The sequence below is a fragment of the Xenopus laevis genome, chromosome 4L (assembly GCF_017654675.1).
Source record: "Xenopus laevis strain J_2021 chromosome 4L, Xenopus_laevis_v10.1, whole genome shotgun sequence".
NCBI classification, from domain to species: domain Eukaryota; kingdom Metazoa; phylum Chordata; class Amphibia; order Anura; family Pipidae; genus Xenopus; species Xenopus laevis.
Window position 1 is genome coordinate 13,825,134 of NC_054377.1, and position 60,188 is coordinate 13,885,321.

The 60,188-nt window shown below is 39.3% G+C and overlaps 1 protein-coding gene and 1 long non-coding RNA gene across 10 annotated transcripts; one reads left to right on the top strand and one right to left on the bottom strand.

Annotated features, from left to right (window-relative positions):
* The first annotated feature begins 13,011 nt into the window (after positions 1-13,011).
* pax6.L (paired box 6 L homeolog) lies at positions 13,012-42,979 on the top strand. 8 transcript variants are annotated; one of them, XM_018256407.2, is made up of 14 exons: positions 13,012-13,162; positions 19,728-19,882; positions 22,462-22,545; positions 22,743-22,795; positions 28,345-28,475; positions 28,951-28,992; positions 29,084-29,299; positions 29,549-29,714; positions 38,237-38,395; positions 38,766-38,848; positions 39,679-39,829; positions 39,946-40,061; positions 41,149-41,299; positions 41,997-42,979. In XM_018256407.2, exons 3-14 carry the CDS (start codon positions 22,496-22,498, stop codon positions 42,080-42,082), a joined length of 1,404 nt encoding a protein of 467 aa, XP_018111896.1. In that variant the 5' UTR covers positions 13,012-13,162; positions 19,728-19,882; positions 22,462-22,495; the 3' UTR covers positions 42,083-42,979.
* Positions 13,771-19,251, bottom strand: LOC121402933. Of its 2 annotated transcripts, XR_005966872.1 has the most exons (3): positions 19,003-19,251; positions 18,431-18,642; positions 13,771-14,050 (listed from the first exon to the last, which is right to left on the bottom strand). It is a non-coding gene; the product is annotated as an uncharacterized LOC121402933 (long non-coding RNA). The 2 variants fall into 2 exon arrangements; XR_005966871.1 differs by having other exon boundaries at positions 18,431-19,251.
* Positions 42,980-60,188: the final 17,209 nt, after the last annotated feature.

A 60,188-nucleotide genomic window follows, 5' to 3' on the forward strand; every position in this document is an offset into this window, starting at 1 on the left:
AGTCGAAGGCTGGAATAATAATTCAAAACGTGTAAATAAATAATGAAGACCAAGAGTTGCTTGTTAGTGGTTGCTCTATAACACACTTAGAGATTCAGGGAGAATTTATCCTTTAATTTATTATAGTCACGTATGGGGCTAATGCAGTTAGGTGTAATGGATATTTACCTTGCCTCTACCTGTTGCAGTGCTTAGATGAAGTTTAGGGGCCCCTATTCTGGCTCATCACGTGACTGGCTTTATATATATAGTGTTTTTAAATTATTATTTGTATTATTGTTGTAGCTGTTGTGACAGGATAGTGTTTAAATTTGTTTTGTCCTGTGTTTTATTTTTGTTTTCTTCCCTTCCTGAGTTCTCTAAAATTAAAAAAACTTAATATATATATATATATATATATATATATATATATATATATATATATATATATATATATATATATATATATATATATATATATATATAGACAAATACAAGAGTCCTCTGCACTCAACCCATTATCAATATATTTAAGACAGCGACATTTTGTGCATGCTGCTACTAAAAAATGCCTTACCCTTTAAACAACACAGGGATTGTTTGTCCATATATTGCAATATATTTAAGCTGGCCAACTACGTCAAAGTCATCGCATATCTGGCCAGTCCTACGCTCAATTTTCTTCTGATTCATTAAGAATTCTATTGCTTCATTATACATTTTACAAAGGGACTAAGTTTTACCTGCTTTATATATAGTGTTTTTAATTATTATTTGTATTATTGTTGTAGCTGGATAGTGTTTAAATTTGTTTTGTCCTGTGCTTTATTTTTGTTTTCCTCCCTGAGTTCCAGCACTTTATACTGTCTCTAAAATTAAAAAACGTATATATATATATATATATATATATATATATATATATATATATAAATATAAATAAAATATCATTTTCTATATATTTATTGTCTCCATCATATGAAAAAGTTCACTTGTGGTTAACAATCTCTTTAACCCCTCCACCCCCGCCCCTTTCCTTTCTATCTCTGATATTATTATATATTGGGAAGTATTCGGGGGTCCCATTCATCACCTTTTCCTAACGATTCATTTCCCCTTTTCTTGTCACCTGCGCAGGACAATTAGGCACCAGCTCTGCCCCAGCCTTCTGTAACCGACCATTAAACCAGCCTTTTATTTAACTCTAATTTAGCAGAATTGTTTTGTGTAACATTACTGCATTAAAAAAACAGGTTTTGTAGCGAATAAAGGGAAAAAAAGGTCTAATTTTAGGTGGAATTGTGGCAAGTTTAGCACAAAATGCCTCTTGTATTGTAGATAGAATGTGCTGAGCAGAACATCTATTCCCCCAGCAGCACCTGCAGCTTTTACAGAACAGGCAGAGAAAATAAATTAGCATTGATATGGATTTAGTTGAAATGTAATCTCTCAGATGTGTCCAACATACAGGCAGATAATTACACTTTCACTCAATCGCAGGGGTCACCGTCTCCATGGACCCAATGAGTTGATTTCCTAACAATGGTGTAACATTAAATAAAATAGTGTTGGAGATTATAATGTTAATATATTCAGCCACAAGGGAGACTGGGCCCACAGAAAGAAAAAAAAAAAACCTCATTCACTCCAAGTTGATTTCTTTTCCTGCCAGCGGAGGATTTAATCCCTTCCAGCAGTTAATTACTAAAGGGGGGGTAAAAGAAAAGTTCTGTATGAAATGACACAAGTAGGGCTAATCGATAGCAACAGGAATGAGCAGTAGATTGTGTCTTTGTATCACAAACACCTAGATGCCCTCACCTGCTAAATATTGGTGCAACATTATCCCTAAAAAAAATTGAAAGAAAGTCTGTTTGAAAGGGAGAGACTGGGGAATTAGTGACAGAGAAGATTGTGTGAGAGAGTCTAAAATCCAGAAATAATATTATTTAAATATATATTTAATATCTTTGTAAAATATATATATTTTTTTATCTGATAGAATAGAAGTAAAAATACCCCCTAAAAACTATTTTTAGAGGGGGGAGCTGTCCCCTTAACCCCATGATAAATACAATGAAATCATGTTTTCAGGGAAATTTGGCAACAATTTTATCTGATAAAGATGTTGGTGTTTAGTAGAGAGCCCATGAGTGCCATTGCCATGTGGAACTAAAGCCATTATATTCTACATAGATTATCTGATAATGATATGTGCCCTGTAGCTCGACTTTTTTTATATGGTTCCCACCATGGCTACACAATAGGTGATCTGTATTAACTACAGTAAAGCACCAAAGTTTTATCTGTGGAAGGTAACAGCACACTACAAATATTGATGTTTATTAAACTCTTATTTTTATCTTGATCTTACTTGTCCTTTAATAATAATAATAATAATAATAATTGTTATTATTATTATACACTATATTTATTTCTCTTTATTCCAGGACGTTGGATCCTCTGGTACCCTCCCTCCACAAGAGGAATGTTCATAGCAGAATAAAGGGGAAATGTTTAGTGGCATTGGTATTTCCCACCCCAGTTAGCTCTCAGTATAATCCCCGCTAATATGAATCTGTATCTTAGAATTGTCGGGCCCATTTCTCTATTTCAAAACAGATCTTGCCTGTGTTATCCATCCACATGTGGCAGCAGGGGAGCAGAAATAGTTCTGGTTGAGGTTAAATATGACTAGACAAGGCCCTGGGTAAAGGTAAGTACATAGCAACAGTAATTGAGGTAAGTACATGGGGTAAGTAGAGTATCTGGATCTGGTATTGAGCAATAATGACTGGTTCACAGAACCGGCTAATCATATACTGACTGCACTGTCAAAAATGTACTGTAGACTAACACTCACTCACTAGACAGAGCGACTTGCGGGGGGAGTGAGAGAGCTGCAGTGGAAGACTGACATTTGCACTGGAAGACTGTCACTTGCACTAGAAGACTGACATTTGCACTGGAAGACTGACAATGGAACACTGACACTTGCACTGGAAGACTGTCACTTGCACTAGAAGACTGACATTTGCACTGGAAGACTGACAATGGAACACTGACACTTGCACTGGAAGACTGACACTTGCACTGGAAGACTGACAATGGAACACTGACACTTGCACTGGAAGACTGACACTTGCACTGGAAGACTGACACTTGCACTGGAAGACTGACAATGGAACACTGACACTTGCACTGGAAGACTGACACTTGCACAGGAAGACTGACACTTGCACTGGAAGACTGACAATGGAACACTGACACTTGCACTGGAAGACTGACACTTGCACTGGAAGACTGACAATGGAACACTGACACTTGCACTGGAAGACTGTCACTTGCACTGGAAGACTGACACTTGCACTGGAAGACTGGCAATGGAAGACTGACACTTGCACTGGAAGACTGACACTTGCACTGGAAGACTGACAATGGAAGACTGACACTTGCACTGGAAGACTGACACTTGCACTGGAAGACTGACACTTGCACTGGAAGACTGACACTGGAAGACTGACACTGGAAGACTGACACTTGCACTGAAAGACTGACACTGGAAGACTGACACTGGAAGACTGACACTTGCACTGGAAGACTGACACTGGAAGACTGACACTTGCACTGGAAGACTGACACTTGCACTGGAAGACTGACACTGGAAGACTGACACTTGCACTGGAAGACTGACACTTGCACTGGAAGACTGACACTGGAAGACTGACACTTGCACTGGAAGACTGACACTTGCACTGGAAGACTGACACTTGCACTGGAAGGTCGGCAGCAGCAGGGAAGGGGGCCCATGTTCCCAGTGTTTACACAGCCCATACACTCATGACCCCTCTCTTCTCCAGTTGCTGCAGGACCCAACTAGGTATAAGGGACCCCCAATCCCAAATCCATATTTGGACTCCCCCATTGCCAATAGAACAGCAATATCTATGTTAATATGAAGCTTATGTCTAGAGAAATGAAATCTCTAAGTGTTAATATGTCCTGTCACTATGAGTTCAGACTGCAGAGCCTCTCTGGTCCCATCCATTGCCTGGTGCTGTTGGGGGGGGATGCTGTCACCCAGCCAGCTCCAATCACACGTTCCCTTCCTCCCTTGATGGCACCGAAATGACAAATGTGCTGTTTTATCCATACAATTTATTTCATTATTGTAGCCAGCACGACTCATCCCAATCAATCACATGGGAGTCCACTTGGCAGGTGTCAATCTCCCCTCTCTGGGTTTGGAGCTCGCAGTGTATATTTAATCCAATTACAAGGGTCAGTGCAAATCCCCTTGTTCCAACTCAAGTCTTCTTCCAGATTTAAAGGGAAACGGGACAAGGAAACTGGAACTGGATCTTACAGACAGGACCAAGGTTGGAGAAGAGAGGGTCTCCATGCAGGAGTTATGTCAGGGAGTTGCAGTTGTACAACATCATTAGGGGCTGCAGGTTGGGACAGAGCTAATGTATATACCGAAATAAATAAATAAATGTATGTCTATTAAAGTGATGGGGGGCCCAGGGCCCTCTAATAATTCGATTTCCCAGTTAGAAGAGCCAATGAAATACCTTGTACATTAGATAGGGGGAGAACTTTCCGCCCATTGCGCTTTCAAATACAATTGGAGATCGAACTGAGTCTTGTCAGGTTGAGCAAAAGTGAATTTTTAACATCAATGACGTGTCTGTCTGTTTAGTGAGAATTGCACCCAATCACCCCCAGGGAATCCAGCTAATGTCTCAGTCTGGAGCCAGGGCGGGGGGGGGGTTAATAAATCCAACATCAGGCGCAAAAGAAACACTTGGAATTCACATTTGTCTGATGGAAGTTGCAGAAATTAAGAGAGAAATTGGGGGGGGGGTAGATAAAAACGAAGCTAAAAGAAGAAGAAGTCTGTATCTCTGTCTGTCTGTGTGTCCCTCTGTCTGTATCTCTGTCTGTCTGTGTGTCCCTCTGTCTGTATCTCTGTCTGTCTGTGTGTCCCTCTGTCTGTATCTCTGTCTGTCTGTGTGTCCCTCTGTCTGTATCTCTGTCTGTCTGTGTGTCCCTCTGTCTGTATCTCTGTCTGTCTGTGTGTCCCTCTGTCTGTATCTCTGTCTGTCTGTGTGTCCCTCTGTCTGTATCTCTGTCTGTCTGTGTGTCCCTCTGTCTGTATCTATGTCTGTCTGTGTGTCCCTCTGTGTATCTCTGTCTGTGTGTCCTCTGTCTGTATCTCTGTCTCTGTGTCCCTCTGTCTGTATCTCTGTCTGTATGTCCCTCTGTCTGTATCTCTGTCTGTGTGTCCCTCTGTCTGTTTCTCTGTCTGTCTGTCCCTCTGTCTGTATCTCTGTCTGTCCCTCTGTGTATCTCTGTCTGTGTGTTCCTCTGTCTGTGTGTCCCTCTGTGTATCTCTGTCTGTCTGTATCTCTGTCTGTCTGTGTGTCCCTCTGTCTGTATCTCTGTCTGTCTGTGTGTCCCTCTGTCTGTATCTCTGTCTGTCTGTATCTCTGTCTGTCTGTGTGTCCCTCTGTCTGTATCTCTGTCTGTCTGTGTGTCCCTCTGTCTGTATCTCTGTCTGTCTGTGTGTCCCTCTGTCTGTATCTATGTCTGTCTGTGTGTCCCTCTGTGTATCTCTGTCTGTGTGTCCTCTGTCTGTATCTCTGTCTGTGTGTCCCTCTGTCTGTATCTCTGTCTGTATGTCCCTCTGTCTGTATCTCTGTCTGTGTGTCCCTCTGTCTGTTTCTCTGTCTGTCTGTTTCTCTGTCTGTCTGTCCCTCTGTCTGTATCTCTGTCTGTCCCTCTGTCTGTATCTCTGTCTGTCCCTCTGTGTATCTCTGTCTGTGTGTTCCTCTGTCTGTGTGTCCCTCTGTGTATCTCTGTCTGTCTGTGTGTCCCTTTGTCTGTGTGTCCCTCTGTCTGTATCTCTGTCTGTCTGTGTGTCCCTCTGTCTGTATCTCTGTCTGTCTGTGTGTCTCTCTGTCTGTATCTCTGTCTGTGTGTCCCTCTGTGTATCTCTGTCTGTCTGTGTGTCTCTCTGTCTGTATCTCTGTCTGTGTGTCCCTCTGTGTATCTCTGTCTGTCTGTGTGTCCTCTGTCTGTATCTCTGTCTGTGTGTCCCTCTGTCTGTATCTCTGTCTGTGCTGTGTGCCCCCTGTCCTGTTACATACCCCCCAATAAGACAGGAGGGTGAATGTATTTACTGTATATCTGTCAGTCTGTCTTTTGGTGGATGAATATAGAGATAGATAAACTATTTATCATATAGATGATGAGGTGTGATGAGGTTATATAAATACATGAATGTGAGAGATAGTTATAGAGGTTAAAATGTGGCCACTGAATTAAGAGACAATGAGCTGTGTACATATAGGACTGTATAATAAAGCAGATAGACTTTGTATAGAATAATAATAAGATATATATATATATCTATAGAGAGAGATAGAGAGATGACAGATAGATGCTTTGTACACCGACACCGCCGCGCTATTTCCTTCTCCTCCGCTCAGCGCCGCAACGATTTTGTCGCCCAGACATCCAAGTCGCTCAGCGGCGCCAGGACATTTATTTCCATTTTATTTTATTACTTATAAACAACAAGAAGAAGATAAAAGGATTTCAGGTGTTTAAGATGAAAAACATTTTGGGAAACGCGTCTACCGTTATTTAACCTGTTCGATTAAATCGCAATCAACAACTGATGGTTTTGGGGGTTTCATTGTAAAAATCCTGGGGTATCGTTTCAAACGCCAATTGTTTTTCATTTATTCTTGTTTTCAATAAATGAAACTGGTTTTCCGCTGCTGCGCGTTTATTTCGGCGCACTGAGGGCACGTGATTATATTTTAGCTCTGCCCGTCACAGGCTGTTAATATTAGCACTTGTCCCTGTCCCTAGTTACTGAGAGTGGCCCCAGCTCCCAGCCTGTGTGTATAGGGGGAGCCCCAGCCTGGCAGACTCTTCTCTTCACGCTTGATCGCTCCTTGGAGAGCAGCGCAGTTTGGATAGTGCGACTGTAGCACCTGGCCCGGCTGTTGGATCCATCTCTCTTTATTGACAGGCAGATAAGCGAGCTGGGGCCGAGCTGTTTCCAGCGCTTTCTTTCAAGAACCCTGCTGGGTTTCCCAGTCTCCTAATGGCAACAAGTCCAGATTATCAGTAAAAACACCTCTGTGACAGCTCATTCCCAGGCTGCCCTTTACTCCAGTGAAACATTAGCCATGGGCTTCCTGAGAAACCTGCCCAAACTCTGTTGCACCCCTACCCTGTAATGTGAGCAAACAAAGGCAAGTGCTGCTACTGAGCTGGGCCAACAACAGCCCCATGCAAGTAGCCCCATTAAGTACAGGGCTGTGTATACATTATATATATATATATATATATATATATATATATATATATATATATATATATATATATATATATATATATATATGTATGTATGTATGTATATATATATATATGTATATGTATATGTATATATAATATATATATATATATATATATATATATATATATATATATTATATATATATATATATATATATATATATATATATATATATATGTATATATATAGATGTAGATATATCTATATCTACATGGATATAGATAGATAGATACATAGATAGATAGAAAGATAGATAGACAGATAGATACATAGATAGATACATAGATAGATATAATGTATACACAGCCCTGTACTTAATGGGGCTACTTGCATGGGGCTGTTTTTGGCCCAGCTCAGAAGCAGCACTTGCCTTTGTTTGCTCACATATATATATATGGTGGTTCAAATATTATGTATAACTTTCACATAGAGCCGCACACCATTTTCTTCTTTGGGAATCAAATAATATTTATTTGCATAAGTTTGTGTTCCAACGTTTCGGCCCTCCTTAGGGCCTTTCTCTTTAGGGCCTTGAGAAGGCCAAAACGTTGGAACACAAATTTATGCAAATAAATATTATTTGATTCACAAAGAAGAAAATGGTGTGCGGCTCTATGTGAAAGTTATATATATAGACAAATACAAGAGTCCTCTGCACTCAACCCATTATCAATATATTTAAGACAGCGACATTTTGTGCATACTGCTACTAAAAAATGCCTTACCCTTTAAACAAAACAGGGATTGTTTGTCCATATATTGCAATATATTTAAGCTGGCCAACTACGTATATTTATATATTTATAATAAAATCCACATTTTCCACATGTACTAAATAAAATTATGATATTTTAATTTTTGAAAAGTTTCCCAGTGTGCACCTCATTTTTGGAATTTTATATGCTGCTCTGGATGGTAGCACCCAGGCCAATTTTCACCGACTAGTGGTGTGGTGAACCATTTGGACTATGTTTATATATATTTATATATAGACTCTCAGGCCTGGACTGAGAATCAAAATAGGCCCTGGCATTTTAGGTACACAGAGGCCCAATCAGTTCCTCACCAGCCCAATAAATAGTAATTGTCTGTGGCAATTTACAGCAGCTCCGCTGGCATTTGCCAGAACCCACAGATTGCCAGTCCAGGCCTGATATGATATGTATTTATGTAGTGGGAGCTGTGACACTGCAGAGAAGGGCACCACCAATATATCCAGACAGAGAGAGCAAAGTATAGGGAGTAGTGATGGGCGCATAAATTCTACCAAGCGCAAATTCATAGCGAATTTCCGAGAAAATTCAGCTGCGAAAAAATTGGCTGCACGGCAAAATTATTCGGACGCCCATTGACTTTAATGCATTTGGACAAAATAGGCACGCGTGTAAAAATTGTCCCAGGCACCAAAATTGCCGCGCGTAGAAATAAATTTTCGCAAATTTCGAGGGAAATTCACAACTTTTCTGGTGAAGTGAAATGAGACAAACCACTCGCCCATCACTAATAGGGAGATAAATGGATAGAGATGGGTGATAGAGAAATAGATGAAGGAAGGATAAGGGATAGGGGTGTATAAATGGATAAAAGAGAGAGAACAAGGGAGAGGTTGCATGAACTGCAGATGAGAATACCTACAATCAAGGGTGTAACTATTGAGGAAGCCGACCCTGCGGGGCCCAGGAAGTACAGGGGACTCATGAAACCCTAATTGATATACAATATCAATAAATATTGGTAAAACAAGTCAACTTCTAGATATTTTGAGGGGCCTGAAAAATAATTTGCCCTGGGGACCCAGTAATATCTAGCTACACCACTGTCTACAATCATATGGATTCACAGCCAGACATATTAAAGGTCAACTATGTGATAGCCAGGCCCTTTTCTTATACAGTGAAACTTCGAGACCCAGATTTTAAGTTTTTTTTACATTTTTTTATTTGCTGTGTAGCCATGGGGGCAGCCATTCAAGCACAGGATACACAGTAGATAACCGATAAGTACTACTATAGTTTATATAAACAAGCTGCTGTGTAGCCATGGGGGCAGCCATTCAAGCACAGGATACACAGTAGATAACAGATAAGTACTACTACAGTTTATATAAACAAGCTGTTGTGTAGCCATGGGGGCAGCCATTCAAGCACAGGATACACAGTAGATAACAGATAAGTACTACTATAGTTTATATAAACAAACTGCTGTGTAGCCATGGAGGTAGCCATTTAAAGGAGAAAACGCTCAGGTTACACAGCACAGATAAGCTCTGTAGAACATAATGGTGTTATCTGTTATCCACTATTTAACCTGTGCCATAAAGGGGTGGTTCACCTTTACGTTAACTTTTAGTATGTTATAGGGCAGCCAATTCTAATCAATGTTCCGATTGGTCATCATTATTTATTTGTTATCGTTTTTAAAATATTTGCCTTCTTCTTCTGACTCTTTCCAGCTTTCGCTGGCTCCATCTAAATACAAATGCTCTGTAAGGCTACAAATGTATTGTTATTGCTACTTTGTATTACTTATCTTTGTATTCAGGCCTCTCCTATTAATATTCCAGTCTCTTATTCAAATCAGTGTGTGGTTGCTAGCGTAACTTTAACCCTAGCAACCAGATGGCTGAAATTGCAAACTGGAGAGCTGCTGAATAAAAAGCTAAATAACTCAAAAACCACAAATAATAAAAAATGAAAACCAGTTGCAAATTGTCTCAGAATATCACTCTCTACATCATACTAAAAGTTAACTCAAAGGAGAACAACCCCTTTAAATATTTATATTTTGCCATGGTTCTGCCTGTAAATGGTCAATTGCAATGAGTCCGCCCCTTATACAGTCCTGCACCAATCACTTATTGCTTTAGGTTGTGTATGTGACTGACGGAGAGTCTTGCACATGTCCCCATAGTGTAACATTAACACTGCAATGTTTAACCCTTCTTATTAACTCAGCAAATATTGTATTTCAAATTAAAACTGACTCCCGTGCTTATATCCTTTCATTACTTGAAGAAAAAGTTACTTTTACACATTTCCCTGATTTTACATTTTCCTGGATTTTACATAATTATTTCCTGGTCCCCAGAAAAACGTCAAATGGGGGTTCTACTGTGCCAGCCATATAGACCTTGCATTAAAGGCCAGGCATATAGACAGGTAGCCATATCTTGTTCTAAAGGCCAAGTACTAAAGGCCAAGTAGCTTTATCTTGTACTGGAGTGGAAACATATCACTTTATTGTAACAAGACAACAAGCTCTTGTAATGAAGGTGAGCCATGTTGGCAGGAGAGACTGACACCTTGCTGGAGAGGTTATGCACCCATTGGGTGTCCCAGTAATGCAGGTCACAGAGGTGGCAGTAGCTCTACAGGGTGCATATCACATGGGCTATGATGGCAGTAGCACAGTGGCTTTTTTACCTTAAAGGGCACGTCAACCCCAAAATAAAAATTTGGCTAATAAAAGAAAACATAATTCTAAGCAACTTTCCAATATACATTTACTAGAAATATTTGTAAAAAAAAAAAAAAAGCATTCTATTAAAAGCAGCAATGTTGCAAAAGTCTTGGTTCCCCAGCAAAGACAGGTCTGTTCATCAGTTGCCTTGTCTTACATTATATCAATAGTCTGAGCCATGAGGGCAGAGAATAGAAAGGGACAGACAAACACTGCTTTCAATACCAATACATATACAAATACATTATAAACCATAGAAAATGTGTAATGATTGTATATTGTAAAGTTGCTTAGAATAAAAAATGTTTGTTTTAGGAAATTTTTTTTTATTTTGGGGTTGACTTGAGGTTATCTTTAAGATTCGGCATCTGGTCAAAGCCTCCCAAGTTATAATAAATGTACAGGAACAGGGAAACAATTTGGTAGGAATAAGAATATCCAGAGCAGCCAGTAGGTGCTCACTGCATATATTATTTTTGATTATATTAAAGTAGGAGTAATTGGGCAATTTCACTACATTGTCAACCCTAACTAGCCTAACCCAAAACCTGAACTCAAACCCCCATCCATTGCTCTAAGCCCACAGGCTGGGAACCACCGCACCAAGGATCAGCAGACATTCCCTTTAGTTTATAATACAGGTGTTTAATTGCACTTACATTGTGTTCTCTGAGGAGGGTGGGGCCCCTGGGTGCTCAGAACTGGACACAGTGTATATCAGGTTTATTTGTAGGTGCAGCAATGGGAGAGATGTGTCTCTATAATGCAGGTAACGAAGCACAAGGAGGAATGTCATTTTATACTACAGTCATTTAGGGATTCCCAGAGACTGAGCCACAGCAAGGCCAGTGTGTCTCTATACCGTGTTTATGGATGTATGCTATAGATAGATAGATAAATAGATTGATAGATAGATAGATAGATAGATAGATAGATAGATAGATAGATAGATAGATAGATAGATAGATAGATAGATAGATAGATAGATAGATGATAGAGAGAGAGAGAGAGAGAGAGAGAGATGATAGATAGATAGATAGATAGATAGATAGATAGATAGATAGATAGATAGATAGATAGATAGATAGATAATAGATATATAATAAATAGATAGATAGATAGATAGATAGATAGATAATAGATAGATAATAGATAGATAGATAGATAGATAATAGATAGATAGATAATAGATAGATAGATAGATAGATAGATAGATAGATAGATAGATAGATAGATAGATAGATAATAGATAGAAAGATAGATAGATAGATAGATAGATAGATGATTAGATAAATAGATAGATAGTTAGATAATAGATATATAGATAGATAGATAATAGATAGGTCTAGGTATGTAGACTATAGACTATTGCTTAAACATAGATATAGACATAGAAAGATAACTAGATAGCAAGTAGGTAAAAGAAGGTAGAAGATAGAAAGAAAGAAAGAAAGAAAGAAAGAAAGAAAGAAAGAAAGAAAGAAAGAAAGAAAGAAAATAGATAGATACATAGATAGATGATAGATAGATAGATAGATAGATAGATAGATAGATAGATAGATAGATAGATAGAAAGATAGATAGATGATAGATAGATAGATAGATAGATAGATAGATAGATAGATAATGGATGGATAGATATAGAAAGATAACTGATAGATTTGGAGAGAGACAGCCTGTAAAGCAGGGGTGCCCAAAAGATAGATCTGGATCTACCAGTAGACCTTTAGCTGGGGATCAGTAGATCTCAACAATGTCAACAAACAGCTTGTCTGTATCATCCTCCTGTTTGAAACTTTTCATTCAGATATTTATTATGTTAAAGTTACATAAGAAAAAATGGTTTGTTAAATATAGAAATATAAATTCTTTCATAAATCAATATAATGTTTAAGTCATATTTTCCATGGAACAGAATGCTAACAATGCTTTTATGGATGTAGATCATAATGGGACAACATCACTAAAAGTAGACCTCACAGTATTCTTATATTGGCCCTCCTGCTGTAGCGCAATGAGGCAGTTTCTTAGGCCAATGAACTTGGATGTAGGATAGTGAGGCCTCTGCTCGGGCTTCTTGTTCTTATTAACTGCCACCGCTGCTCCATCTGACGTCACGCAGGCTCCTCAGCCAATCAGGGCGGGGCTGGGATTGATATTAAGGGAAAGTTTCAGCTGAATCAGACAACCTCCTTTTTTTTTAATCTCCTCTGTCACTGACATTTTCAACTGTGTGGCAGATCCTTCTGTAAAGAAAGTGGAGATCCAACCTGCCAGATCTCAAGCCCATCAAGAAAAGAAAGTGCTGGGAGCCCTAGGATCATGTGAATTTATTCTCCCAGGCTGCAACAGGTAATATTTTCTGCTAATACTCTGTAAACCCTGTTAATCCTAGTGTATATTGTGTCTGCCGGATCTGAGTGGCGGCTGTATCCCCTGTTTGTGTAAACTTTCAGTACATATAGTGCTGCTGGTGTTTCTAGTGCCTGCTCTTTATCACAGGGATGCGTATTTGCCTATGAATATTTTGTGCGTATTTACGCGTATTTACAAGCGGCTATTTTACGCAAAACATTGCGCCTGCAGATATCCCTTTTGTAACTACAGCAAAATCTCCCCAAACGTCTGATTCGATCCTGAGCCTCCTCCTGAAACGAAAGAATGTGACCCGCATAGTTTTAAATCCTCAGACTTGTGATTTGAGACTTTTTTCGGAAGACCCGATAATTAACGATTCGCACTGAGCCAAAGAATCAGGAGTTGAATTACAGTCCCCTCGTCCCACCTTCTCCTGACCAGGAAGGGACTGATGTTTTTTTTTTTTAAACTCACTTAAAGAAATTGCATTTTGCAAAGGAAAGAAAATCTATCCCAGTCTTTTTAGACTCACTTTTTATAGCCAACCAAAAAAAAATGGAAATATGATCATCTCACTTAACTAATAAATTAATTCACTTTAATTTCCATTAAAGAATATATATATTTATTTTTTCGTTTTTATTTCTTCTTGATTTAGCGCCAACAGCGCAAAATCGAATCTGAACCTGTCCCAGAATTAATGCAACTTCTTGATTCATAAAAATTCAGACAACCATCCCAGACCCTCCTCCTTCATTAGGGATATTTATTGGAGATTGTGTTTATCCAGCTGAGAGAAAGCGATGACATAATTACCTTGCTGAGCGATACAATCGCTTGTTATTAGATATCATACGATCTAATCCGATCCTATCAGCCTTGCTGTGGGAGAAAGAGAGAAATGACAAATATAGCATTGGTAAAAACGAATTGAATGAATTAGGGGGATCACCCCCTTGGACAAAATGTCTTATAAAATCAGAAAAATTAAAAATTGGGAATTTGTAGTATTTAATAATGTTATTAGGTCTACAAATATATTTGAAGGGCAGGTGCAGTTGCTGTGTAGTATAAACACTTACATGTCTATTTATATAGAATTTATCGGAGAGAGTTCAATGTTTGATGCTGCCTGGGGATCCCCAGTCGCTAATAAAAATCGCATTGAGCTGCTTAGCGACTTGATTAACAGGGAGATGTAACAGCTTGTATCAATCAATAGCAAAACCTTCAGAGACCGCTGTTCTTTTTATTTGCGCCTCTGAACAAGACTTTACTGCTCCCCCTCTCTCCTTTTTTCCTTTTTGTACCCCCTTTTTTTATAAATGAAGAAGAAATAAAATAAACATTGAACTGAAAAAAAAAAAAAAGATTTTCCCCCAAAACTGCTCTGAAAAGTTTCAACAGACACAGGCAATTTATTTTATTAATTAAATGGCGCATGATTATAAAATTCCCCTGTTTTCGTTTTTATAAAGAGATTTATCTGTCCTCCTGGGACTCGGTCTGTCCACTCTGTGTTTTAACGCAGAAATATATTCCTATATAAATAGACGCGGGGATTCCTAGAGGCGAAATGTCGCTGCCCAGAGAGTCAAGACTTGTTCTTTCTCGGTGGAATTAAAGCGATTTGGACAGGAAGACTTTAAAGCATTTTTCTGCCTATTAAAATTGTGACTCCTGAACTGCCAATGAATTTAAAAAAAGATATTCCGACAGGTCTGAAATGATTCTCCCTTATTTAACACATATTCTTGTTCAATTTAGTACCGGTATGTATTAAATACTGTTAATTCGCATAATAATTATAACAACAACAACAATAATAAATTGATAATAACAATAATAAATTGATGATAATAAGAATTATTATTCATAATAATAATAACAATAAAAACAATAATAAATTGAGAATAATAACAACAACAATAATAATACTACATTGATGATGATAATCATAATATATTGATTCTAATAATTATTAATAATAATAACACCAACTATAATTATAATAATAACAATAATAATAAATTGATGATGATGATAATAATAATAATATATTGATTCTACTAATTTTTAATAATAATAATAACTATAATAATAATAATAATAATATGAGCAGCCAGTTGAACATAAAACAAATCCCTTATATCTTTGAATCCTTTTTTTTTTTTTAAACTGGAAATGATCACAACGTATATGTGAGCATTTCCAGTTGCCATAAATGATAGCCGCACTGTCGCTAAACATTAGGAATTAAGAGAATCACTTTCTGTTGCTGTTATTCAACTTCCAAGATTTGAATTCGCCATGTGACATTGATGCCAGTGGACTCCAGAGTGAACACAACCAAGTTGAGTGAACTTTTTTTTTTAGAAACCCTTCCAAACCTTGATTCCATGTATGGATTTGGCATCAGGATGAAGAGCCTACAGGACTCACCTCTGACACAGCACAGCCCCCCTTCTCTGTCACCTCCATTAAAATGACGTCAGCTGTATGCATCATCTCCCTCCCCCTTATGATTTTTTTTCTGTCTAAAACTTTTTTTTTGGGGAGGGTGTAACAAAGACCACTCTGCCCTAGGGAAAAATAGCAACATGATTAGAGCTTCTTGGAGCAAAGGCATTATTTGGGACTAATCCCAACAGTTGCTAATTGAGATTGGCTTGAAAAAAAAAAAAAACTCCTGATATTTGCCTGGAAGAACTGAATCGAGATTTTCTTCTCTGTTTTTTTTTTTTTTGGAAGTGATCAGCGCTGAGCACATTCATTATTTTAATTTGGGGGAAAAAAGGCACAACAAAGAGCAGGTCGCTGAGACAGAAGAGGGATTTACATTGATTGGACTGGGTTTTAATTACAAAAAAAAAAAAAATCATCCAAAGGCAAGTTCTCAGGAATGTTTGTGATTATTTTTTTTAAACTTTGCCAAGTGGGAGACTGACTGAAGGCCCAGGTTTGTCATTTATTTATGTATCTTATTTGTTTGCAGTTTATAACAAATGTTGGAAGTTTTTTTGTGATATTGAACTCACACAGAGACACACAGTGGTGGGAAAATAGAGAGAATAAATATAGAAAGGGCTGCTTTATAGCTGCCTGGACTTGTACTAATCTGCAGCCCATTATTATTGCCTGTAATATTATAGTATTATTAGCTGTGCCATCACACAACTGCTAGAATGGGAGCAGGCAGAATTACACACTGCCCTTACACACTGACACTTTCTCAGACATATAATTTGTTCTCTCTCTCTCTCACACACACACATTCTCTGTAACACACAGACACTCCCTCCTGTTCACACACATTCACTCTCACAAGTTACACAAACTCACATTCCCTGTGTCACAAGAACACACTTTGCTGCACTATACAGAGATATAGGGACAGGGGCAATGGGACCCTGAGGAATATGAGAGTTTTTATACCCAAACTGGTAAGAGAGAGAGAGAGAGAGAGAGAGAGAGAGAGAGAGAGAGAGAGAGAGAGAGAGAGAGAGAGAGAGAGAGAGAGAGAGAGAGAAGTAGACAGAGAGAAATAGAGTGTGTTGTGTGTAATGGGGGTCAAGGTGGAAAGAGAGAGAAGAGAGAGAAGAGTGCAGGGAGAATGGACACAGAGCAGGGGGCGACAGAGAACAGAGAGAAGTTGAGCAGAGATTGTAGAAAGGACAGAAGGGGAGACGGTGTGGAGGACAGAATGAGAAGGACAGAATGAGAAAGTGGAGAAAATAGGGTTATAAAGAAGGGAGAAGAGAGGGGCATAGAGAGAAGAGAAAATAAAGGGGAGACCAAAAAAGATAGTGGGGAAGGAAAGAGAAAGGAGGGATGTGTCAGAAGGAGAAAGAGAGATGTGGAGGTAGAACTGAACGAGAGAGAGAGAAAGTTTAGGGGCAGATAGAGGGAGGTTGCAGCAGCCTTCACTGCTTCCTTTCCCACCTTCTCTGTCCCCCTTTCCCCACCTTCTCTGCCCCCCTTTCCCCACCTTCTCTGCCCCCTTCCCCACCTTCACTGTCCCCCTTTCCCCATCTTCATTGTCCCCTTTCCCCACCTTCTCTGCCCTCCTTCACCACCTTCATTGTCCCCCTTTCCCCACCTTCCCTGCCTCCCACCCCATCCCCAGTGCAGCTCTGGTAATAAAAGTTTAGCAGAGAAACTGAGCCCAGTCCCTGCTCCCTGTCAGAAAACTCCTAGGCCGGATCCCTAGCGGGGGCTTGAAAGGAAGGGCCGGGGCATTTGCATGAGAAGGGGCCTCAATGTGCAGAGGAGGCTAGTGGGCCAGTGAAGCAGCAGCAGCAGGAGGAGAAGCAGGAGCTGAGGGCGAGTCAGAGGGGCCAGGAAGGCAGCAGCTCATTATCCAGTTCCCATTCAGGGAACCTCCTTTCAGTCACATGCAAACTTTCTGGCAGAGTCGTTTGTCTCCTCATTGTAGTTTATTTGGGAATGTAATGGCTGTCAGGCCCCTCATTCAATCCCCACATACTTTATTGATGAGCTGTGACTTCTGCCACTTTCACATGTCAAGTAAAGTCAAGTGTAGGCATCTAATTCTTACTTTCCCCTTCCCTTGCACCAACCTTTTCTTTCTTACTTGTTCATTTAGCTTCATTTTTATCCCTCTGCTTGTTAGTTTTATACCCCCCCTTCCCTTATTAATGTATTGAAATTAGGGCACCCTGAGATCAAGCTGGTACTTTAAATGTAACCTTTAAAGCTTGCACCCAGGGGTTTCTTTGGTGTCTACTGAGGTGTATCTTAATAGTGAGCCATTCAACAAGTGTAACTTTGTGGTCCAAACAGTAAAGTCATTGACTTACTGACAGCTCCAGGGGGACCAGGTCACTTTTAGTGTCTTCCTATTGGAAGGGGGAGGGAAGAAAACTCTCCCAAACTGTATTTTTACACTGCTATTACGTCATTTCAGTGATTTCATAAAATGTATTTTCAAAGTAGAGGGCAAGGACTGGTTTTAAAATGATGCTGCAAAGTTGGAATCAAACAAAAACAAATATCGATCGAGATAAAAAAAAAAAGAATCGAAAGTTTCTAAACTCATGTAGACACAATTTAATAATATTATTATTAATAATAATAATAATAAAAAATAAATGACCCATAAACTTAAAGTGTTCCCTATATTACATTTAATTCATCCCAAAGGACTAATTTTTTTTTGTTTTATTCAAAGTATTTTTTTTTTCGTGCTGGTAATTCTGAAGGCCCACAATTGTCTATACAAATTAGAAATACAATACTCACCTATAGGCGAATTAATTATTTTTTTCCCCATCTGGAAATGATCGCACAAAAAAAAAATATATAAACATTTGCTGCACTTGAAAAAACTCGATTCAACCAGTGGCACGTGGGGAGAAGTTTGGTAAATGTTTGCTGAGTCCACTTCAGCCTCCTTCTCAAGGGCTCTCTATCAACAGAGTAAATTGGGCATATTCTCACTTTCTCTGAGGGTCCTTGTCCAGGTTTTTTTAAAAAAAATAAAAAAATTAAAGGAATGAAAAAAGAAAGTTAAAAAAAAACCTGGAAGTGTAAGACAGCTTGGGGGCAATTCACAGTTTACAAAGCGCCTGTCTTTCAGATATTTCTGGCTTTTTACATGTGAATGTTATTTTGGTTTATCCCCTATTGTTGCAAAGAAGGGGGGGGGGCTTTTCTGCGAAAAATGCAAATCGCCTCCATTGACACTATACAACAAAACCAGGGTTTACAAGGAGAATTATTTAATTCCCATTGTGAGCAGTACACAATTACAGTTGCAGAATGAGGCTGGAAACAAGGCAGAGAGAGAGAGAGAGAGAGAGAGAGAGAGATACCTTTTTGTTTTTTGCGAATTGCGATATCGATGCGTAAATTCGCGACTTGTTGGAGATTCAGCGATTTTTTTTTTTAAACAAAAGTAAAAAAAAACCTTCACTCTGGTTGGGCCTTAAAAAATATAAAAAGTATAAATCCAACGTTGATGCAAAAATAAATAAAATTGTATAAAATTCTGCTGAAATTGTTGTAACCCCACACCAACAGAGATTTTCATTCCCCCTTAAAAAATCAACTCTCAGCACTGAAGAGGGGAGAGGAAAAAAAAAATCCAAGTGTATTCATATTCAAACAAGTGAGCCAATGGAACTGGCCTTTAGGGAGCGACAGCCAATTGGCAGCTAGGAGGCACTGCCTGCGCTTTGCATAAAGCAATATTTTGTGTGTGCAGAAAGCCTGCCATTTGCATGTACAGACTGATTAGTGGGTTTGAAAGGCAAGGCCATTCTCAGCCTCAATTCCCGCTCTGGGGAAGGAGCAGGGAGGAAGTGTTTTTTTTTTTTTTGCAGGGGGATGATGACAGGGGTCAGCCTCTGCTAATGGGCCAGTAAAGAAGATTGGAGGCAGGCACAGGGACACACACACATTAATACAGTTGAACCATCACCAATCAGCCTAGGTGTGTGGAGCTGTGCTCTCTGTACTCTCATAGCCCCTCTCCCAAGCTCAGCTCTGCTCCCCCTCTGACAGCCCATCTTATTGTCAATCTCTGTCTCCTTCCCAGGATTCCAGCTCATCCTCCCTGGGAGAGAAAAACTGCAATTTCTTTTTTTTTTTTTTTTTATTCCCTTTTCTGCCTACTGCAAGGAGAAGCAGCTCTTCAGATCCTACTTGGCAGTTGCACACAGGATCTTAGCGAGGAAGGGATGATCTAAGCAGGTGAGTGCCCATGATCAGGGGTAATTCTAGGGCTGGGTAGTAGTATAAGGGAAAGGGGTCTCCTGTTGACTTTTAAGAGCTGTATTACCTACAACTAGTCGAGTTGTGTTAGAGCTGCCATCTGGGGTGCACTGAGGGCTTTTTGGAAAGGGGTCGGTGCCTTGTGTTATAGCAGCAGCTTTGCTCCCCTTCCCTGTTCCCTCATACCCTCAGCCTGCTGGGAAGGGAGCCTTGCATGCTCTCCAAACTGCCAGCCCATGCCTTCCAAACTGCCAGCCCATACCCTCCAAACTGCCAACCTATACCCTCCAAACTGCCAGCCCATACCCTCCAAACTGCCAGCGGGTGAGTCTGTGCCTTAGGAACACTAACCTGATTATTATTTATTTTATTTTATTTTATTGCATGAATAGTTACATTATACCAATAACATTTACATTACAATAACAACAGAAAGTGCATGCAAAGCGATGCAAGAATTATTATTAAAAAAAAAAAATGTCACTTTAAATTAAGTCCTCATCTGAGCACTTTCCCCTTGTATTCAGTTTCAGCATTTGCCGACCCCTCCAGACTTTAAATCTTCACTCTTAATTTATATTAAATCTTATCATTGATTTGCAAGTTTAAAGAAATCATATATATATCATATCATATATATTATTTGTACATAAATAAACAAAACAGTCATCTGCTTACTGTCGCCTTTAAACTCCCCTCTCTCACGATTTATTATTGCAATGTAGACATGTATTAAATCAAATGAGGATTTAGTTTAATTGATAAGCCTTTGGGATCAGAAATAAAATATATCCATCGACAAAAAGCGATAAAAAAAAAAAGATATCGATCGCGTAAAAAGGGTTCGTAATTTATCGAGGCTGATTTTTTTGTTTTTGGATGATTTTTGGATGATTGTTAAATATTATTTGGGACTTCTGAATCTCAGCACAGTAGCTGAGACAGTAGCAAATAAACTAGGCCTGAGAATGTTTGTTTTCTTAAGTTAATGAATAAATGACAATTAATTTAGCTGCTGTTTTTTTGTTGTTTTTTTTTTTCTCCTAAATGACTTGCGATGTATTATATAGTGAGGGGCAGGAAAGTAGATTGTCACGTTGCAGCCCAGTGTTACCTGACATGTAGCGAGTGGATTAAGTCGTTTGTTGTGGGTGAGATTAAGGTTGTACCGAGTCGTGGGTTTATGGGATTCTTTAACGAGCGATCTGCTTGGCTGAGCATTTTCTATGGGGGCAGCAGCAGCGTTGGATTTATCATCAGATCTCAAATCGTACACAGATTTCTAATTTTAATTTTATTTTTAAACGACCTGATTGAACGAAGTCGGTGCCATTTATTCTCCAGCTGTAACTATTTCTCTAAATATGGGAATCGTTACATTTCCATTTATTTATTTTTTTTATTGTATTTATGATATAATAAAGGAATGTTCCATGTGAATATTCATGGGGCAGAGAACAAATCCAAATCCAAACCCTTTTGTATCTTGATCGATAGAGCCTTGATATTCATTGCTGCCATAAAAAGAGACAGAAAAGGGGCATTGGGGAGAGAAATTTCAGGCCATTACATTATTTTACCCCTTCTTTTCTTTTTAACCAACTCTTTCACTATTGTAATTGTCTCTTTCCAATTGAGCCCCCTGCTGTGCTGTTGTGTAGTTTTACAAGCCCTTAACAACTCACACCAGTAACAAAATTACCTCCAGAAATTTATAACAAGAAAAAGAGTTGTTTTTTTTCTTTATTTCTTTATTTTTTAAGGTTAAAAAGAAATATCCTAACAGCAACCAGTGGCCCTTCACTGTGGCCCTTGCTTGGTTTTAAAACTGTCTAAAATTAAAAAAAGAAAGTGTTCATGGTTTCCAGCAGTCTAAAAAAAAAAATAAGTGAATAGAAAGGAGGGGGGAAAGAAACTATTGTCTACATTGAGCAGCCTGAACTAGAGCAGCCCCCTCCTGCCAGTGTCAGTGTACAGCACAGTGAAAATAAAAAAAATGTAAAGGGTATAAACAATTCACAGAAAGCTTTGAAGAACATAAAAAAATAGGAAATGCGTAAAAAAAACAAAAAAATATAAAAAAAGCAAAATTTCTATTTTTTGTTAGATTTATAGTGATTGTTACATTTTACTCCTTCAAAAAAGTATATGAAGGTACAATGTATGTATTTGTGGAAAAACACAATAAATAAATAAATTCTCTGCAGTCAAATAGTTTCAATTTACTGAGCTGTAACTGGGGACCTCATTAGCACTAAGCACCCTGGTAACTATGGTGATTTTGTCATATTTACAGGGAAAACAATGCAATGTATTTATTTATTATTATATAATGCAAAAAACAAAAATATTAAATAAAATTTAAAAACATTAAAAAAAATGTTAGCCTGGGAACTATTTTTTTTTAAAGTGTAGGGAGATTTAGTTTTTTTTTTTTAAGGTGATGATTATTATAAATTGCATGTAATGTATAGATCTATATTATAGGAAATATGTATGATAAATATATATATATAAATATTCTCTCTTCCTAATAAAGCTCTTTTCCTTATTTCCAGTCCTAGGGGGAAATCACTAGGCGTTGATCATCAGATGTTGGGAATTACACAGTCCCTTGGAGGAGAAACAGAAAAGATATCCAGGTAGATATTGAAAAAAATAAAAAATCTGAATAGATAGACACTGGCAGAACCCAGCAAGGGATATAAAACCAGAGGTATTTCTATGTAATTTGGTGAATATTAGCCACAGAATAGGGACGCCCACACCATCAAGGTGGGAGGGTTATACAGGAAAGGAATAAAGTGAATTAACTGCAGAATGTGCTGTTTATTAATAGAATTCCATACATAGACCACGTGGGATCCGGCAGCGACTTAGACATGCAGAACAGTAAGTACTACTCCTTTATTACTCTCTCTACAATAAATACATCAGCTTTAATACAGGGAATGTGTTGCCGGAGAAGTGCAGATGTGAGTGGCTCGAGTCAACTCTATTTGGTGATTTATTTTTATTGCCCCCCAGTTGTTTAGAGATGACAGTTTGTTGCAGGTTGTTGTTAAGGGGATACAGTGCGACTGCCCAGGTATTTACAGCAGCCCAGAAGGGTTGGGATAATGAGCTCAGAGCGATTGTTGTGTTGTGTCTTGGCTGGGAATAATAAGACTTATCCACTCTGTATTCGGCTCTACCAGTTTCAATAATAACCATGCTGTAGATTGCAAGCTCTTGGCGGCAGGGACTTCTCTAGGGGCAGAGATTCGGGTGTCTCGGATTTGTGTTTTCAGGATTGTTTTTTTTTTTTTCAAAATGCAAGTGAAGGATTTGCGCTGCAATTGCGCCGAGCACGGCAGTGGCACTTGTCGCTGTGCCTGTGCGACTGGGAAAGAGCTTTTGTGGTTTCGGCGCAAAAAAAGTGCTGCAACTTGTGCAAAATGTGTGGAATGATTTTCTTGTCAATATGGAATTATTTCCAGCAGTTAAGGAAGAAGTACGGTAAATATGGGAGTTATTCTTAATTATAGAAGAGCCATCAACTCTAATTTATATATATATATATATATATATATATATATATATACATATATATATATATATACACACATTATCTACCTACCTTATCAGGTGCATAGCCTGTATATATATTTATAAGTAAATGGTTTAATACATTGTGGGGTCCCTTCTTAATGGAACTGTCATCAATATACCTCATACCTATATATATATATATATATATATGAATATATATATATATATATATATATATATATATATATATATATATATATATATATATACTGATCTCTCCTATAAGTTGGAGGGGTACATAGCCAGTATTTGTATTTATAAGTACATAGTTAAATACGAGTCATAAATATATATATATTTATATACACATACTATCTCCCTTATCAGTTGGAGGGGTACATACATAGTGTATGTATGTGTAGGTGGTTTAATACATTCGATAGATAGATAGATAGATAGATAGATAGATAGATAGATAGATAGATAGATAGATAGATAGATAGATAGATAGATAGATGATAGATAGATTTATATATACACACACACTATCTCCCTTATCAGTTGGAGGGGTACATAACTAGTATGTGTAGGTATAAGTACATGGTTTAATACATTCATTACTGGGAACTCACTGGTAGAGCCCAGAGCAATCACTTTCCTACTGCCTGCTCTTTAGTGATCTCAGATTCCCTCACTACCAGGTAGCAGCCCTCTAAATCTGTATGGCAGCCCCTGTGCCCTGAAAGTATTAGTAAATATTGTTTTTATTGGGTCAGTCAATATTAACTCTCTGTGGAAGTGGTGTCCAGCAACTTGCTGTCATTTATCACCCTTACTAGTCTAGTATACAGAGCTGTGTACATTATTCTGCTTTACACTCCTTGTGCACAATTTAGAACCACCACCTTCCTATAGTGTAGCAATATTATTGTAAAGTATTAGTATAGAGTCAGTAGCTTTGCTGCACTTTATACTATCATGGTTTTCTTTGTGTGTGTGTGTGTGTGTGTGTGTGTGTGTGTGTGTGTATATATATATATATATATATATATATATATATATATATATATATATATATATATATATATACATACACATATGAAGCAAAAGGTACAAATATGCAAAAAAAAGAGCCCTGAGTGTGCCCTAGGTTTTACCTTTTGCTTTACATATTTGTCATTGACACCAAGGTCACTTACTGAGTTTGTGGAATGCACACACACACACACACACACACACACATATATATATATACTTTTTACCCTATAATATGTACATATGTGTGTCCCATGCACATAGATATACAAATATATAAAGGGTCATCATTGTATACACATATAATTACATACATCAATCTCTAATATTTAAATTATTCTGAGACACATGCACAGGAGCAATAAACACAGGGGTTCAGTGTCTCAGAATCAGAAAGACATATCAAGAGCCCCTGTACCCAAGAGCTTACAGTCTAATTTTGCATCTGAACCTTGTAGCTGTCTATAAGCCGGAGAGGGATCCACAGCATTGCAGGGTTAATTATTTAGCATATATATATATATATATTGCTGCTGTTTTTCAGTATCAAAGGGCAGGAGGATGACCCCAGACACTATTTGGGTGAGCCCTATTTTTTTATGATGAGTTCCCAGGCTTTGTGTTAACAACTCCTGGGTGTATATGATTTAAGGCGTCCCAAATAGACAACATATGTTTTCTTATTAACCCACTAGCAATGGGCTGGGAGGCCGCTAATCATTGCCACTGGGCTAGATTTAAAGGACTCTCGGGGGAAATTATATCATGATTAAGGCTTAACCTTTTAAGTGAATTTTGAGTTTTTCTTTGCTTCCGTTGAGTGTCATATTTAAGCTGATGGATGACTCTGGGTTGGTGACATTGCTGTAGGAACTGCATGAATTACTTTACAGTCCCAGAAACAGAAGAAAAAAAACAAAACATAAAGTTGAATATAAAGTGATTTTACCTGGGGGGAGATCACTTTATATATAAAAAAAAAAAAAAAAAATATATATATATATATATATATATATATATATATATATATATATATATATATTTAAATATAATATTTAAATAATTATATATAATAATGGGGCGTTTAGGGTTAAGCAGTGTGCTTCAGTTTTAGGGTGACTATTCTGCATAATCATTTTAATAAAAGCCCCAATTAATGTAAAAAAAAAGAAATTAAATATTCTGGGGTTGAGCTTGGATGTCCCAGTCGCAATTTTTAGAAAGTGTCATTAAAGCTAAAACTTGTATAAGCTGATATATTCAGGGATTAATGGGAAATGAGTCTGGTGAGCTTTATGCGATATGATCGGCCGATCTGGCAGCTCTGAAATATGAAAAAAAAAAAAAGAAAATGAGAGAGAGAAAAAAATGTAAATGTCAGTTTGAATCTAATAAGCAGTAGAAGTGAAACACCCTCCCTTGTCCCCCCACCACCCCTGAGGCTGAGTCCATGCAAAGCCCTTGGCTACTTTTTTTTTTTTTTAAAAAAAAAATGTTTTTTTTCCCCTTGAAGTAGCTTTGCATCTAGTCTCAACTGTTTATCCAAATCCAGTCGGAAAGGGTCGTTTTTATCACGGTCCCATTTGTCCTGACGATGCAATTTTCTAAAGCCCAGGACTGTCACAGAATGACAAGTCTGCCACAAGTGCTTTCAATCTGATCTTTTCAATTAGCCTCCCAAGCATGATCCGGGCGACTTCCTCCTATTTGCAGAAATTAAGCTCAAATTTGACGTGCGGTTAGTTTTATTTAAAAGACAAATGTCAGGGAAGACTCATCATATTTTTCCTCCTCTTCGATATTTGCAGCTTATTTATTGCTCAGGAGCCCGAGCTCGTACGAGTCGATTTGTCAGGAGTCTGCGAGTGAGAGAGGATCTCCCTGGATTTAGGGCTCAGGTCCGGGGCTTTAATTAAAAAAAAACCTCCAGGTTGGGGATTTTTTTATGAAAAATAACTGCTAAAAGCCTGATGGTATTTAGGAGACGTTTTAAAGTAGAGTAGCTGCAGATTTGGGGAAGTAGGAAAGTGTCAGCTTCGTTGGCTACTCTTGGATTTTCAACAGGGGGTTGGGGGCTGTTAAGGAGTTCATTCTGGGACTGTTTATTATTGAAGTCGGTTTTCATTGAGTTTAAGGATATTGCTGTGTGGCTGGACGCTTCTGCGACAGAGTAGGTGCGACTCTGCGACCCTCAAGCTTGTGGATTTTAATGAAAAATAACTGCTAAAGGGCATAACAAAAGCAATAGTATTTATGAGACGTTTTGGGGAACGTAGTAAAGGAAGATTTGGGGAAGTAGTAAAGTGTCAGCTTCGTTGGCTACTTTTTAGGTTTTTAAGGATTTGTTTAAGGATTTTGCTGTGTGATTGGACGCTTCTGCGACAGAGTAGGTGCGACTCTGCCGACCATCCAGGTTGGGGATTTTAATGACAAATAACTGCTAAAACAATAGGAATGGCATCACAAAAGCAATGCCTGATTGTATTGATAAGACGTTTTAAAGTAGAGTAGCTGCTGATTTGGGGAAGTAGGAAAGTGTCAGCTTCGTTGGCTACTCTTGGGGTTTCAACAGGGGGTCGGGGATGTTAAGGAGTTCATTCTGGGACTGTTTATTATTGAAGTCGTTTTTTTAAGTTTAAGGATATTGCTGTGTGGCTGGACGCTTTTAAGGAGTTCTGCAACAGAGTAGGCGCGACTCTGCGACCCTCCAGGTTGGGGATTTTAATGGAAAATAACTGCTAAATGGCATAAGAAAAGCAATGGTATATATGAGACGTTTTAAAGTAGAGTAACTGTAGATTTGGGGATGTAGGAAAGTGTCAGCTTCTTTGGCTACTTTTGGGTTTTAAGGGGGTCGGGGGCTGTTAAGGAGTTCATTCTGGGACTGTTTATTATTGAAGTCGGTTTTTTTTAGTTTAAGGACATTGCTGTGTGGTTGGACGTTTTTAATGAGCTCTGCGACAGAGTAGGTGCGACTCTGCAGGTTCGGATTTTAATGAAAAATAAGTACTAAAACAATAGGAATGGCATCACAAAAGCAATGCCTGATGGTATTTATGAGATGTTTTATAGTAGAGTAGCTGTAGATTTGGGGAAGTAGGAAAGTGTAAGCTTCTTTGGCTACTTTTGGGGTTTTAAGGGGGTCGGGGATTGTTATGGAGTTTATTCTGAGACGGTTTATTATTGCAGTCGGTTTTCATTGAGTTTGTGGTTGGACGCTTCTGCGACAGTGTAGGTGCGACTCTGCGACCCTCCAAGTTTGTTTTTTAATGAAAAATAACTGCTTAAACAATAGGAATGGCATCACAAAAGCAATGGTATTTATGAGACTTTTTAAAGTAGAGTAGCTGCAGATTTGGGGAAGTAGAAAAGTGTCAGCTTCGTTGGCTATACTCTTGGGTTTCTTAAAAGGGGGTCGGGGGTTGTTATGGAGTTCATTCTGGCACTATTTATCATTGAAGTCGGTTTTCATTGAGTTTGTGGTTGGACGCTTCTGCGACAGTGTAGGTGCGACTCTGCGACCCTCCAAGTTTGTTTTTTAATGAAAAATAACTGCTTAAACAATAGGAATGGCATCACAAAAGCAATGGTATTTATGAGACTTTTTAAAGTAGAGTAGCTGCAGATTTGGGGAAGTAGAAAAGTGTCAGCTTCGTTGGCTACTCTTGGGTTTCTTAAAAGGGGGTCGGGGGTTGTTATGGAGTTCATTCTGGCACTATTTATCATTGAAGTCTGTTTTCATTGACTTTGTGGTTGGACGCTTCTGCGACAGAGTAGGCGCGACTCTGTGACTTTGAATATGATGTCATAATTTAATTTTGGATGTATTTTTTATACATGAGATTTATAATGTCTTTAATTGAATGTCTCCCCAGGTCACAGCGGAGTAAATCAACTCGGGGGAGTGTTTGTCAACGGCCGACCCCTGCCCGACTCGACCAGACAGAAGATCGTGGAACTGGCGCACAGTGGCGCGCGACCCTGCGACATTTCTCGGATTCTGCAGGTGACAAAGCTGTCCCCCCTTCGACAACTGCTTCTGGTTACAAAGTCCTACCCGTCTGCCACCCCTCGCTGTCCCCCCACAAACATCGCTCCAGCCTATTGAATACATTGCCTCCATCTGCTGTAATGATATCGGTGTAGATCGTGCGTGTTTTGTTTGTGCACTCTGTTGTTTGTTTGCGATGACACACACACACACCTGATTGGCATGTACACACAGTTAGCGCCTAGATGTAGAATTCTGTATGGTTTTGGCTCTTATAATAATAACCTTCATCCAGGCACTATGGAAATAAATTGGAATTAGGCTAGAGCAACACAAACACACACACACCCACAAATATATTTCTATACATGTTTTTTAAATATGACATGTAAGGGGCTATGTGCTTAAAAATAGAAATTCATTAAAATAAAAAAATAAATAAAAAAAAAGAAAGTTCTCATACCATTGAAGGTATATTTTTGTATTATAGAGCCATGCAGATGCAAAAGTCCCAGTGCTGGATAGTCAAAACGTAAGCTCGCCATTAATGCTACCTATAAACTAGTACTTGTGTCTTGAAATCATTAATAATGGGATTTTTTTTCTCTATTTTCTATGCACAGGTGTCCAACGGCTGCGTCAGTAAGATCTTAGGCAGATATTACGAGACCGGATCGATCCGACCTCGGGCGATCGGTGGCAGCAAACCCAGAGTAGCCACCCCAGAAGTGGTTAACAAGATAGCCCAGTATAAGAGAGAGTGCCCTTCTATCTTTGCATGGGAAATCCGAGACAGGTTGCTTTCTGACGGAGTCTGTACCAACGACAATATCCCCAGTGTAAGTGGAACAGCTATGGGGACCACATCAGCTCCTAAACCGACAGAAGCCTTTTCTTCTCAATTATATTATACTTAAGGCTTAATAATGGCAAGAAGGAAATGCATATTAGTAGTGTTTTAACAAATTGTGGGTGAAATAATTAGACCATCATTTAAATATCAAAACACACCTTTTTCAGACTAATATAAATCATAGATATTAGAATTGTTGCGGTGTTTACAGCGAAATAACGAATTTACCTTTCAGGTGTCATCAATAAACCGAGTGCTGCGCAACCTGGCGAGCGAGAAGCAGCAGATGGGCTCGGATGGGATGTACGACAAGCTTAGGATGCTTAACGGACAAACTGGCACTTGGGGGGCACGGCCAGGGTGGTACCCGGGCACCTCAGTACCTGGCCAACCAGCACAGGGTAAGTACATTCGCCTTTGTCATGATTGCTAAGGGCTTGTGATTGTGTAGCTGGAATGATTGAATCGACTAGAGATCGATTTTTTTGTTTGCCATTAAAATCGGTCACTATATGTCATGTTAGAAAAATTGATTCAAACAAGGAGAGCAATGTTAGCATTGGGATGTGCCTATTGTATGAATAGACAGACACAGACAAGCTGACTTGCTTGTTTAGTTCATGTATTTGCTCTAGAAATTCAGCAAGCGATAGTCAAAAATTGGCACTGGATATTGGGCGATGTGTCCTATATGTAGAGATGCATATTTCCCTCTTGGCATGGCTTCCCATACATTAAGGGAGACTGGCCCTGCATGGGTAAGAAGCTTGTATGATGTCTCTTTGAGCTGCCCTTGTGGTTCAGTAGTTTTAGGGATGTGCGTAATTGTGCGTAAAGGGCATCGCATATGGGACTTAGATCCTGGGCAGAGTAAATCATTAAGATCTTGTGGGCCATTGATTGTGGTTTTTTTTTTGGGTTCAGTGTGGATCATTATCCTGTGGAATTCTAGGTTTTGGGGGAGGTGGAGAGGGGTGTTGATGTGGGGAAATAGGTGTGTGTCCAGTTAATGTGGTTAGGAGGGTATGACTTTGGTTTGCTTGTAGTAGAGGAATAGGAAAGCATGCATATTGGAGGGAAGTGGGTGAGAAAGCTTATGTGGGACATTGAGGAGTGCAGGGCAGGGCAATGGGACAGCATGCTTGTTATGGGGCAATGGGCAGAGTATGATTATTGTGGGGGAGCTGGTGCGCATGCTTATTGGTGGGTAATACATGAGCATGAAGTTGGGGAGCATGTTATTATGGGGCATATGAGAGAGCATCATTAACAGGGCAGAAGGGCATGCATTTGCAGTGGGTGTGGGTCTGCTTGTGTTTTTCATGGGAGTATAATTGTTGTTGCTGGGAGCCTGGTATGACTTTGCTGGGCACTGGGTTGGGCATGGTTTTCATGGGCACTAGGTGGGGGCAATTCTTACAGGCTATAGACTTTGGATACCAGAGTGCGCTTTGGGCAGAAATGGGATGCACCAGGGATTGTAACTGCCATACAATGGGGCCAGAGAAGGGTAATAATAATAATAATATGTGCTGGTGAGTTCGAGTTTGAGACCTGCCACCCCTCTGGCCAACCCTTCCTACCAGGAGCCCCCAACAAGCTGCTTCTCGCCCCCCGATCTATCAAGATCCCAATGTGCGCCCCCAATATCTGCTACAATGGATGTTTCTGTCACACACAAGAATTTGTTATGGGAACAATCCTGTCGCTATGTAATTGCTCATTAGAGATCGTTTTGTTTCTCATTAAGGCGACATGAATAAGCGTCTAGTTGGAGGGGACAGCTGTAGAAATGTTTCACAGGAGACCCTTGGACATGATGTGGCTCCGCTTGCCAATTAGACATGGCAGTTTTTTTATTCTTTTCTTTTAAGAAGAAAACAATTTAAGAAAGACTGGGAGATGATGGGACATGGGACCCCCCCCTGCATTTATCTCCCTGATTAGTCCCAGTTCTGGTGAACCCTGCGCCCTGCGGTGCCCCCTCTCCTCATAAGGAATTGGTGACAGGGACCATCAAGGAGGGAAGTGGGGTGGACACATACCCTATAGAGTTCCACAAACCCCTCTATCAACCCAACAGTCGTTGTTACCCCCTACAGCTCTCAAATACTCCACAGCCTCTATAGTACCCCCCCACATCCAAACAGTTCATCCCCACAGCCCCTATATTACTTCCAAATCTATCACAGCCCCTATATTACTCCCAAATCTATCACAGACAGTCCCTATATTACTCCCAAATCGATCACAGCCCCTATACAATAGTCGGTTCCACCACCTTAACAGCCCCATATTAACCCCAAATTAACCAAATCGCCTTTATTAACTCTATTTAACTCTCCATCGCTCCATTACATTAACCTCAAACCCTTCCCAGTCCTTCCACCGCAACGACCCCTAAACTAACCCCAGTCTTACCCCCGACCCTGTTATACAAGCTCAGAGTAGTATCTTGATGCTGCCATAGTTAGAATGAAACCACTGTCCATGATGATACAGAATATGTTTGGACACACACAGCTATATAACCAATGTATCGAAATGGCAAATGTATCCATTTTTCTCTACGCGCAACAAGTCAAACCCTCGCGCATAAAGGAAACTTCAAGCTCGACGTTTTGGCCGCACTCGCAGACCCTTTATCAGAATCTGCAGGAAGTTACAACTAGTTACATTGTTACACCCCGGACAGGAAAGTCTGATTAGATACGGACAGTGGACAGAGGTAAAACTATTTCATATACACACTGCAGATAATTCAATTAGCGGCACTGGGTGTTGTGTATATAAATAATTAGCGAGGGACAAAACGAAAAATCTATATATTTTCAGTTTTAGACCCCCTTCCTCTTATAAAGTAGTTGAGTCTAAAAAGAGACCCCCCAGATGCTGTTCATATATATAAGGCTTCGAATGGGAAAGCACCGAAATAAATCATTCTTATAGTTTTCTATGGGACTATGATGTATTTTTGCTAGCACACGGCTGTGGTCAATTAGCTAGTTAGTAGGCTGAGTGGGTGGGTTGATAGATCGATGAACAGGCATAGACAGAGAGAGAGAGAGAGAGAGAGAGAGAGAGAGAGAGAGAGAGAGAGAGAGAGAATTGTCGATAGATAAATAGATAGATAGATGGCTAAATAGATAGACTAGTTATATAGATAGATAATAGGTAGATAGATAATTGTCAATAGATAGATAGATAAATAGATAGATAGATAGATAGATAGACTAGATATATAGATAGATAGATAGATAGATAGATAGATAGATAGATAGATAGACTAGAAATATAGATAGATAAAGATGATAGATAGATAATTGCTGATAGATAGATAATAGCCAGATAATAGATAACGAGATAGATAAATAGATAGATAGACAGATAATTCATGATAGATACATGAATATATAGATGATATATAGATAGATGATAGCTAGAGAGAGGGGATTAATTTGATAGATCAATTAGATGATGAATTCAATAGATACTTGAGAGAGATGGATTAGCAGCAATCTCTTGTATAAAAAGAGTATAATTTTAAATTTGTGGGCATATAAATATATATATAAATAAGCTTCTATACAAGCCCATATTTCGGGAGAGTACAGCAGAGCAGAAATGGCCTTTATGGACTGACGTAAAATGAATAAAATTGCATGCCCCCCCCAAGTCTTGAATATTTGATGCTCCCCCCCTCTCTCTCCCCGGTTGCTCTAATGCATCTCCTCACACCAACATTGGGGGCTGCTGTCGCTAAGAGCCCATTACTTGCAAAAGCATAAGGCACAGTGTGGTCTCTATGGGTGCAAATATGGCCCCATATGAACAAGGCCTCGCTGCAGTGAGTCACATAATAGACACACAAGGCTTTGACACAAGAACAACCACAACAAAAAAAAAAAGAGACATCTCTATGTTGGGGGAAATTCTCCAGCGATTTAGTGTTTTTAAAGGATCACTGAGAGGCACTTTTCTCATTTATTTTTTAAGACTAAAGCCCCTCTATAGGATTTAGGCATTTTCCCCTTTTCAGCAGATGCTGCCTGTGTTTTGATCCCAGCGCTGGTGCCGGATCGGTTTGCTCTCTTTTCTTGCCAGTTTTCCGCCTCACTGACCAACACACTAAGGAACTCAGGAATGATTCTATTTCCCAGCGTCAGATGGTCTGTCTATAGGGATAATAGGAGACATATTCACTCTCCCTTTTATGGATTAGGCCTGTAAGGTGGAGCAAGGCCCCCATTGATCAACTCTCCCCTGCTTGTTGGGCCCTCTAAATAGACTTTAAAAGAAGATATCTTAATTGAGTGTCACTTGCTTATGAAATGTAATTTTATATGAGAAGCTGACACAGTGGAATGACTGAATGTAACAAGGCTGCAGCCAGGGAAGCTACTGAAGTGCTGCCCCTTTAACCCACACTAGGGAAGGAAGGAGGGGAGGGGGGCTTTTTTTTAAGTGTTAAATTAAAATTATACATTGCAAACATTTTTAACCCCAGTTAACACCTCTCAGTGGAGTATTTAAGTTCCTTTGTGGCTCACAAAACACACACACAGACTGTAAATAGAGGGGACATTCATCTGCTCTGCTGCTGCCCCTAAAAACACACATGTTTTAATGGTCCCTGACACCCCCTGATAAACACACTGTTAAAGTAACCACATGGGGGGGGGCAGCATTTATGTCTAATAATTAATCTGCAGATATATATATATATATATATATATATATATATATATATATACATTATATATATACATAAATTTAGATATGTTACACACAAATATATGATAAATGTATGTGGACATTTTTTTCAAACAACATCAAATATATAGAAAGATAGATGATAGATAAATAGATCAATTTGTAAAGACAGATATAGATAGACAATAGATACATTAAAGATAGATAATGGACAGATATAGAAGAGATAGATAGATAGACAAGGGATAGATAGATAATGGATATATATATATATATATATATATATATATATATATATATATATATATATATATATATATATATATGAGATAGATGGATATATAGATAAATAGATATAGAAGAGATAGATAGATAGATAGATAGTGGATATATATAAAAGAAATAGATGGATAGATAGATAGATAGATAGATAGATAAAGAAGAGATGAATATATAGATGTTAGATAGATAATGGATATATATATATATATGTATATATATATATATATATATATATATATATATATATATATATATATATATATATATATATATAGATAGATAGATAATGGTAGATAGATTGATTGATTGATGAAAAATGAATAGATAGATCAATTTATTGAGATAAATAGGTAGATAAATGATAGATATAGATGAGAGATAGATAAATAGATTTAGAGACAGAAAATAGATGATAGATAGATAGATAGATATATGGATAGATAAGGGATAGATAGATAGAATATTGATGAGATAGTTAGATAGATGATATATAGATGGATAATGGATAGATATAGAAGAGATAGATAGATTTATAGATTGATGGATTTATATATATATATATAGAGAGAGAGAGAGAGAGAGAGAGAGAGAGAGAGAGAGAGAGAGAGAGAGAGATAAATAGATAATGAAAGATAGATAGATAGATAGACAGCCATGGACAGAAGCATTGCTTACACTGTGTATATACTGCATTGTTCACTATTGCTATAAATGAGTAACTGGTGCTCTGGCGCAAGCCACCTGTTCCATAGATGGAGGTTTAGCTAATGACCCACCCCTCTTACCTTCCCACTGACACTCTCCAGGCCCAGCTACTGACACTTACAGGACAAACACATGACATTTGATGGGTAAACACCAGGACACTTGGGTGCTAATTTGTGAGTTGAAGCTTATCTAATCTTAACTAAGTAGTTTTCTTCTCCTTTGGCTGTTGAGTACATAGCTTCTGTGTGTGTGGAGGGGGTTACCCCATTCACAAGGTTAGCCCACCCCCAACTCTTCTCTCTCTTTCTCTCTGTCTTTTTGGCCCTATAGAAAGTGCAACTCGTATATAGCTTTGAGTGGCCAGTCTAGGGGACAGTGATTAATGACGGCAGTGCAGAAAGGTTAACATACTTCTATGAAAAGTCTGTTGACTGGCCCAATTGTGATACAATGTAGCTGATTGCGAGCTTGAAGAGAATCCCTTTGTCTTCCCTCCCCCCCTCCGATTGTGTCTTGGAAATTCTGCCCACGAAAGTTTGCCAACCCTCCTGCCCCAAGTGTTTAATAGCTTTCCTCACTCTGCTGGCATTGTGCACTTGTTGAAAGGCAGGCCCTTCTCTATTGAAGTGTTGGTGGTCAACTCAATTGATCTTCAGATGTCCATATGGTATGCACTGTCGATGAAGCCAGCCAGTTTCAATGGAAAGGGGAATGTTGGAGTTTTGAAACATTTCAGAGTCGTCTGAAAAGCTCCCACCGGATTGTGTGACAATTCTCTTAACCCTTTCACGGCCCGGCTATTGTGTTGCCATATTCCTCTCCAGTTAATTCTCACAATATTTAATTACACCCCAGGTCACATTCTTTTCTACACAAAGAACCTGCCTCTTTTTTTTTTGGAAGTTTAGTTTAAGAAAAAAACAACAAATTCAAGTTAAATTAAAAAAAAAAATAAATTCTGGTTTCTGTAGTAGTAGGACAGTTATTCATGGGGTGTAGATATATTTATACAAATAGATCATTAACTGGGAGATTTACCATACAAAATTATCAGTCATGTTACTACAAATTCGGTATTTTTTGCTTTTCAGAATGCCGTCCCCCCATAATACCAAGGAGTAGTTGCACTTTAATTGTCCTGAAAATGGTGCCAATTTCAACTGACAGTTGCAGTTTTAACAAGCCTTGTTGAGCAACACAAACATGCAAGCGACACAAACATACAACACGGCTTCCAAGAATGCTGCCCCCTCCCCATAATGCCAAGAAATAGTTGCACTTTAATTGTCCTGAAAATGGTGCCAGTTTCGTCTGACAGTTGCGGGTTTAACAAGCCTTATTGAGCAACACAAACATGCAAGCGACACAAACATGCAACATGGCTTCCCAGAATGCCCCCCCTATAATGCCAAGGAGTAGTTGCTCTTTAATTGTCCTGAAAATGGTGCCAGTTTCGACTGACAGTTGCGGTTTTAACAAGCCTTGTTGAGCAACACAAACATGCAAGCGGTAAATTCGGACAGAAATTTGTATTTTTTTGCTTCCCAGAATGCCACCCCCCCATAATGCCAAGGAGTAGTTGCACTTTAATTGTCCTGAAAATGGTGCCAGTTTTGACTGACAGTTGCGGTTTCAACAAGCCTTGTTGAGCAACACAAACATGCAAGCGACACAAACATACAACATGGCTTCCCAGAATGCCCCCCCTATAATGCCAAGAAATAGTTGCACTTTAATTGTCCTGAAAATGGTGCCAGTTTCGACTGACAGTTGCAGTTTTAACAAGCCTTGTTGAGCAACACAAACATGCAAGCGGTAAATTCGGACGGAAATTTGTATTTTTTGCTTCCCAGAATGCCATCTCCCCCATAATGCCAAGGAGTAGTTGAACTTTAATTGTCCTGAAAATGGTGCCAGTTCCGACTGACAGTTGCGGGTTTAACAAGCCTTGTTGAGCAACACAAACATGCAAGTGGTGAACAAAAGGGGATGTGAGTTCCCCTTTCTAGCCTACATGGGACTGTACAGTGGCCTCTTTATTATACATTATTTAAATGAATAATTGGTTGCTAATAATTAATAAGATATGACAACAAGGGCTTAAGTGTTGCCGTCTGGGGTTGGTTAATCTCCAACAATGACATGGGTTTTTCCTTTAAGGAAAATCATACTCCCCCCCCGCCCCCCCCTCTTTGCTGCATATTCCAAACAACGGACAGTCCCTTTATCTAAATATAAAATTCCATTTTCAGCAATTACAGCCTGCTCTTTCTGATGATATAATTACCACTGTTCTTAGTAATAGGTGTCAAGCCAATGCGCACTCATACAATAGTTGAATAAAACTACAGAACAATGCTCGGCTCTTTGAAATTCTCACCCTTGAAAATGAAATTGCCTGGGTGGAATCGGAATGTATAAAGGAAAAGTGGGTGGGGGGGGGGAGAAAAAAAAAAACTAACCAAATATTTCTTTTAGAGATTACAAGCTTGGGCTCTGATTTCTTAATAGTATTGGCTGCAAACTTATCAGCGGTTAATTAATTCGATTTGGTGATTATAGACTGGATAATGTCACCCCCTGTCATTTATAAGGATATTGAAAGTCATGTGACCTGGATAACTCAGCATAGTCTTACAGAGGCAGGGCACTTTATACATTTACCATATATATATATATATATATATATATATATATATATATATATATATATATATATATATATATATATATAATATTTATAATGCCATGGCTCTGTGAAAGACTATATATATATATATCTATATATATATCTATATATAAATATATCTATATATATATATATATCAGATTATTTTGCATTGATTCATACCGTGATTTGGCCCAAACCAACCCCAGTTATGAAATTAATCGGATTTAATTATGTTTGTGCACTACTGAGGTTATGAATTAATAGTTGTACCTAGTAACTCATAGCAACCAATCAGATGCTTGCTTTCAAACAGGTGACCAATTAATGCTACTTTCTCTGGGTTACTACAACTGGGGCAACTTTTATACCATAACCTCAATGTATTACATACAGATGTCTATGTATGGGGTTCCGGGGCCTATAGCCTAATAAAATGGCAATACTTAATACTAATATTAAAACTCATTGAGGAGTAGGATGACCACATAATGGGCCTGATGCAGAACGATGGCAATTTTAACACCCCCTTTCTCACTTGTTTCCTTGCAGAAGGGTGTCAGCCACAAGAAGGAGGAGCAGAAAACACTAACTCAATTAGCTCCAATGGTGAAGACTCAGACGAGGCCCAGATGAGGCTTCAGCTGAAGAGAAAACTACAAAGAAACAGGACATCTTTTACCCAGGAACAAATAGAGGCGCTAGAAAAAGGTACAACTTAAAGATTCAACTCTTCATAAAACTATCCCACAATAGCGCCCCAGTCCTCCAAAGTAGATGACTTCAAAATAAATTACAGATGTTATTTTACATATGGAGACAGTGTCAGAATGGGGTTTTAGGGACCCATCCGGGGTCACCACCTAAAGAGCCCACCACCCTAGTCATGAAAGCCCCCCAACCCCATTACATTTTTGTACCATTGGCCTGATACATGAGGCAAGATTTACACATTCTCATTGGTTGGTTTTGCATTTGAATGAGCCCTGGACTCCGTGCTTAATACATTTTATTGTCTGACTGTTGACCTATAAACATCTACGGCCCTTTTAATGAACTCGTTCCTTTCTTATGCATACAGAATTTGAACGGACACATTATCCCGACGTGTTTGCCAGGGAAAGATTAGCTGCCAAAATCGACTTACCAGAAGCAAGAATACAGGTAACTGTTACTATGTCATTTAAAAAAAACACAAGTTATTTGACCTGAGTTTAATCTGCATGCCGTTCATTTCAATGTGTAGTTGTAATCTGGATTGGAGACGGTCCCTGTAAACAAGCGTCTCTTTTTCCATGCTCCACCTAGAGCTTGGCATGGTTCCTGAAGATTACCTAGTTCCTTCAACCACCACGCCTGGTCTTAAATTTGCCTACTGATCTGTTAAGAGTTATTAAACCCATGAAAATGGTTGGAGCAGGCATTTACCTTGGAGTTTTTCAAAACTGACACCCGGGTAGCAGCATATTACCCACAAGGCACAGTACCTGATCTCACCTCCAGCTTTCCTCCACTGAATCATCTACAAATTGATTATTTCTGCCTTTGTGGAAGCAAATGCCATGCAGTTGGTGGTTGGATAAAAGTACCCTCCACCAACTGCATGTCATTGGGTGGAGTGTTGGTCAAAGAACCTTCCACCAAATGCTATGCAGTTGGCGGAGGGTACTTTGACCAACCCTTATACCAAACCTAGTAATGAGTAATCATACTACATTGTACACAGTTGGATAAATCCTTCCCATAGTTAAATACAGTAAATACTAATCTAATATATAAACAAAAGATAAGATCTCCCAACACATGCGTTTGGCTCTAGAGGCAGCAATGATATGGACTCCATGGAGGCTTTTATAGCACAATAGATTTTGGAATTGGTTTCTGAATGCCATAGCTTTTTGTTGAATCAAAAGGAATGAGAAGCTCAAGCTCAAAAGAATGTACTACTTCTAACCACTACCTGGTCGTAACCTATTTTCTCCTGTTACCTTTAGGTTTGGTTCTCCAACAGAAGAGCAAAGTGGAGAAGGGAGGAAAAACTTCGGAACCAGAGAAGGCAGGCCAGTAACACACCCAGCCACATTCCTATTAGCAGTAGTTTCAGTACGAGTGTCTACCAGCCAATCCCACAGCCTACCACACCAGGTGAGTGCACATACTGAGACATTCTCAAGATATCTCCATGAGTTATTTCGGGTTGTGGTGGCCAATATAATGACTGGGCTCGTTTAATATTTTTTTATTCTTTCCTCATTCTTCAGTGTCCTCATTCACATCGGGTTCCATGCTGGGCAGAACGGACACAGCATTGTCAAACTCTTACAGTGCTCTGCCACCTATGCCTAGTTTTACAATGGGCAACAATCTACCTATGCAAGTGAGTACCTGATTCCTACTAGGGATTCAATGTGAAACTATTGTTAGCTCTTTCATGTGCAAGAATCAACTAACAGTGGATAAGGTCGTCGATGTATCTTGTGGAAGGACACAGTGATCGTGTTCAGAACCCAAGCTGGTCATGCTAAATCTATACACACAGTTATATTATCTTTAGCTTGTTTGTAACTCCTTCATTATTAAATTATACATATAAAATATTGAAAATAAATGCAAATATTGAGCCCTGTAAGTGATTTAGAACATATGGCTGTCAGACAGACCACGGTTCTGGCATTTCCCCCTATCAATTTGAGTGTATTGAATGTTCCAGATTCATTTTGTATAGGGTCCAATACAAACTCAAGCTGGGGAGAGGATTAACGTCAAACTATTTTGAAAAAAATTATATATTCATCTACACCCTAGAACATAGATAATGAGACAAGTTCTCCCGAGCATTAATATTTCCAAACACACATGTATACACTTGTACTTCCTCTAACATTAACCCAACCTCTTCAGTGTCAAGAAACAATAAGATGAAATATGAAAATGTTAGAGAATATGGGCTGAATTTTATTTAATCATAAAAATGGAAGCCATGTCTTCTACAATCAGTAGAACAGACGCAACAGTTCAAGATTGGTCCATATAATCACTGTGGGATTTGGCTAACGTTGACTATTGTTCAAATTGCTGTAATGGCTCATTCAGAAAGCAATAACATGTTTCCATTATGTTTTATGTTGATTTGAGCCTATTAACATAGGAATGTCAAACTTGCTGTTGAATGCACCAGGAGGGCTGCAGATTGGGCACCTCTGTAACTGAGGGAAACATCATGTCTATATTTTCTTAATACATTGTATATAGATGTACAGAATAAAAGTTTCTCCCTATTAAAATCCCATCAACAATAGCCTCTGCTGTCCATGCACCCCTGACACTCATAACACTCCCCCCCACACACACATCTATATTCTTTCCTGACTTCCAATGGGCAGATGTTTGGATACAGGAGGTGCAGTGACTGTAATGTTACAAATCTCCCTGAGTAGTAATATTACTTTTCTTTCTTCTTCCAGCCCCCTGTACCCAGCCAGCCATCCTCCTACTCATGCATGCTGCCCACAAGTCCATCTGTGAATGGGCGGAGCTATGACACATACACACCTCCCCACATGCAGACACATATGAACAGCCAGCCAATGGGCACATCTGGCACCACCTCTACAGGTAGGCATTCCTTTATTTTCCACCCTCTGCCAGACCACACACATTACCACTTTTTTTTTTTTTTTTTTTAAATTTAAGTATTAGTCACACGCCAATCCAATGTATTTCCAATGCGCTGCAAGGTTTCCTCATTTCCACCATATTATATTTATTTATGGATAAATACAATTAAAAAAAGGATTAGAGTGTCATATATCACACAGCATGCTTAATAACAGTTTCCAGTATGCAACAATGATTATATCTCTTATCCTATAAATCAAGGCTGTCCAGTTGGTTCCCTTCAAACAACTGGTGGAACTTCAAATTATACTTTAAATGTATATATTTTTGTGCCTCAAGCAGGGGTGTCCGGCTGCAGACCCTAAAATAAGTAATATGTTTCCTTTCAATTAATAAACTAGATCATCAATGAGCTTTCCCACACTCAATACGGATTTGTTGGTTTTAAAGCAACCTACCCAAAGACCGCAATTACATTGCACCCTTTATAAGGACCATGTAGGCATTTTACTACTGATGGAAACTGTAGGACACACTTTTCCAAAGGCTAAGCCTGGGACAAACCAACAGAAAATGTCGGACAGCATTGATTTACCAAGGATAGCTTGAGGGTGCATGAAACGAGCATTGGGGTATTGATGAGTTTTCTTTTGCCCAATGAAATCAAACAATGACCTATCTCTTTTCGTTTCAGGTCTCATTTCCCCTGGAGTGTCAGTCCCAGTTCAAGTACCCGGCAGTGAACCTGACATGTCTCAGTACTGGCCAAGACTACAGTAAAAACCGTGTTAATTTAACCAATGACTTTATGGAAAACAGTTGGATGTTCAGCAGTATTTTATAAAGACGGGGAGACTGAGGAAAGGACTTGTGCCAAGCAGATGTGCGTAAGATACATGGGCTGTTGGAAGGAACTGCATCATGGACTTTTTGCACACAGAAGGCGTTATATCAGTTGGAACAAATCTTCATTTTGATATCCAAACTTTTATCCATTTGATGTACTATTTGTAAATTGACATTTGTATGTTATGATGACTAGAACAATGCGGACTGTATAGATGGATCTACCCCCCATTGGTCATGAAACAGATTTTTTTTTTTACAAAGGAACCCATGATCAAGCCAAGAATCTAAGAGTTTTATCAAGAGATATCAACTCCTTCTACACTTGTTTTTTTTTTTGGCACATGGATCAATGTTCCATGTTTGTATCGAACTCCTTCGCCCAGGACCCCCTAACCACCGGCCCCATCTAAAATCGTCCCTTGGTATCCCACAAAAAAAAAAAAAGGTTGACCCTAATTTACAAAAACATATGAAAAAAAGACAAAGAAGAAAACCAAGAAGAGAGAGAGACGTTTGGTAGATGAAAGGTAGATTGTGTCTTCGATATAATCGATTCGTTTTATGTCGAAATGTATGTTTTTGTCTTCCCCAGAAATCTCCCAGAATGATTTCTATAATAAAATTCATTTCATTTCTATCTGACGAGGATATTGTATAGATGTTTTATAAACATTTTTATGCATCGCTCATTTTTTTGTTTTTTTCGGTCAGCGAATTGTTTAATTGTTCCTAGATAGTTGTACGATATGTTCACGGTCCAATCATCCTTGTGCATAGAGCTCATTCCTTATACCGATTAAACAGTGCTTGCAAGAGTTTTCATCTTAAGTGTTTTCAAGTTGTTTACAGCGACATATCAAGATTAACCATTGTTGATTGTAAAAAAAAAAAACAAAAAAAAAAAAGACAAAAATCATACCAAAGCCTTTGTATCTTCTTTATTATATTATTTCATTTTAATCCTCTAGTGTGGTGTTGAAAATTTTGTTACCTGTTTGGGCATTTGCTCCGTTTTCTTTTTTTTTTTTTCATTGTAATTTATTTTCTAAATAAATTAGGGCACCTGAAAGAGATCCCATAATTTAAAAGCACTAAATATTCTATGGATGTCGTGTGTCTGATTCAATGAATAATCAAGGTGGTGGGTTCTCTAACCTTGATTATAGGAAAGTAGGGGGAAATAAGGTGTGGGGCCTGGGGTTTTATATTGAACGTGGCTGTTGGAGCTTTAAAGGAGGAAGCAAGTGGATATAGTAATGGTGAACTAACTCCATCATTCTTTTTGCCTAGTGTAAATCTGGGCAGATCTTGTGATGTTTCTAAGCAGCAATCAGGGTTCTTCTTTCTTCTCCTTCACCAGGGTAAATTGGCATAAAATACATTTTCTGCCAAAAAAAACTCTCATTGAGGATTACAACATAACCTTATAGTCCATAGAAAGATCTGGTGAAGATACGGAAACCCTGATCTTGACTTTATTTCCAAAGACAACCATTACAATGAGCAAATCATCATGAAAGATGGAAATTGAAGGTGCTGTGCACTATATAGTCACATAGTAGCTGAGGTAGTCCTTATTGAACAGGGAGGTTATACCAACAGGCAAAATCAAGTTGGGTATTTTTGTCCTTACTAAGTTTTTCTAGAGTTCTCGAGGTTTTTGCCAATAGATCAGTGAAGGGGAGGGGTCTATTAAGCAGAAACAAGTTATCATACAACCCTTATCCACAGGGTTTAAGAATTCCAGCTTATAGATTCCACACCATTGTTGGTTTCTGTATCATTTCATTTAAATGACGAGCAGAACATAGGGGTATTGATTGTAGAGAAACATTATGGAGGTTATTTATCAAAGTCCAAATTAATTTCAATATTTTAAGGTTTATTTGGCTTATTTATTAATACACTTTCCCGACAACTTTGTTTGCTGGAAAAAAATCTTGAAAAATATGAATTTTTCGGAATTACCAATGGAAAGCTCCATTTTTTTCGGATTTTTGCCCGAAAACCCCGAAAAGTTTGCATTACTGCATTAAATCCAGCGAAGGTCAAAAAATCTTTGGGACTTCTCTCATTGACTTATATGCAACCTCAGCAGGTCTGAGATGCTGGATTTTCGGATTTTGATTTTTTCCATCCTCGGGGTATAATAAATTCCAAAAAAATAGTGTTTTTTTTAAATTCTGATTTTTATAATAAAAAACAAAATTTTTTGGCTATTTCGCCATTTGGAGTTTAGTAAATAACCCCCTAAATGTGCTATTGGCCTTATGGTGGAAATTAGCACTACAATTTTTGGGAGGCTCTGATAGTGGTTTCAGTTAGTCAACCAACACAGGTTAGACAGCACTCAGAAAAAACCCAGCTGTAGACTAGTTTCCCCCTAGGAATTACCTGCGAAGCAATGATGTGTCGTCTTTGGGTATAGGCCCTAATCAAGATAATAGACAGTAATACCAGATGGCAATTATTTTGTATTTTTAGCCTCATTTCTGCTATGATTTCATATAATACAAAAAAAGTAATTTTACCGGTATGGTATCTGTTATCCGGAAACCCATTATACAGAAAGCTCCTAATTAAAGGAAGGCTTTCTCCCATAGACTCCATTTTATCCAAATCAAGTTTTTTCTGTAGCTTTTTCTCTGCAATAATAAAACAGTAGCTTGTACCTGATCCCAACTAAGATATAAATAATCCTTAGTAGAGGCAAAACAATCCTATTGGGAATGGGACAAATCAACTTTTAAATTATTTTTTTGTTGCCTTTTGGGAGACTGGGTATGGAGATCCAAATTACGTAAAGACAGTAGCTTGTACTGGATCCCGTTTAAGATATAATTAATACTTAGTAGAGGCAAAACAATCCTAGTGGAACTTGGAAAAATCAATATTTAATATTATATAGAGATCCAAATTATTTAAATACCCCTTATAGGGAGAAATCCCAAAAATTCTTGGTTTTGCTGCCAACCCTCTTGCTATAAAAATAAGGAGATGAAGATCTCTAATAATCAACCTATACTCAATCTCCCATTCTATGGATTATCTGTTGGGTATATTTAAAGACTGGATGATTCCCTGAAGCCCGACCTCTCAATAAAAAATAAGGCTGATTGAATTAATAACTGATCTTCTAGGAGTATTTTTTTTATACTGGGCAGCCCTTCCATTTGATTAGAAGAAGGGTCTGTGAATGTTTAAAAGCACTGCTTTTAATTTCTGAAAGGAAATCATTTTTCAATCGACCATCTCCTAAAAGCCTCAGCTCCCAGATTTAAATCAGCAGCAAAATACCTAAATAATTCTCCCCCCATGAAAAGAGTAGTAGCTCCTTTAGTAAACACAAATACATAGTAATAGAGTTAAAAAGTGACCTTTAACGCTGCCATTGTTTTGACAGGCACAGTTGCAAACCCTTGATATATTCAGGAGAAACAAGCCAACGAGTCTCGGAGCCTTCATTCAAAGTCCATTTGGTTTTTTCCTTTTAGCAGAATTAGCGGTTGTTTGCTATTGCATTGTGCAGCCCTCGCTTATATCAAGCTCACAATGATATCAGCCACCTGCCTCAGTTTTGAAACCCGTACCAGCAATTTTAACACGACAAAGACTCTGTCATTAAATTACTCACTTGGAATAGCATTCCTGTTTATTTACAGTACCTGGTCACAACCTTCCATGTTTACCCAAGGATTGCTGACCATTGGAGAAAGAAAGGAAAGTGCCCCAAGCTGTTTAATATTTGTCTTCCCTAAACACAGATTTATGAGTTTCTAGTTGATGATGAACAATAAACGTTGTTGTTTTCTTCTAATGAAATATGGTTAGAGTCCTGTAAACCTTTTAAATGCAATAGACAAAGATGAGCGGATCCACCACACCTCGTCCATGTTGTGTGGTTCCCCTGAGATATTAGTAAGATCAGTGGTGCTCTGGTGTTCTTCATTACTTTTCATACAGAAAAATACAAGTGGTTCTCTGCACTCAACTCATTATCACTAAACAGCATCAGACTGGGCTGGCGGGATGCCGGGAAAAAACTCAGTGGGCCCAAGCCTCAAGTCCAGACCCGCTCAACGCAGTGTGACCTCCTCCCCCTCCACCCACTTGCCCTGCCCACAAACAAGCGTGAAATAGGTGCGCATTGCAACTAGGGCGGAGGGGGCAGAGGGGGGTTTGCTGGGGAGGGAGGCCTGCAACTGGGGAGGGGGCCCTTGGGGGGGTGCAGGGGCCCTGATGTGGCAGCCCCAGCAGGCCCTGACCCCCAAGTCCGACCCTGTCACTATATTAATGACATTGAGTCATTTTGTGCCTTAAGCTACTGAGTTCTTCACAACTTTTCTGAAAACCAAAACAGGTTGCTTCTTAATAACTATAACTGAAAGACCCATGAACAGCTGTCAAGCCATGAAAACATACAAATCAACTTATAGTAGAACCAAGACATTCCTACAGACCTTCCTTTGTAGTCATTTGGAAGGTGATTATGGGTGTTTTATTACAGATACTATAAAGTAGCAGTGATCAAGTCTCACCCCTGTCCACCTATCACTGTTCACCTTGGTTGACACCATGGAGCGGTGAAAGAGAGATCTTTGTTAAAAAAACTCTTAAGCAAGGTTGGTAAAATTAATCAAGGGTCATACCAGGGGCGGTCCTGGTCATTTTGCCACCTGAGACGACCTTCCTTTTGCCGCCCTCACTCCTCCCCACGGCACTCACCTCTTCAGCGCCGGAGGGGGTAGGGGGCGCAATTGCGAATTTCTGGGTTGAAAAGTGGAAATTCGGCAGCTCATTGGGCTCATTGGGCTGTGTAAGGACTCATTCCAATGGCTTGTAGTTTTGAAAGGCCCATTGGGTAAAGACCACATTGGCATGTTGATACGGTCCTATGTCAACATGTTCCCTAGGCTTCATCATCCAATCTTTGGGTTGGGTCTGATCATCTTGATTTATCCCAGCCTGTTGGAGGCAAAATTGGGTTAAAATTCGCTCATGTGGAGGCCTCCCCAAAGTTTATGGCAATTTTAAATTCCTTCATGATTGAGTTTTAATTGTAATTTTATTGCCTGTTTCTTGTTTTCTTTCAAACTATTATAGCCACTATATAATATATAAGAATAAAGGGGTTGTTCACCTTTACATTAACTATTAGTACTGATGTAGAGAGTGGTATTCTGAGACAATTTGCAATTGGGTTTAATTTTTTATTATTTTTCTTTTTTTTTTAGTTAATTAGCTTTTTATTCAGCAGCTTGCAATTTCAGCCATCTGGTTGCTAGGGTCCAAGTTACCCTAGCAACCATGCATCGATTTGAATGAGAGGCTGGGATATGAATAGGAGAGGGCCTGAATAGAAAGATGATTAATAACAATTAGCAAAAACAATACATCTGTAGCCTTAGGGAGTTGTTTACTAAACTCTGAATGCAAACATCCAGATTTTTTTTTGATTTTTTTTGTATAAAATCCGACTTTTAAAATAATCACAAATTTTTCGGAATTTATTATACCCCGAGGATGGAAAAGTCCGAATCAGAAAATCCAGCATCTCAGACCTGTCGAGGTTGTATATAAGTCAATGGGAGAAGTCCCAATGATTTTTTTGATGAGCGCTGGGTTTCATGCAATACCCCGAAGATTTAGGAGTTTTCTGGGAAAAAAGCACACAAAATAGGAGTTTTCGGGTGGAAAATCCAAAAAAAACCCTTGAAATTCAGATTTTTCCCCGCAAACCACTTAATAAATAAGCAGAAAAATTCAGACTTTGATAAATAACCCCCATGGTTAACTTAAAGGTCAACCACCCTTTTAAGGTACAAGAACTAGAGCCAACCACAATACAGAACATTGAACTTGATATTCATGCCACCCAAAATTGCTCTAAGGGTGACATGTTTTCTATAAGATAATTAATGTTCATCTGTTCTATATAGTGAATATGTTATTCTTGCCGGCACTATCCAGTGGTTCTCGGGCTGCTTTTCTGGATGTAAAACAGTTAATGGTTTCAGGTATGATTTTGTCGATGGCATTTTTCATTTCCAGGAAATCAGGGTAACGCTTTAATATCTGTTGAATGTGAAGCAATGTTAGAAAAGACTCATTACCTGCCAATTATTTGAAGAACCTCCGCTTTCTTCTTTAGTCCTGTGACTAATGAAATTACAACTTATTTGCAGACCACAAATAGAATCCTATTGATAGGGAGCTTGTATTTTAATGCATAATTTAGGCCTGCATATTAAGCTTGCATCTCAAATGAATTTTCTCTATAGTCTGAGAAATAGGGGGCATGAACCCGCCAGATGCCAAAATTACTTTTATTGCCTCGTCTTCAGGTGGCCTGTATTATCGAGGCTCCACACAGGCAAATAAACATGTTATAAGGAACGTAAGATGAACTCTTAGCTTGTCGGTTCCCAGGATTGGCAAGTATTTTAATCAGATGGCAGCAGAGGTGTCAAGTATTCCACAGCCATAACTTATTTTGTATGAGGCTACGGTCTCTATTCCAGGCCTGAGTTTTTGAAGGCAGCTGAGGACAGAGGACTTTATCTTATAGTAATCTTGTATAATAATAATAATACTGGACCGATATGTCTCTTCTAATACAGGTATGGGATCCGTTATCCGGAAAGCCCTGAATTACAGAAAGGCCCTGTCCCATATACTCCATTTTAATCAAACAATCCAAATTTTTAAAAATTATTTCCTTTTTCTCAGTAATAATAAAACAGTAGCTTGTGCTTGATCCCAACTAAGATATAATTAATCCTTATAGGAAGCAAAACCAGCTTATGGGGTTTATGTAATGTTTACATGATTTTCTAATAGACTTAAGGCATGAAGATCCAAATTATGGAAAGATCCCTTATCCGGAAGACCCCAGGTCCCGAGCATTCTGGATTACAGGTCCCAAACCTGTACTTGATCCAAACTAAGATATAATTAATCCTTATTGGAATCAAAACCAGCCTATTGGGTTTATTTCATGTTTACATGATTTTCTAGCAGACTTAAAGCATGAAAATCCAAATTATGGAAAGATCCATTATCCAGAAAGCCCCAGGTCCCGAGCATTCTGGATAACAGGTCCCATACCTGTTCTATTGTTGGCTGGTTATAGGGGAAAAACCACAAGCAGTTGCAGCAATATTACCATGTCACCATTTGAAAATTGGAGTGGAGAGAAGGGTCACCTGTGACTAGTTCAGCATTATCCTGAGTTCTAGGGAATCTCCACTATCGAAGCCCTGTTCCAAATAACTTTCTGGCAGGTGTCCTACTTGCTCAAGCTGTGACCTTTATGCAATATGTTGCTTATTGCACATTTAATGCCTGTAATTATCTGGGGCGATTAATTCTGAAAACCTCCATAACTTCCTTCATCGGTATAAAATAAAGAAACAGAGTATGCAAATGTGCAATGTGTATAACATCTAAAGGAGCAGGCCACCTTTTTCAACATTAGTTCAATCAATAGGGTTCTACAATAAAGGTAAAGTCATAGTCTACTTCTTGTTCTTCAGAGCACAATCAAAATAATTTATGTGTCCGCTGAAAAGTCTCTTTATAATTATCTGCTCCTTATCTCACAGCCAAATAGGTTTTAATTGAAGCAAGGGAGGGATTTGTTTATACAGATGCTTCACAGTTGACTGGTCTGAATGGAACAGTGGACAATTGCCTTAACATTGGGACTACCTGTTTGAGTCATGTTTTCAAGCTGTTGAATCTTATTAAACTGTTTGCCCTTATAGGATGCATTAAAAGCATAGAGACCAAATTTAAGACACATTTTCCCCTGGATTTTATGCCAATTTCCCTGGCAAAAGGAAAACATACCTTTATTCAAATGGAAGAGGAAAACTTCAGTACAGAATACGATCAAATCCAATGTAACAAGTTTAGTAGTGTACATTTTAACATCTCAAAGCTGGGATATATCTCAAAGGTTGCTTGGGTTACTATACAGTGGTGTAATAAATTATATTATGCCCTTTATTATATAAAGAACTAATATTTTGGGGTCTGTATTATTTGTTGCCTGACACCCATGTGTCCATGCATTACAGATTCCCCCTGATGCTTCTATGGGTAAAGTTTATTTTAGTTATTCCTGCCATGTATTTCTCTTCTTTAACCACAGTGCAAGAGAATAACATCAGATGGCAGCAGCTACAGGTTTAATATAACGGAGAGATACAATTACCCATAACCTACCTAGAAACCCCCCATCATGCCGGCCCATCACTGGAGCTGTGTGTCTTGTTTCAGAGCAGCTGAACACATCACCGAAGCAGCCTTGACAGTTGCATTAGCAAAGAGCCAACTTACAAACCATAACAGATCCTCTTACACCATTTTAACTCCCCTTAACCACTATAATTGACGTCAGTGCAAAGAGAATTTAAAAGGCTATATCCTCAGTTTCTGCTCGGGTGTTATTTGCTCAGTGGGAGAAATGTTAACTCTTCTGTGCCAATAGGAGAGGGCATTTTGCAGTATTTCGAGATAGAATGTTTTTATGTGTATCGTGCAGGGAGAAGAACACTGCTGTAGGTCGATGGTCCCTAACCCACTGATAGAAATAGGATAGTAGATGGCCAAAAGTATGTGAAGACCCGCCTGTCCAACATCTTATTCCCAAACCAAGGGTATTTATAAGAAGCTGGTCCGGTCTTTGCTGCTAGAACAACTCTTCTCCTCTAGGAAGGCAGTCTACTAGGTTGGGATTTGTTTCCATTCAAATGTACAGTAAGAGGTTGGACATTGATATTGGGCAATCAGATCTGACTCACATTGGCATTCCACCCGGTTGGGTTGAGGCCAGGGCTCTGAGCAGGTCAGCCAAGTTCTTCCATTTCCATCTCAGCAAGTCCATTCTATATGGACCTGACTCTGTGCACAGGGTTCTTAACCTGCCAAAACATGATTAGGGCCTTCTCCAAACTCTTCCTGAATAGTAGGAATGGAATTGTCAAGAATACATCAGCAATGGTGGTTGTGGCTTAAATAGCCACAGATTCAAATCTTTAGAAAGGGTGTCCAGATCCACTACATGACCGAAAGTATATTGTCAAGGTTGGTGCCACCGTTTCTCAAAAAAGCAAACTGATTTTTTTATATTTTATTTTGAAATCTGACATGGGGCTAGACATATTGTCAGTTTCCCAGCTGCCCCCAGTCTGATGTGACTTGTGCTCTGATAAACTTCAGTCAATTTTTCCTGCTGTACTGCAAGTTGTAGTGATATCACCCCCTCCATCCCCCCCCCAGCAGCCTAACAACAGAACAATGGGAAGGTAACCAGATAGCAGCTCCCTAACACAAGATAACAGCTGCCTGGTAGATCTAAGAACAGCACTCAATAGTAAAATCCAGGTCCCACTAAGACACATTCAGTTACATTGAGAAGGAGAAACAACAGCCTGCCAGAAAGCAGTTCCATCCTAAAGTGCTGGCTCTTTCTGAAAGCACATGACCAGGCAAAATGACCTGAGATGCCCCTACACACCAATATTACAATTAAAAAATACACTTGCTGGTTCAGGAATGAAATTGTATTTGGTAGAGTGAATTATTTGCAGTGTAAACAGTGTAATTCATAAATAAAAATTACATCATAAAATCATGACAGAATTCCTTTAATTAGGTATAGGCAAAATAATACTGATGATGTAAAAAAATAAAATTAGACACAAGCAGGACATGAGAGTTCTCTTTAAAAAAATAGGGCTGATTGCAACTTCATTCCAGCCCACTTCCCAGTAACATGTGCAGGATATGTATAAGTTTAAGTTGCCTTGTTTAAACAACACCATTGAAATCTCCGTTTGATACATATATATATATATATATATATATATATATATACAAAGTCCCAATTTCATCCAGCACACCATCAGTTTTAAATGTCCCAGGTGTTTAAGGTTAATATGTCCAAACTTTTATTATTTTACATATTTAAAAACATTTTAACATACCCAGTGTGCATCTAGATTTTATGGATTCTCTCTCTCTGTCTCTCTCTCTCTCTCTCTCTCTCTCTCTCTCTCTCTCTCTCTCTAGATAAATAGATATAATAAATTGATTCAATCAATCAAGTCAAACTGCAATGGTCAATTAAACTGCAACTCAGCAGCCGCATCTTCTCCACCAAGAAAGTCGTGACACGGGGCTCAAGACTTGCTATGACCTACAACAGGAAAGTACAGCTCCGATGATTCCAAAAGGGGCGCTTACTGGTGCAGAACTAATAGGAGGCCTGAGGCCTTCCATGGAGCCTGGAATCATTGGGAAAATAGCACATGCACTGCCACGTTTTCCACTGCTTCAGTCTCTGTGTCCATGGCAGAGGTACAGTATGTCGGAATGCAGGTTTCTTATTCTTTACTGCTATTGCTGAACCCACCCACTATTAATTTAAAATTATATTGCCACATTCATATAAACATGTGGCATGGGACAGTGTCACTTTACGGTGTCAATGCCACATTGACATTCCTGTCCTGTATATTGCATTTATATACGATATGGCCAAAAGTATGTGACCACCTGTCTGTCCAACATCTCAAACCCATGGTATTAATATAAAGTTGGCCCTCCCATAGCTGCCTTTCCATGCCTTCACTTCTGGGAAGGCGCTCCACTAGATGTTGGCACATTGTTGGTGGGATTCTGGGTCGGCCTAGAATCTTGTGGACTCTGCTGGTCCAGGCCCACAAGAAAAAAAACAGTATGCGTGCATGCACAATCGCTGCAAAAACCCGGTACGCACGCATGTGCAATCGGGTACATGTGCCAGGGGGTCTGGATGGGGGGCCCCCCAGTCCGATCCTAGTGGGATTTGCTTCCATTCATCCACAAGGGCATGCATGAGGTTGGGCACTGATGTTGGGGATCAAGCCTGACTTGCTTATGCATTTCGATTCATCCATGAGGGGTTCAGTTGGGTTGAGGTCAACTTCTTCTACTCCAATCACAGCAAACCTCTTCTGTATGGACCTCACATGACCGTAAGCACTTATCACTAAAACTAAATACAAATAAACAGTGATTGGCAGTGGTTGCTAAGCAGTGAAAGCTTGACTACCTACTAAGCGATGGGGTCCTGGGTTTGATTCCAGCTAGGGCACTATCTGCAAAGAGTCTGTAGGTTCTCTCTGGGTCTGCGTGGGTTTCCTTTGGGTACTCTAGTTTCCTCCTACATTCCAAAAACATACAGGCAGGTTAATTGGCTCCCGATTAGTGATAGGCGATTCTCTCCCTTTTCACTTCGCCGAAAAATTTGTGAAATTTCCTGCAAAATTCACGAAACGGCGAAAAACTTGTGAAATTGGAAAGTTCAAGAAAATTTGTGAAATTCGAATGTTTTCACTACATATTCGTGAAATTTGAACGTTTTCACAAAAAAATAGAGCAATTCGAACGTTTTCACAAAAAAAATTTAGCAAATCGAACGTTTTTACAAAAAATATCAAGCAATTCGAACGTTTTCACAGAAATATTGAGCAGTTCGAACGTTTTCACGAGAAAATCGGAAATTGACGCCGGTTTTATTCGCCGGCTGCGAAACGCAGGAATTTGCCGCGAATTTGTGCCAGGCAAATTTATTCGCCCATCACTACTTCTGATAGAACAGCCCCAGTGTGTGAATGTTATAGGGCCCTTAAGGTGGCCATACACAGGGAGATGCCCACATTGAGGTGGGAGGTATCGGGCTGATCCGATCGTGGGCCCTAGGGCCCAACGATCGGATCAGAATGGAGACAATACGGGCGGTCAGATTGTGGGACCTCATCAACGAACAGATTCTCGTTCTGTCAGCAGCTTTTATCGGCCCGTGTATGGGGGCCTTTAGATTATAAACTCCACTGGGGCAGGGACTGATGGGAATGATGTAGAATGACTTTAAAGTGCTGTCAGTACTCTATAAATATAGGCTTAAAAGTCCCTAACAGAAGGGAGTGAGCGCACAACCATTCATTACACTGGGGCAGCTACCCTCTTTGGCTAATCCCTGCTGGGTAGATACCTGGGGGTGATAATAGCCTCATATCTGCCTTTTTAATATAAACCTGTAGGAGGGAGAGCAAATAAAAGGCTATCACACAGCTGTTGCCATTTAAATATAATAGACAATTTACCTACTGGAAACAATATATATATTTTAAATGAGTTTTCTGCGAGAAACCTTCAAAATCCAGCCCAGAAATCTAGCGCAAAGTATTAATTTTCTGTGTGGGAATCTCCAGATACAGATACATGAAAGTTAAGAAGCGCATATTTCTGACCTATATGATTAACTCTGCGGGATTTATCATCGGATGCCAAGTTTTATATGTTATTAAGAAACACAGAACTGACATTTATTAGCATTCACTTTGCTGAAACTTTCCCTTGCTAAGGACCCACCAATTTCCCATTGTCATTTTCTCACTCCTATTGTCAAACGGTAAACACACTCGGATAATACGGGGGAACAAAAAGCAAGTAGTGCGATCAGGGGGGAAAATTACCTCTTACCTGTGTATTATCTACTGATATTACAGTCTTTAAAGGTGATGCTGATTCCCTTAGAATCAGATGGATAAGGTAAAGTTTAGTTATCCAGCCTTTTACCTAGAAAAATATCAGGTCAATATCATTAGGGGAATGTTATTTAAGGGTGGTGACACGCTAAGATTAGAGTTGCCTCCTTTTCTGAAAAAAAATACCGGCCTTCCTATATATTTATCTTTTTTCCCTATTAATAACATTGGGATCATCCATCTTTTTACCGGCCAGGCCAGGTGGCAACCTTAGCTAAGATTCCCGGGAGATTAGTCACCCAGCGACAAATATCTTCTTCTTCGGGCGACTAATCACCCCGAAAGGCCTTCCCGCCAGCTCGAATGTAAATCACCGGTGGGAATGGCAGTTAGACAGTTCGTTTTCCGAAGTAGACCAAAATTGCCTCACGAGGAAACTTTGGGTGATTTCGGAAAACTAAAAATTCTGAGTGCCATCCTATCGGCAATTTAAATTGTAGCCGACGGGAAGGCTTTTCAGGAAGATAAGTCACCCCAAAAATAGATTTGTCGCTGGGCGAGTAATCTCCCCGGAATTTTAGCTGGTGTCACCACCCTAAATCTTCTAGTTCAAACTAGACTTTGCATGGAATTCCCTGGCTGAAAGTCTGGAGCACCTATTGACACATCCCGGCACTGGAACCCTGGATCTACCTCCTGGTTCAGAATATGAGGAGCTCCATTGTTCCCCAACATCAATAGGCAGGCACACTTGCACACCATTCATCAGAAGAGGTGAGATGGAGGCATTGGATGTTTGGATGCAAGTTCTTAAATGAATTGCATTAATATGCGCTCTCCTTTGAGTCCATGTTAGATGTTTGTAAATGATCCCAGGAGGTCCTCAGCCCTCCAGTGCATTTGTGAGCATCAGTAACCCAACCGATTCTGACACTTCTTTTTAAACATTAGGAAATACACCCTCAAGCCTACCTCTATGGAGCATTATTTTTGGTCAGGCAACTCCTAGCTTTGGGCCATCCAACTGGACAGATGTGTCCCCCCCAAAGGATTTTCATGGTTCCCAGTCTGCTCCATAGACTTCACTGTAAGTCAGGGCTCCATAGACTTCACTGTATGACATCTTCATTTCAATTTAAATTGGACAGCACTGATCTAACTAACAAGGTTATAAGAACATAATGGGACACAGGCCTGGATTTGTGGCGAGGCCACAAAGTCCCAGGCCTTGGGCAGCAAAATTTTAGGGACGGCATGCCACCCAGCCACATTCTAAGGAGCACTGGGGACAGGCCCCTATTTACTTACGGGGTGCCCCTAGGCCAATTCTGTCTCCCCGCATCCTTCCTTCCACTTCCTGTCCCGCCCCCTCCCTCTCCTTCCTGCGCTCCGGGCATCTGGTGTGTGGGAGATATGCTAATCTCCCGCGCATGTCCAGTGTCCATAACTGGTGCCCATTCTGCTGCCATAGGCTCAGGCCTTTGTGGCCTTGTCACAAATCTGGGGACCTGACTGGGGATGTTAAAATCCCCAGTGCTCTGGAGCATGTACTTTCATGCGCAGGGGAGTGTTTCCTGTGAAGGTTGGTAGGCGGGTGCTAAGACAGCACGGCCTAGGGGCACCGGTTCAGGAAATCCGGGCCTGATGGACAGGTACAAAGTTGTTTTGGGGAGTACAGTAAATTTATCTTTTGCACTGGGCGATAAAAGCAGCTAACTAGGCCCTTAGATTGAGTCAGCAGTTCAGTCAGCACTTCATGGCAACCGTTATGTTGCCATAAATCTCAATGGGCAGGTTTGAAGACCTCTTTGGGAGAGGACCACATTGACACAAGATGCGTCTCCCAAAGAGAGAGGACATCATCATGTGTTAATGAGATCGTCTCCCAGTGGGTCTCGCTAGGTCCCCATGCCAATTTGGCCCAGCAAGTTGGAAAACAGATTAAATAAAGTTTTGCAGCGTCCTTGCCAAACAAGTAGATCTTATAGTGTATGCCCAGCTTTAGGCTCTATGGAAGCAAATTGCTATTTTCACTGTACTTGAATAGAATGAATTTTTATCATGGAGCGTTAGCTTTAGGGAAGGGAGGAATGTGTACTTGTCCTAGCTCCAACCTTACATTGGACCTTTAAGCTGAAAAAAAAGCTTGAAAACATTTTATATATAGTAGAACAGCCGTAAGGTTGCAGGTTGAACATACCTGATATTTGTCTTATAACTCGCTATAATAGGGATCCCAAAAGGGCACCCTCAATTTTTTTAAATCAGCCCTGGTTATAGGTGCAGCTCTCCAGGGGTTAAACCACAACTGTCAGTCCAGAGCCACTCAACTGCCAGCTTTTCAAGCGCTCCTGCTTAACTTACAAAAGTGATAATGTTTAAAGGGATAAAAGGAGCCCAGTGTTTAACAGACAGTCTTTAAATGGAGGTTAATATTATAAAAAAAAATTGCCGGCGATAATGAAAAAGCTGATGACAAAACAGTTGTCTTTTTGATTTTAATCACAAAAAAGTAAACTGGTAGTGACAGGAGAAGATGGATAGGTTTGACATCCCGGCAAATCACCGCCATTGATTCAATTATTCTAATTCAGAATAAAAGCTGTATACAGCTCCTGTTTATGCTACAGTGAAGTTTTTGAAGTGATTGGCAGTCGTCAAATTGAAGACTATTAAATAAAAAAAATCGAAGGAAGGGAAAAAACACATTTTTTTTTTACAAACCATTTTCTGAAGAAAGAATTTAGGCAGGGACGGTGTTGTTTTCTTACAAAGATGCTTTAAATAATATGTCTGAGCCAAAGACGCTGAATGAAAACCAAAGCAAAAAGTTTTTCGTTTAGTTACGGTGCTGCGGAGGGTGAAAGTCATTGTTACTCCAGCCCTCACTCTCTCTCTCTCTATATATATCCATCATCTCAGACCTGCCGAGTTTGTGTATGTTTAAATTTCTGTGGTCTGCACTAGATTTAGCCCGAATATCCGACCATTATGGGCTTTTCGGGCTAAAATGCAAAAAATTCTGGCTTTTTGGGAAAAAAGCAGGAAAAATCTAACGATTCTGGGAAAATTTCATATGACTTGGGTTTTCACAAAATTTTAGGGAGTTTTACCCAAACCAATGAAATTGAGCTTTTTTTTTAATTATAAATAAGGTAAAAACCGATATGGGAGATTGGTCATGTTTTTTTTATCTCAAAAATTCGGATTTTAGTAAATAACCCTCTAAAAGTAAAAATTGATTTTGTAGTTTTGCCTTTGGCCAGGCTTGATTTCCAACCTCTTATTGAATATATATATATATATAACCGTCTGCCATAGGAAGGTGGTAAAGGGCACTAGCCTGAATGCCTACATGACCCTCTGTGCTCCAAAATGCAGTTAAACCCCAAATTTCTATACTGATTGTATCGATTGAACTTGTCCATTTGGTCGTTCTCAAAATGTGGGAATGGGGGGGTCTTGGAACAGTGTCATGGGGGAGGTCTAGGCTAAAGGCCAGTTAGGCTGAAGCTTTATTGAGAGAATGATCTGATTGCTGGGCCCTAGGGCCAATATTTCCCACTTCAATGTGGGCATATCGGGGAGAGATCCACTCTTTTGGCGATCCCTACGTCTATGGCCACCTTCAGGGGTTATTTACTAAACTCTGGTTGGGATTTTTGGGTCAAAACTGGAAATTTTAGTTTTCTTTTTTAAAAACACGCATTTTTCAAGATTTATTAAAGCCAGATGCCACAAAAAGCCAGAATCTGAAAATCCCCCATCTTAGACCTGCCGAGGTTGTGTTTCAGTCAATGGGAGAGGTCCCTAAACTAGTTTGAAGTTTCTGTGGTCTGTGGTTTCTGTGGACCATTTCTGGCAAAAATCCAAAAAATGTTGGGCTTTTCGGGGAAAAACCCCTGAAAATTCATATGATTTGTGTTTTCACTCGATTTTGTTGAGGTGGTTCCGCTATTGTATAGATTTCATAATTATACTTATTATTAGCATGAAACTGGTATTTTGGCCACCCAAATTGGCCAAATCATTTATTTTAAATAAGAGTTTAACCCAAAATTTCTATACTGATTGTGCCGATTGAACTTGTCCATTTGGGGGTTCTCAAACTGTGGGACTGGGGGGGGGGGTTGGAACAGTGTTATGGGGGAGGTCTAGGCTAAAGGCCAGTTAGGCTGAAGCTTTATTAAGAGAATGGCCATATTTTACAGCCAAGCATGCATGGACACCATATTTTGCACACCCTACTTTTAGAAGCATACTAGATCAAATTCCACATGAAAATATGCCTAAATATGTTTAGGCTATGAGAGTGGCAGGCACATATATTTATCTCCACTGCTCAGATGTAATGTTCCTTGCAGACTAAAGAGTTTATTAACTAAACTCTGTTCGGGCTTTTTGGGTCAAAACTCAAATTTTTTTTTCAAAATATTTTTCCCCCAGAGATTTATTAAAGCCCAATCCAGCAAAAACACAGAGTCCACCATCTCAGACCTGCCGAGTTTGTGTATAAGTCAATGGCAGAGGTCCCTATCCTATTTTTAAGTTTCTGTGGTCTGCCCTAGAATTAGCCCGAATATCTGACCATTTTGGACTTTTCGAGCTAAAATCCCAAAAATTCTGGCTTTTCAGGAAAAAGCTAGGAAAAATCGAGCGATTCTGAAAAAATCCTGAAAAATTCATACCCGAACACGATCTGCCTCACTGTTCCTCTTCTGTTTTCTCCAATGTAGAAGCCCACTGTTACCAATGGCAGAGCTGGGTCAGGCATTTTTCATAGACGCTGAGCTTACCTCTGACTTAAAGCATGAGCCTCCATCTACTACACAAAGAAATGTAGCATCATCTTTGGAACTCACACTCAGTAGCACAGGATACAGAATAGACTCACAACTTCACAAGCACAGAACATAAGTTGAGGAACTCAAGTTACACAGGGGGCATACCACATTGAAAAGGGTTACATTACATTTTAGAAACTATATTAGAAACTAACTATATTAGAATTTTATTTTTTGCACAGCCTATTTAGCCAGTTTTTATTTTTACACTAAACTGTTCCTTTAAATAACGAGCGATGGGGGGGGGAAGGGCAGGCTTTAATAGCTCATTGATTGGGGAATTACCTTAAGCACTTGAGCCTAATGAATTTGCATGTGCCCTTGAAGGTCACATCCAGGGCTAAAGAAGTCTTTGTAGAACATGCATGCCTGGTTGGGCCAATTTTGGCTCAACCAAGAGGAGCCTTCCCCAGTAAACATGAAGTCCCTTCTTCTAGACAGGGCAGGTCCTAACACTAGGCCAGGTGATCTTCTTCTGAGACACAAATAAAACAAATGCCCCTCTAGGTTCTGCTGTCCCTTTCATTAGACCCAGGTTCGGACTGGGCCAAGAAACAACCCGGTAGGCCCCGGCCATAATGGGCCCTGCCGGCCCATATCCACTCCCATGTGTCTGGTGATTTCTTCACTGCCCAGAAAGATAGAAGAAAATCA

Excerpts from the sequence above, each read along its gene's own strand:
- pax6.L (XM_018256407.2), top strand. The coding sequence starts at position 22,496 with ATGTTGGGAATTACACAGTCCCTTGGAGGAGAAACAGAAAAGATATCC. Across the intron at positions 22,796-28,344 it reads CGACTTAGACATGCAGAACA|GTCACAGCGGAGTAAATCAA; the intron begins GTAAGTACTACT and ends ATGTCTCCCCAG. Across the intron at positions 41,300-41,996 it reads ATCTGGCACCACCTCTACAG|GTCTCATTTCCCCTGGAGTG; the intron begins GTAGGCATTCCT and ends TTTTCGTTTCAG.